The sequence below is a fragment of the Lactuca virosa genome, chromosome 8 (assembly GCF_052849685.1).
Source record: "Lactuca virosa cultivar CGN04683 chromosome 8, Lactuca_virosa_CGN04683_v6, whole genome shotgun sequence".
Classification (NCBI taxonomy): Eukaryota; Viridiplantae; Streptophyta; class Magnoliopsida; order Asterales; family Asteraceae; genus Lactuca; species Lactuca virosa.
In genome coordinates, this window is record NC_136433.1 from 136,771,725 (window position 1) to 136,843,813 (window position 72,089).

General features: G+C 37.8%; 4 protein-coding genes across 7 annotated transcripts; 2 read left to right on the forward strand and 2 right to left on the reverse strand.

Moving 5' to 3' along the window:
* The first annotated feature begins 2,373 nt into the window (after positions 1-2,373).
* Positions 2,374-7,986, forward strand: LOC145129741 (phosphoinositide phospholipase C 4-like). Of its 3 annotated transcripts, XM_079064526.1 has the most exons (10): positions 2,374-2,955; positions 3,257-3,589; positions 3,690-3,950; positions 4,039-4,253; positions 4,805-4,922; positions 5,028-5,180; positions 5,260-5,346; positions 5,457-5,667; positions 7,632-7,687; positions 7,908-7,986. In XM_079064526.1, exons 1-9 carry the CDS (start codon positions 2,632-2,634, stop codon positions 7,682-7,684), a joined length of 1,755 nt encoding a protein of 584 aa, XP_078920652.1. In that variant the 5' UTR covers positions 2,374-2,631; the 3' UTR covers positions 7,685-7,687; positions 7,908-7,986. The 3 variants fall into 3 exon arrangements, with proteins under 3 accessions (XP_078920652.1, XP_078920651.1, XP_078920650.1); XM_079064525.1 differs by lacking the exon at positions 7,908-7,986 and having other exon boundaries at positions 2,375-2,955; positions 5,457-5,755; positions 7,632-7,647; XM_079064524.1 differs by lacking the exons at positions 7,632-7,687; positions 7,908-7,986 and having other exon boundaries at positions 2,376-2,955; positions 5,457-5,957.
* On the forward strand, positions 7,911-10,657 carry LOC145129743 (phosphoinositide phospholipase C 2-like). Its single transcript, XM_079064527.1, has 9 exons — positions 7,911-8,180; positions 8,263-8,462; positions 8,541-8,676; positions 8,766-8,930; positions 9,005-9,255; positions 9,410-9,527; positions 9,652-9,786; positions 9,868-9,954; positions 10,039-10,657. Exons 1-9 carry the CDS (start codon positions 7,911-7,913, stop codon positions 10,357-10,359), a joined length of 1,683 nt encoding a protein of 560 aa, XP_078920653.1. The 3' UTR covers positions 10,360-10,657.
* Positions 10,658-12,400: 1,743 nt separating this feature from the next.
* LOC145133375 (uncharacterized) lies at positions 12,401-13,814 on the reverse strand. Its single transcript, XM_079068318.1, has 2 exons — positions 13,067-13,814; positions 12,401-12,985 (listed from the first exon to the last, which is right to left on the reverse strand). Exons 1-2 carry the CDS (start codon positions 13,746-13,748, stop codon positions 12,645-12,647), a joined length of 1,023 nt encoding a protein of 340 aa, XP_078924444.1. The 5' UTR covers positions 13,749-13,814; the 3' UTR covers positions 12,401-12,644.
* Positions 13,815-18,873: 5,059 nt separating this feature from the next.
* Positions 18,874-22,812, reverse strand: LOC145129027 (omega-3 fatty acid desaturase, endoplasmic reticulum-like). 2 transcript variants are annotated; one of them, XM_079063784.1, is made up of 10 exons: positions 22,725-22,812; positions 22,591-22,652; positions 21,013-21,346; positions 20,600-20,689; positions 20,443-20,509; positions 20,228-20,320; positions 19,855-20,040; positions 19,472-19,552; positions 19,213-19,350; positions 18,874-19,127 (listed from the first exon to the last, which is right to left on the reverse strand). In XM_079063784.1, the coding sequence occupies exons 3-10, from the start codon at positions 21,327-21,329 to the stop codon at positions 18,948-18,950; spliced, it is 1,152 nt and encodes a 383-aa protein (XP_078919910.1). In that variant the 5' UTR covers positions 21,330-21,346; positions 22,591-22,652; positions 22,725-22,812; the 3' UTR covers positions 18,874-18,947. The 2 variants fall into 2 exon arrangements, with proteins under 2 accessions (XP_078919910.1, XP_078919909.1); XM_079063783.1 differs by lacking the exons at positions 22,591-22,652; positions 22,725-22,812 and having other exon boundaries at positions 21,013-21,457.
* Between the last annotated feature and the right edge of the window lie 49,277 nt (positions 22,813-72,089).

Sequence of the window (72,089 nt, forward strand, 5' to 3'; positions counted from 1 at the left end):
CGATCAATGCTAAAAACAAGTAAGTTGTCTGACTCATTTTGGGCAGAAGCTGTAGCCACAGCTGTGTATCTCCTCAATCTATCACCCACCAAAGCAGTATGGAATAAAACACCTTTCGAAGCCTGGTATGAGTTCAAGCCCACTGTTGATCATTTGCGTGTTTTTGGCTGTTTATGCTATGCATTGGTCACCACAAATAGGCACAAGCTAGAAGAGAAGTCCAAGAAATACATCTTTGTAGGCTATTGTACAATGTCAAAGGCCTACAGGTTATTCGATCCTATAAATAAGAATATTGTTATCAGCCGTGATGTGATTTTTGAAGAATATTCAAGTTATGTGGATACATCTGTTCATACAAACTTAATGCCACAGCCAAATTCATTTGGAAATGTAGAAGATGAAGTGCATGATCATCCAATCAATACACCCATGTCTCCTCTATCAAGTCCGACACCGAGCTCTACTCATGGTGAATCATCTTCTACTACGCCCTCGAGGACCACATCTGGCTCTTCTGATGTGTCGTCTCCAGAAACTCCACCACTCAGATATAGGAACTTGAATGACATTTATGATAGCACTCTAGCCCTGTTCACTGGTGATCCAGTCTCAGCAGACGTGGCACTTCAAGATGTTAACTGGAAGAAAGCAATGGAGGAAGAAATTATGGCGATCGAAAAGAACGAGACATAGGATCTGGTGGAACCTCAAGCTGGTAAGCATCCAATTCCTTTGAAATGGGTTTTTAAAAAAAAGTTCAATGCCGATGGTAGTCTCAATGTTGGTTCAAAACAAATGAACGATGCAAAATGCAGAAAAGCTCTCGTGTATTATTCGGTGAAAAACAAAGAACAGAAGGCTGCAATATATAACAGAACTTACAACTGAAAAAGTAAATGCTGGAAACATGAAAAGACTTAAGTAAAAGCAGGAAATATGAAAGACTTCAACAATTATGAAGACAGACACGAGAGCACTTATTTCACTTTATTTCACTGACTTTGAATCAGTCTTCAACACCCCCTTTGATTCAAAGCTTCCAATGCCAATACAAGCTCGGAGACGCTGAAAATGTGCAGGCGGAAGAGCCTTAGTGAACATGTCGGCCAATTGTTCTTCAGTAGGACAGAACTCCACCCATATTACACCTGCTGCCACCAAGTCTCGAATGTAGTGGTGCTTAATTTCAATATGCTTGGTACGCCCATGCATAACTGGGTTTCTTGTCATGGCAACTGTTGATTGACTGTCACAGTAAATCACAGTTGGTTCCCTTTGTTCCTGCATAAGATCACCCATAAGTCTTCGTAACCACACAGCTTGACACGCGGTAATTGTGACTGCCACATATTCCGCCTCAGTTGATGATAAAGCTACCGTTGCTTGCTTCTTTGACTGCCATGAAATTATTCCAGACCCAGTACTGAAGCAATTCCCTGTTGTACTCTTCCTGTCTTCTTGTGATCCTGTCCAATCACTATCACTGTATCCTTTTAGCACAAACCTTTTAGAGTTTAAATACCAGATACCATAATGCTTGGTACTAGCTAAGTAACGAATAATTCTTTTGACAGCTCCATAGTGTTGTTTTGTGGGTTTGTGCATGAATCTTGAAACTACTCCCACTGCAAAACTTATGTCTGGTCTTGTGTGAGTGAGGTAGATTAACCTCCCAACTATGCTCCTGTAATTTTGAGGATCTGTTATTCCTGTGCCATCTTCACATGTCAGCTTTTCATTAGTGTTTTCATTAGTGTTCATAGGAGTTGTGACTGGTTCAATATTCTCCATGTTGAGACCCTTTAGCATGTCTGATACATATTTTTCTTGAGCAATAAAAATACTGGTGTTTGTTTGCTTTATTTCGATCCCAAGAAAATAATGTAGCTTTCCAAGGTCTGTCATTTCAAACGTCTTCATCATCTCCATTTTAAATTGATAAATGAGCTCTTTAGACGACCATGTGTAGATCATGTCATCAACATAGAGACTGACTAACAATAACATGTTTCTGAGATCCAGGGACAAACACATGTCGGACCTTCAAGAAATCGAACCTTCAAAACGTTAACCCCAAAACTCAATTTTGGTTGTTACCCCTCGCATACTCTAATCAAAACAGCAGGTTGATTGTCATACCATGTATTAAATAATTGCTTTTTTTTTTTGTTGGGATTCTAGTGTTTCTCGAAATCAACACGATCAAAATAAAAATTTGAAATGAATTTTCTAACTACCAAACATTATAAAACTATGATAATCATTAATCAGATTTGCAACATGAATCAGTCATATTATTTGTTGGACGGATAATATTTAAATAAGGCGGGAAGGGAATACTTTAATAATTCCAATTGACTGATGCTTTGTCAGTGGTGTGTGTGTTCATATGGCAATCAACGACACGAAATCAATCAGAAGGATCGACATTTCACACACACATATTCTCTCTCATCGCTCCATCTGTGAAGAATCTACTACAACGAGAAGCGTGTGCTTCACCATCGCTTAAAGTCAGTATGTTCTATATATACGCACTCGCACAAATTCCGAATTTTCCATTACCCACATTTGTATTTTGTTACCCTAAAAAGCTGGAGAGAATCTTACAGACAGAGTGAAAGGGTAATGGGGAATTACAGGGTATGCTGGTGTTTTACGAGGAAGTTCAAGATATCGGAAGCAGAGCCGCCGACTGACGTCAAAGAAGCATTCAAGAAGTACTCCGACGATGGGATCCACATGACGGCAGATCAGCTCCGGCGGTTTTTGGAGGATTACCAGGGCGACAATGAACACGATTCTTCGATTTCTGAAGCTGAGCGTATAGTGGAGCAGATACTTCACAAGCGGCATCATCTTGCAAAGTTTATTAATAGGAAGGCTCTTTCTCTAGAGGATTTCCATCACTTCCTCTTCAGCGTCGACCTTAATCCCCCAATTAGATCACAGGTATCTTCGGTTTGGTTAACTGTTGTTTCTGTTATTTTGTTAGTAGGGATTTTAACAAGTCCATACACGTTTTGATTCGTGTGAGTACTAAGTTTGATCTAAAAAACCAGATCGGAACTTCGATTTTTAGCTTAAATCCATAACTAGTGTTGGCTTTTTCTGGGTCAATCAAGGGCGATTCATATGTTCTTGGCACTAATTTCATCCAACAATTCGCATTTTCTTGGCTGAAACTGTAGAGAAAGTGAACTCATAACATATTCCATCGTTGCTAACAAAAAACCATGGATTTCAATTTCAGGTTCACCAAGATATGACTGCTCCCTTATCCCATTACTTCATATACACCGGCCACAACTCTTACTTGACTGGGAACCAGTTAAGCAGCAAGTGCAGTGAAGTTCCAATCATCAAAGCACTCAAACGAGGTGTAAGAGTCATAGAACTTGATCTATGGCCAAACTCATCAAAAAAGCATGTGCATGTTCTTCATGGAAGGACCCTGACGAGCCCTGTAGAACTCTTGAGGTGCTTGAAAGCAATCAAAGAGTATGCCTTCATGGCTTCTCCCTATCCAGTCATCATAACACTCGAAGACCACCTTACACCTGATCTTCAAGCAAAAGTAGCTCAGGTGAATATTTTTCTATTCTGTGAAATGTAATCATCTAGTCACATTACCATGATGTTCATATTGTTCATATTGTTCATATCCCTGTTTTCTGTTATTGCAGATGGTCACTGAAACATTTGGCCCAATGCTATATTTCCCTGAATCAGAAAAATTGGAAGAATTCCCAACACCCGAGAGCTTAAAGTATCGGATCTTGATTTCAACCAAACCCCCAAAAGAGTACCTTGAAGCTGAAGATGACAAGCAAGGTAGCTCAAGAAAGAGCCGCATTTCTTCTTCTTCTTCTTCCTCTTCTGATGATGATGATTCTTGGAGTGAAGATCCTTCAAGAAATGGATCATATGAAGAAAAATGTTTTAAGGTTTGTCCCACAATGATAACTGAGTCTTATCAATCAGTTTTACCATGTGAGTTTTTGCTAAGTGAATTTGTGTGTTTATATGTTGCAGTCAGGAAGTGATAGGAGTGACCATGATGTTGACACCGAGGGAAAAATATCACCTTCATCTCCTATTTACAAGCGGCTAATTGCAATTCATGCTGGAAAACCAAAAGGTGGATTGAAGGATGCATTGAAAGTTGAAAAGGACAAAGTTAGGCACCTAAGTTTGGCTGAACAAGCACTTGAAAAGGCTGTAGAAAATCATAGACATGATGTAGTGAGGTATAAATTATTTAGATAAAAGACTAAACTACCCCATCTTTACATTCCACTTATATTGCTAGTATCCATTATCCAAATAGTATTCTTCACCAGTTTACCATTGCTCCTCATTACTTTAAGCTTTATTGCATGTATCTGTTTTTTCTTTAGTCACACACACCACTGTTTATTTTTTCATTATGGGCTGGTGTCTCATATGCAGGAGATATAGTGTGATCTTGTGATTTAATTTTTTTGCTTCTTATGCTGAAGGTGATCTATGGAAGCAGTCTCCCTACCCTCAGGTAGAGGCTGCTTATAACTCCCCCACCCCATTGTTATGGAACTTGGGTGTTCCCTATTGTTGTTGTTGTTGTTGTTGAGTGAGGAGTTTAAGAGAGAAAATTTATACTTTATAACAACTCATTCCAAATAAATAAAAATTGAAAAGTTTGATACAACGTTTATTGGGCTAGTCTATAACTTAGGGTTTAGGGTGTTACAGATTCATAATACGAATTTTATGATCATATCTATACTAATGATTTGTATTGTGAATATTTGGTTTTTAGGTTCAGCCAAAAGAATATTCTTAGGATTTATCCCAAAGGAACTCGTATAACCTCCACCAATTACAAGCCACTAATCGGTTGGCTGCATGGAGCTCAGATGGTTGCATTTAATATGCAGGTTAGGACTTAGGACACAGTTTCTTAAACAACAAATTCTTTTATATTATGTCCCTTACCATGTTATTATTAGTAACTAATGTGTCAACTTTGATATTTAATTCAGGGATATGGTAGATCACTCTGGTTAATGCATGGAATGTTTAGAGCTAATGGAGGTTGTGGTTATGTGAAAAAACCAGATTTTTTAATGAGACAAGGGCCCACGAATGAGGTGTTTAATCGTAAAGCAAAGCTTCCACCCCAAACATCTTTAAAGGTTAAAATCAAGACCCTTTTAGCTAAACATACGAAACATGGATTAACTCTTCTCACAATGTGATTATGTTGATCAACAGGTGAAAATCTATATGGGAGATGGATGGCGTTTTGATTTTAAAAAAACTCATTTTGATAAATACTCCCCACCAGATTTCTACACCAGGGTAATTATCTTTACTCTCTTAACTTAACATTCAAAGCTGTACTATTAAAAAGATATGTTTAAATGAAATGGTAACTAAATAGTATATGAAATGGTGGATTAATGAGACAGGTGGGTATAGCTGGAGCACCAGTTGATAAGAAAATGAAAAAGACAAAGATCAAAGAGGACAACTGGACACCTGTTTGGAATGAAGAGTTTACATTTCCATTAGCAGTTCCTGAATTAGCTTTTGTTCGAATTGAAGTACATGATTACAACATGTCAGAAAAAGATGATTTTGCTGGCCAAATTTGTCTGCCTGTATCAGAATTGAGGCCAGGTATTCGTGCAATCCCTCTTTGTAATCGTAAAGGAGATCAATATACATCTGCAAGGTTACTCGTGCGCTTCGAATTCATGTAAATTAGGTATCACATGTCTTGTTTTCTAGTGTATATTATGCACTTAGACTAGCTCATCATTCATTCTTAGAGTTGGGTTTGACTTGCTCTAAATTTTCTTGCAATGAGATTGTGTTGTTTGTTGTAGGAAAGAGTTGTAATCTTTTAGTTTTGAAATAAAACCTCTGTATATCCAAAGGCCTTATAAGTCCTCATATTGGTTGATTGATGAATTGAAGAGTACTTAGGTACCTAAAACACACAAGGAACTAACTATGGGTTACTTTATACTATATATCCTCCAGTCTTAGAATTATCTTGTGATGATGATATGTGATGCTAACTAGATTTCAACAATTTTGAAAGTAAGTCCATAAGTGGTTGTGTATTTACACTTAAAGGAAAAGTTTAGGGTATTCATTTGTGGCCGAAGCATGTCACATCATTTACATACATTGTGATAGCATGGCTTCTCTAACAAGAGCAAAGAATCATATTTACAATGACAATTCAATACAAATAAGGCGAAGATATAAGACAATAAGATACTTGTTGAAAAATGGAAACATTTCCATTAATTACCTACACTTGAAGGAAAGTAGGGATCAAGCTCTCTTCATACCGAGGGGAATGAGCTTAAAGCCAACCCAATGAGTCATCACCTGAGGTCCTACGGTATAGGTTCAATAGGCAAACTTGTTGGGGAGGACTCAAAGTAGCACAAACACACAAGTATATTCACTCCTATGACGTTTCTTTGAGATATTTTTTGTTGATTTTTTAGGGACGAAATATTTATTTTTAACAATGCTAATAGTTGTTATAGTGGAATACTACAAATTATTCTTGATTGGCATTCCCTATATGAGATTGATGCGTGGTTGCGTCTTTGAGGACAAAGATATGTTTGCTCTCTAAAACTGACATGAACTAGGAAACCATAAGAGCTGAATTATGCATAGATATAGTACATGGGATACTGTTTGTTTCATTCTACTACAAAAAGTGGTTAGTTCAAGACTTTAGTTCACTACCCACAAAGTAAATCCAAATAGTACGATGTAAGAAATGTTCAAGTTTCTTAACACTTTTTCTTATGCATATCACATTGAGCCTCCATGATAGAAAATATTATAGTTGCTCTAGATTACCTTATTTTCCATTCAAACGTGGGATATTGTTGGTGTTTGAACTTTGAATAGAAAATATTTCTATGTAGAATGAGAAAACACTAAAGGCCTTATAAGTCCTTGGTTGATTGAAAAGTTCAATAAACTAGGGATTGAGGCCTTTGGGCTAAGGAAATGGGTTGAGCTAACCAAGATTATATAGAAATGTATGAAGATTTAATTGTCAAAGATATGACCATGGCCCTTAGGGTTCTTAGGCTTTCTTGACAATCCCATATTTATTTTATAACTTTCAGATACAAAATTAATTTCTATTTTTAATACTAATTTCGTTAATTAACTGTCAGTTTGACAGATAACTGCAGTTGGTATATATAACACAAAAAAACAATTTCCAGTGTTGTTGTATATACACAGAACATCTAGCATTGTTTTCATCATCAACATGGAGACATAATTAGTTTGGCCGATTTATGTTACTACACTTAAATTGATTGTTGTGTCCTCTATCTGATTTGGAATCTTCATCAAGTGTTGATCATCATTCAAGTATGTCTTTTGGATTGTAGTCAACATTGTATCTGTTGTTAATCTATATAAAATCACGTTTGCAAGTACTATATTGTATGCATTTTTCACTTCTATGTTGATTTACATATGTAACTCTTATTTGTTTGTTAATCATATGGCTATGAAATAAAATGCTATTCATTTTTTTGCAATAATCTCACAAAAATATGCAAGTGATCATGGAAAACATGTATCTTATGCAGAAGATATTCCAGGAATAGAAAGAGAAGCAAAAGAATGGAATTTGGAATATTAGCTGGTAAGAATAATTCTCACTTTCATATGGGGCAATATTAATGAAGCTAGAATCTTTAAAGTTTTTATTTCCCCTTTTTGACACCCCATTCCTTTTCAATCATTGGAAGCAATCACTTTCACATCTTCTGTTCCACACACACACACACATATATATATATATATATATATATATATATATATATATATATATAATAATTCACCTCTCTTTCCATCTTCTGTAGATCATGCAATCTTTTGAGGTATTCGGTTGCTTCTTGAGGCATTTCAGGCCAAAAGGGGATGCACTTCCAGAAGATCTTAAACAAGTGGTTTCAAACTACTCAGAGGATGGTATAATGAGTGTTCAAAATCTTCATGATTTCTTGACAGAATACCAAGAACAAACTGATGCTGATGCCCAAGCCATTTTCAACAGAGCAAAACATCACAATCTTCAACACAAAGGCCTGCATCTCTTGCAATATTTATACAGTGATCTCAACTATCCTCTTCAAGTAATTTTTCTATAAATTTTACCTTTTTTAAATGAGTTCTGAAGCATGAAATCTCACAAGAACATATCTTTGATACTTTCAGACGATTCTTGACGACATGAAATCTCCACTTTCTCATTATTATATTTACACAAGTCACAATACTTATTTAACTGGTAACCAGTTTACAAGTGACAGTAGTGTTAGGCCTATCATAAGGGCCCTACAGAAAGGCGTAAGAGGTATTGAATTGGATCTTTGGCCAAATTCGACAAATACCGATATAAATGTTTGTCATGGAAGGTATGAAGTTGATTATTTTGCTTCATGTTCGAAGGGTAATAATGTAATATCACTAATACGATTCTTCTTTCTGCAAAGGACTCTAACCTCATCTGTAAAACTGAGGAAATGTTTGAGAGTTATCAAGGATTACGCCTTCCATGCTTCCGAATATCCAGTTGTTATCACTTTTGAAGATCATCTCAACAAAAAACTACGCGATAAAGTGGCGCTTGTGTGTAAAAATAAAACATTTCATGTTTCTTGAATCTTGATCATTCTTCCCCATTACTGAAAGAAAACTTACAAAACTGTTAATTGTAGATGGTGAAAAGCACGTTTCAGGACATGCTGCTTCTGCCAGACAAAGATCATAAATTGACTAAACTACCCTCACCTGAGGAACTAAAGAAGAAGATCATCATCTCAACAAAACCACCAAATGAGTCTTTGGAGCCAGAGACTGTGGATGATAAGAAAATGACTAGTGTAATTTGATTTCTTGATTTATTATTATTGTATGATTGGTGTAACATAAGATATATATTTTTTTTTTGCAACAGAATATAAAATCTGGGACCATTTTTGACTGCTTGAAAAGCAAAGAAGGTTCAGATGAAGAAAGTAAGCATCCTGAGGAAGATTTACAGGGTGAAGTCCCTGAGTACAAGGACTTGATCTTTATCCATGCTGTAAAGCATAAAGGAAACGTGGTTGATTCTTTACATGTTGACCCAAATAAATACAAACGTCTTAGCTTGAGTGAACAGGCCCTTGTAGAAGCTTGCCAAGAACATGGGCAACAAATCGTGAGGTACAAATACAATACAATACAATACCCTTAAAAAGTTTTGATTTTGAGGCGAAATCCAAATCTTTCTTGAATCAAATAAACTGAAAAATGTGAAACGAGTGTTAAAGATCCTTCATTTATTATTATTCTTGATTGATATTTGATATGGATCTAGATTCACGGAGAGGAATATACTGAGGGTGTACCCTAAAGGGACGCGCCTTGATTCGTCTAATTACAGTCCATTTCATGGTTGGAAGCATGGAGCTCAAATGGTTGCATTCAACATGCAGGTATGCATGTATGCATATATATATATATATATATATATATATATATATATATATATATATATATATATATATATATATATATATTTCAACTATATATTTACAAACAGAATCTCCATTTTTTCAGGGATATGGAAAGAATCTGTGGTTGATGCAAGGAATGTTCAGAGCCAATGGTGGCCGTGGGTATGTGAAGAAACCAAAGTTTTTATGTGATGGGGACCTGAGCTTTCGTCCCAATGAAGTTAAGAAAATTTTGAAGGTTGACTGGAAATCTAACAAAAAGGCAATCATATATTAATTAATTAATTAATTAATCATCTCCCTTTATGTTCTTGAAAAGGTAAAAATTTACATGGGAGAGGGATGGCATTCGGAGTTTCATCATGCTCACTTCGATTACTGTTCTCCACCTGACTTCTATGCAAAAGTGAGTTGGATCGAATTTTCCCTATCTTGTTTATCTTACCATTCTTTGAAGATATGGTGATTTGAAAATTAAAATCATTGGTAGGTGGGAGTATATGGATATGAGGATGCTGATGATGATAAATCTCCAAGAATGTATAAAACCAAGACAATTGAGGATGATTGGTGGCCACTTTGGAATGAGGAGTTTGAATTTCCTATTAAGGTCCCGGAATTGGCATTGTTAAGAATTGTGGTTAAAGATAATGACATCACCAAGAAAAATGAGTTTGGAGGCCAAACTTGCTTACCTGTTTCAGAGTTGAGAACAGGCATACGTTGTGTCCCGTTGTATAACAAAAAAGGCGAAAAATATAGGTTCATAAAGCTTCTCATGCGTTTTGAACTCGTGATTCCCATAAGTTAGATTATTCCCTACATTCCATTGGATTCAAAGGATCTTTGGTTATATTATTGGTTATAGGTTCCGGAAATTTGAAATAATGTTTAAGATAGTTGATTATATCCAACCGTTTAAAGAGTCAAGGAGGCTACTTGTACATGAATAAATGAATGAGCGTTTCTTAGTGGTACTTGCATTTGTTTTACATTCATGTGTTCGCATGTCTTTGTTCATTGGTCTTTTGTAATTTCGAAAACAACTGAGACAATGTGAAAGAACATAAAATCCTAATACGAGTTTTATTTACTTGATGTGACAGTCATTGTGAGTATTCATATAGGTTATGATTATTATCGTTTCTTTGTGTATCTTGTATTTATCTTTCTCTCTTAAGACCATAATTAGATTATTTGTTATCTTTACTTTTAACCTAAACATTCAATCTATAAAAGAATTTATATATCATTTATAAACTTTAACATGCTTTACCTTTGTCGTCCAAGAATCTATATATTATTTAAGATGTTGGGTGTGTTGTGGAGTTTTGAGAGACCTTTTTATGTGCTTCATTGAACATATTGTGATGTGGGGATGATGTGGTTAGGTGGTGTGTGATCTAGGTAGGTTATTAGAGACAATTTTAAGGCGTCGGGGGAGTGAGTATATGATGATTATGAGTTTGTAAAGATGGGGCTCATGATCCTTGATCGCGTTTATGTTAGGAAGTAGGTACGAGTCCTTGGACAAATAGACAGTTTCATTGGATCTTTTAATTTGTGTTGGATTTAGAGTATTAATTATGTGTCGATCAATATAGAGGTGTGAGTTGTGACCGATGTGGACGTGTTGAGAGTAATGGACACTAGATGGGATTTTAGACTTGATGAGATACTTTAAGAGTCCTATTGTAATGACATGTCAGTTATGATGAGTGGACATATAGTATGACCATATTGTGAGTCAAGTTGAAGACAAGGTGGTCCTTAAGGGAACTAGCATATGATTATGGGTAGGACTGTCATGGAGTTGTTGGTATTTGAGCGACTATGTTGCTAGTGAGGGGACTAGAGTGTTTATAAAGGAAGAGTATCCTTAGTATGAGGTGTTGGTGTGTAGGCTTATGAATGAGTTATGGTCTTGGTTGAGATATCCATATACGACATGATTCACGCCTACTATGGGATAAGTGTGAGGACGACATAAAAAATGCGATATGATTTTTACGAGGTGTATAGGTTATGAGAGTGATAGATTGATAGACTTATTATGGTATAACTACTTGGGACATACCTAGGAGACTTTTGGGTGTAGTCACCTAATTGAGATTGTGAGATGTGTGATGTGATCTAGGTCAACTATATGGGGATAGTAAAGGTTGTGGAGGTCTTAGGCATGAGATATTAGGGGTGGACATGATACGATACTAATTTTTTTTCCCCAAACCCTGTAACATACCAACCATAGTTGGTACACATATCTATCTAGTACCAATAGTATACTATACAATACCAATACTAATACCCAGTTTTTTAGTTACCAACAAGTTGGATGGTACAAATTGGTAGTAATATAACACACACACTACACACACTGAGCATGGACGTGGCTAATGTGGCAAGTGGGGGTGGGCGGCTACACCATGCCCTATGCGCAGTGACCACGAAAAAATGAGGAACTCGGTGGTAGACCACCAAGGCTACCACTGTGAGCTTCTCTCTTTCTCTATCCTTATAGTATTGAGTATTTTTTTTAATGGTTGAAAGATAGATATTTCTTTGAAGAAAAAAAAACAAGGAATGTGAAATATTAAGGAGGAAATTTTGCATGCAAAATGTTGAAAATGTGAAATAAGATTATGTCTCATAGCATGAGAGGGGTGTTTCATATAGGTTTAGGATTATTATCGTTTCCTTGTATATTCTTTGTTTATCTTTATGATAATTTGTGTGCATATATTTTTTGATTTAAACATTTAATTTGTACTAGAATAGATATTTTCTCTCCAAGTTAAGATAATATCTATAAGACACATAAAAAGGAAATAACATGATATAAATGGGTGAAACGTCAAATTCTTGTTATGCAAAGTAGTACAACAAAAACACATTGTACCTTGTACATGAAGTTTTGTAGGGTGGGCATCTTCAAGTCATTGGAGTCAATTCAAATCTAACATGGTTTACAAATCAAGAGGGATATGTCTACAAAAGGCTCTTACAAGTTAACTTATACATTTATATGTATCCATAAAGAAAACAATGAAGTGTGATAGTAATTAGTAGTAAGTATTTTACAAATCAAATTAGCTTTCATGTGATGGTGAATAGTTCAAGTATTAGTTGATCAAGAATTTGCAACTCAAAACTGACACCAATCTCTTCATAATCTTCACCTTTCCATCTTTCTCTCTTCACCATACTAGAATCCATTATATCTCTTTCTGCCATTTTGCAAATTTCTTTCCACATTTTCCCAATCATAACATTATTCTTCTTTAATCCAATGCATATCTTACCTTTTCTGCTTGATTCAACACCTTCACCCGTTGAATTGCAGCTGCTTCTTGGAGATGGAGATGGTGCATTCTGGTCAAGATCCTCTCTCAATTTTCTCCTTGAATTCGGAGTTTTGAACTTTAATTGTTCTTTTCCTGCAAATTATTAATACCCAGATCATTAAAAATCACCAAAACTGAATTTTACTATAAAACCCATTATTTCAGGGATCAAACCTGAATGTGAAGCTTCTTGATCTTCTTTGAATTCAAGAACAGAAACGGGGCTTGAATTTTCAGAGTCGGACTCAATTTCAACTTTCTCAAGGTTATTATTCCTTGATCTCACTCTTTTACAACACTCTGTATCACATGATTTCTTGGAATTCTGGTTGAAATCCAACAATTCACATGAGTACTTCATAACTTCTCCACCATTCACTGGACTTTGACAAATCGACATTTCTTGATTCTTCCTGTTCCTTGTTTTCTCCTGGAATTCAGGTAAACACTTTCGAGTTTTCGGAGATTTTAACTTCAATTCCTTGTCTTTACCACCTCCTTCAAAGCTAAGAATGATGAATTTCTCGTTTTCAAGCTCTACAAAACTCGGTGCTTCACGAACATAATCGTTTCTTTTCTGCAACCCCAATTTGCTCCATTGATTTATCGAATTCCCTATTGGAATCGAATCCAACCCCATAAGTTTTGCCACAATCCCGGGACTACCTTTAAGCTTATTAGCACAATAAAGCTCATCGAACTCATTATCTTCAAAGGATTCTTCGATGTGATGATCAAAAGGGAGTGCGGGAAGACTGTGGAAACAGAGCAGGCGGCGGAGGGCGGCGGGGATACAGCTGGTGGTGGGAAATTCGGAGGTGGAAGAAGATGATGAAGGAGAATGAAGGAATTTCATGGTGGTTAGATGATGATGAGTGGGAACAATGGGAATTTTGAGGTGGGTTGTCGTTAAAGATTTGAAATTTGTGAGCAGAAAAGGGTAAAAGTAAAGAGAACAGGGTAAAGTGGTGGCGGGACATGGATTTGAATGTTAAAGAACGTACGGTTGAGAAAAAAAGACACTGGAGGTGCTTCCCACACGCGTCCAACTGTCAATATTCTCCTGTTTTAGTTCCAGAAGTTATTTTATTTTATCTTTTTATATTTTCTTCTCAAATCTCATTCTAATTAACACCAATGTTGTCAAGATTGATATTATAATCGTTTTTGGGTTTGCAAGATCAGGATCGGGATCCTAAGATCCTATAAAATAAAACATAATTTTAATTTATAATTTTAATACATGAAAAATATTTTAAACATTCAATTTTTTGTTCAAAAGTTATAAAAACTTCAAAATATTAATCATAAGTCACAACATAAAATGATAAACTGTAACTTGGAAAAAGAAATAAAATGGTAAAATGATTTCGTTTGCAAAAAAAAAAAAAAAAAAAAAGTCAAGGAAAGGTAGGATCGGATCGGATCGGATCACGATCCTACCTACGATCTTATAATCCTACCCCAAATACGATCCGTTTACGATTCAAATCGTTTTTCATACCTAGGATCGTAGGATCGTAAAATCCTACGATCAGGATCGCGATTTTGACAACCATGATTAAGACTTACCACTTTGCAAAATGCTACCAAAATAAACTGAGATTTCATTAAATTATAGTCTCTATGTTTTAATTTTAAAATTTTCCAATAAATTTCCAATATTTTAAACCAATTTATGATTCAAACTTAAATTAATTTTTGTTATGAAAAAAGACAGATTATTGGCTCAAATTTTGAAATGACCTTTTTAGACTGGTTTCGTACATTTAGCCGGTATTCTGTCTTTTTTCGTTAATTGGTCAAAATAATATGAATTTTAAGAAAATTACGTTATTTTTTACCAATAACAAAAATATTAGGATTTTTCTGAAAATTACTTTTGAATTAATGTATATTATTATTAACAAATCGTTTATTCACATAACATATCTTTTTTATTATAAACAAAAAATATAGTTATTGCTAATTTATATATATATATATATATATATATATTTTGATTGTTAAGAACTTCAAATTGTCTACGTTATTCATTGTTATGACTGTCATTCAATGTTGACTTTTCATCCTCGGTGGATGTGTGTCATCTAATGGTTGTTACCATGTAAGGCAATGGAGGTTGGGCAATAATTAGTTTAAAGAACATAAGAGATACATCTATATGGTGCATCTCACCATGACACCCCGCAACGATACATAAAAAGATCGTAGACATTTGAAGTTGTCAACAAACAATATTATAGAGGGTACTTAGTCCACTTTTTCATTCCTAGAAACTAGCAACAATTATATTTTTCTGTTTATAATAAAAAATATATATATGTTATGTTTATAAATGATTTGTTAACAATATACATTAGTTCAAGAGTAATCTTCTACAAAATCTCAATATTTTGGTTATTGGTAAAAAAATAACGTAATCTTCAGAAAAGTTTCAATATTTTGACCAATTAACGAAAAAAGACGGGATACTGGATAAATTTGCAAAACCACCTAAAAATGGTTATTCCAAAGTTTTAGTCGGTAATCTGTCTCTTTTTATAAACAAAATTTAATTTGGAATTAAACCGTAAACTGACCCGAAATATTAGGACTTTATTGGTGATTTTTCTTTAATTTTTATTGTAAAATTGTAAAACTAACTGATGAACAATGTTTTAAAAACAGGTTTGAACCGGCCGGTCGAACCGGTTGGACCAGAAACCGGAAGAAGAAGCGGTCCAACTATCACCGGTTTTACGTCGATTTCTGAAGCGGATTGAACCGGCCGGTTTTTAGAAAAATCCGGTCAAAACCGAATAAAAATACATAAAAATAATCATTTGCATAATAAACGTTGGTAATATTTTTCAAATCTATTTAATTTTCTTTAAATAAAAACATATGGTAAATGTTATAAAGTTTTTTTATGTGTTTGTATTCATCTAAAACTATATTTTGTTTCGCTATTATATTTTATTTTCTTTTTGACGTATATTGATTGATGTAAAACACTAAAACTTATAGTTATATGTTATTTTAATGTATTTGGATTGATCCACAACTTATTTTTATATGTATTTTTAATGTTTGAACTTGTAAACGTCAAATTCATGATTTTTATATGTATGTATATATAGAAAAATAGGAAAAAAATGAAAATTATAGAAACCGGTTAAACTGGTTGAACCGGAAACCGGTCACCATACCGGTTCAACTAAAAAACCGGATTTTAAAACATTGTTGATGAAATGCGCGTTTCACAATAATGCTCTATGTTTTAATTTTTATTGTAAAACCAGCTGAATGCATAAGCTTTTCATAGGATATTGTTATGTAGTAAAACTATCGATTCATATATTATTAAAATAATTATATTGATTGTTATTAATTTTGAAAAAATTAAATTTATATTAAATATTGTAAGGTTGATATTAAATATTATAAGTATTTTGAGCTATATAATAAGATAGACACTTATTAAAATTATATAATCTTGATGAAAAAAATTGAATATAACTATCGATCTATTTATATTTTTAACAATTGGTATCATTGATTAATTTTAGATAATCATATATTATAACAAAATCATCTCAATGGATTGTGTCTATAAATTGATCTATATATTGAACAATAATAAATTACATATAATATTAGATTTAATGTTATTTTTAGCTATTGTTGTAGTTATCTAATTTAAAATCAAATTATTTGCCAATTTTTTAATTTCAATCATTATGATTATGAGAAATTAAAATTTTTCCTACATTTTATTCCTACTATCCTCCTACCCATACTAAATGGTGACAATTGGACTAAAATTAAAAAAATTTCATTAAATATGTAATTAAATGTGACACATGTCAACATTTGATATGGTAGGAAGATAAATAAGAATAAAATATAAGAGAATATTTAATTTCTCTTATAATTATTTCAACTATCAAAAAGATGTTTTTATTTTAAAATAATAATATTCTTTTTAATTTAATGTCACTTTTGATTATTGTCATTGTTTGTTATTTTAAGATACTTCTTTAAGAATTAACCAAAGGGCTTCTAGCCCAGCGGTATTAGGTGGCACACTCTCTCTCTTTAAGTTAAGGGTTCAAGTTTTGTTACGGACATAAATGAAATTAGGTGTTAAGTTAAGAGTAGATTATTTGTCGGTTAAAAAAAAACTAAAATCATTAATTCTTTGTTTGCTGAGACTTTGTCTCTTTAAAAAAAAGATACTTCTTTGAAAATTGTTCATAACTATAAAATATAGTTTTTGGATTAAATTTTTAGTTAATTTGACATTACAATTTAGGTTTAACATTTAACATTATATTTAAAATTTTAAACTATTAAAAAATAGTCTTCCTATTTTTATAGTTATGAATAATTTTCAAAGAAGTATCTTTTTTTTAAAGAGACAAAGTCTCAGCAAACAAAGAATTAATGATTTTAGTTTTTTTTTTAACCGACAAATAATCTACTCTTAACTTAACACCTAATTTCATCTATGTCCGTAACAAAGAATTAAAAAATAGTCTTCCTATTTTCTTGTGAGTGTAGTTGAGATTTTGATTTAAGTTTTTCATTTCACGACAAATCAAATATATCATATCAATATTTTAAAATTGTGACATTAAAACGTATTATTTTAAATATAAGAACATATTTAAATTAACAAACTAAGTATATTATGTTAATAATTAAATCATTAGATTTAAAATATAATAATAAATTAATATATTAAAAATCTAAAATACGGTTTAAGATAAATTATTTATATATAGAACAAAACAAAAAAAACAAAAACAATTTATATATCTTTTTTTTCAAGAAACAATACATATAGAAAATAAAAAAACATATATGCAAAATGAACAAAATGAACGAGCATTTTGAGTTGCGGTATTTAACAATAATTTTTAATCAACTGATTAAGAATAGCATAAGTGAAAGAACTTTTTCAATTGTAGTAAATTAATAACTTCTACAGTTTTGATCGTTTCAAATGAATATGGTTCAAGATAAAATAGTTATTTTGAAACATATTCATTTGGATGACCTCTATTATAAGAGTCACTAGACATACGTATATTCGTGTGTTGTGCAGGAGTAATTATATGGTAAATATACTGACATATCACATAAACTTCAAAACTTTATGTCTAATCTAAACATGAAAAACTAAAACTTTCAACCAAAACTCAGAACAAAATAACATAACCACATTTTTAAAGTCAATTATATATAGAGAGCAAACACTTCGTCAAAATATGACATTTCGAAAAATAAACAATTCGAGAATTTTAAGATAAAAAAGTTTTAATGTTATGATATAAAGAGTCTATCTTTTGTATTACTTTGTAAATTTACAAAAAGTTCACAAGACAATAATATTTGAGCTTAGAAGATTAGACTTACAAGTATTTTGCAATTTAATGAATTTCACAATTCAAATGAAATCGCTTTGTATGTGAAAAAACTACCTTGCTAATTCGTGAAGCTTTTTTCGTAGATTTGGTGGTCAGTCTGTGGAAGATGTGGACACATGGTCATTTTATGGTGTTACCTTTCCTTTTTTTTTTTTTTTTTTTTTTTGACATTTTAGCGATTTAGTTTTTATTTTATATCTATTACATCAATGTATTTATATTCTCTTATCTATAATAGCAATATAGTTACATTTTTCTAGACAATATCATAATAGCAATATGTAAACCCATAATAACAATGTACATATTTTTTTTACATATAGTAGTAACACACTTACAATTCGTTATATACTCATAATATCATACTTCAATTTTTTATCGATAATATCAATATATAACATGAAACTTGTAACCATTAACATGTCTATCTATTACTATAATGAATATAAACTACAAGTTCATTATGGGTAAGAAATATGTTGTTATACTGTGCAATGTGATCACCTACTAAAGATTAATATAAAACATACAACAAAATGTTATTTTATTTTTAAGAAGTTTGCTAAAGAGAAAAGGACTACACTATATAAATCACTAATACGCCGTGAAGAAACTTAAACTTACAAAAATGAAGGTTTTCATCATTTCCTTTTTCCAGTCAACTCATCATCCGTTTGATAATAAACTATATCACCAACGTCACTAACAAAATGATCTTGTTGAATGCTTCTCATCAAGTTCTGTATCAAATGTATCGGTATCAATCCAGACTTTTTAGGTTCTCGATAGTACTCCCCAAGCACTGGCTTAGCTGCCTTTGTCTGCATAAAACATATAATATATATAACGTCAATTGTGGAAGAAACCTATATAATATATGTATATACATATTAAACTTATACTTACAGCTTCGATTAAATGATAATGTGGGATTTGAGGGAAGAGGTGATGGATGACATGAGTGCCAATATCATGATGAATGTTGTTAAATAATCCATAATCACGATCTACAGTTGTAAGCCCTCCTCTTAAATAACTCCATTCCTATTCAATATCGTTAAATACATAATAAAATAAAATAAAAAAACAAAAAAAAACAAATTTATACATAGTTGGTCGTTCTATACAACTTGTGTAGTATAACTAGCAATTACAAAAACAATACCTTGCCACGATACCAAGGAAGTTTCTTCTCATAACCATGGTGATGCAAATACGTTACTATATCCAACCATGCCACAAAGATCTGTAAACGAAAATATTGAAAAAGAACACTTCAATTTATCTAAAAATCATTCGACTATAAACAGTTTTGTCTTATATGGTACTTCAAAAGTTAAACATACAATGACGAGTCTAAATAGAATCTGTATAACTATGTATAAAGAAGATGGAAGATTCTTACATGCACTTTGAATAAGTATCTAGATGCTTTTTTATATATAAACATCTTCAAATTTACATAAAATCTCTTAAAGAAAAACAATCCCAATGCAATGAAAGATGAATTTTGTTTAACAAAAAAAATAATTAGAAAAAAAAACTTACCAAATAAGGGATGCCATAGAGGGTGAACAAAAGCATTGGGCCAATGAGATAGGCCAAGTAGAAAAGCAAACCAACCATAACTCCCCAACATATTGTAGATGTCACTATGTAATGCCTCTCATTTGGTGAAAATATTTCACTATATGGGTTGAAATGGGACCCACTCTTCCCTGGACTCCGCTTCAACTACATACACATGCAAAATAATTTTTAAAAATGACATGCATTTAGTTTAGTTGTATCGTACAAGTCAACAATATTGTTACAGTCAGCATAAAAGAGGTAATCATAATGATACTCAGGTTCATTTTACTGCTAAGACAACGATATATGAAAAGATATTCAATTTGAAAAACATCATGTTAGTTCTCACCAGGTATAGTGGATATGCGAACATCGGAAAAGGGATTTTGAATCTGAAGAATTTTGTACTGGCATCTAAACTCTTGTACGTTTTCTCTGGTATCTGGAAATTAATAATACTTTTGTAAAATATTAAATCGGTTTTATCCTACTTAGATTTTCATGATAAACATACTATATATAATAATATCTTGTTATAGAAAAATAAACAAGAAAAATAATTACCGGAACCCATGACTCATCATTCTCAACATGCCCATGATTCTGGTGGTGAGTTCTATGACTAATTCTCCTATAAAAAGTTGTACATTATTCACTAAAGATCGTATATTGTACCACAACAATACGAACAGAAGGGTAATAATGTAATTTCAGAAGTTACCAGCCGTGATAGGGTACAAGAATTGCAGAATGCAAAAGATGGCCCACAATGCTATTGAGGGTAGCACTGTCCGAAAAGCTTCCATGCCCACTGTGGAAGAAGTTAAAAAAACTAAAATTAACAAAACTAGCCCCTTAACTTTAATAGTTTTCCCTTTTTACACCTTGAGGAAAGTCTTTTAACAATTACGTTGTAATTATGCTATTTAAAACATTAATTTTGTCATCTGATTACAACTTACAAAAAAAATTACATATATGTTTAACTTCTCTCCATCTTCCCCATCTCATCAGACTTTAAAGAATTTTTTGTGATTATAATAATATTAATTGATAATTAAAACAAAATTGTTGTATTAATCGGTTTTAAATATTAAAAAAGTAGAAGGGGGTAAAAAGGGAAAGAAAGTGTACCAATCATGACCAAGAACAAAGATTGCCCAAAACATTGTGCCCTGAGCAACCCAATATAGTGGCCAGAAAACCAAAGTAATGTTCTTTAGGTAGACAGCCATGGCGACCAAAGATGAAATGACCAAAATATCCCTGATGACATATGCCATTGATCTCCATGGATTCTTGACCCAACAATGCTTAGGAATGGCAGCTCTGATTTCAGCCACCCTGAAAGGAGGAGGGGCAGAAGGGTCAAAGCACACATCATCACCCTCACCTCCATTCACAACAGCCCCTTCTTGAAGCTTTCCCCCATTTCCAGATATTACAGCCATTGCTTTGCTTTGGGGCTCTGTTTCCATTCAAGGGTATTTTAGGAAACAAAAAAACTTGAATGGGGGTTGATGGTATATATATTAACGATTGAATTCTATCATTAAATTCATCATAACTTTCTTGATCAGAAAAGATATGTTTGATGATAAATTTAGTGATATTGATATCGATAATAAAGGAAACGGTAAGTAGTAATTGTAATGAGATCCTACAAAAGCGTGATTAATCTTCTTGATGTTTATGAGAGTGAATACGAATTTTATTACAATTAAAAGGAATTTTTCATAAAAGATCAGATTTTTATGGAAAAGAATAAGGCGAAATGTTATCAAAATCGTTGTATTGGTCAATCTCATTAATCACATGACCATTACATCAGTTTTCTGTGTGATAATTAACGTCAAAATAATTCATATATCTCGAAAAGAAAAGAAAAAATTATAAAATGTTTTTGATTTCTTGGTATATTTTGTGACGGGATTAAAATATTTTAAAATTAAATTGTTTGAATATTTTCAGGAAAGATGTGAACCCTAACACAGTTTTCTTCTCACTATAGAGTTACAAAGAATGTTTGACTGTACAAGATAACACTAGGATATATTTTGACTATTGGAATAAAATATTAAATACAAGTATAACAAATGAATAGTTATTTTTAGGAGATACAATTGATAATCAAAAGAGAAAATACAAATTAGTCACTTTTTGGTGATATTTTACAAAATAAACAACTTTTAGGTTTTTTTTTAATACATAACCATCAATTTCGCAATAAATTTGTGTGAAATTACTATTTGCTACTAATTTTACTTTTCGTTTGCTCCCACCAAAATAATACTTATTAAATAACTAAAAAAAAATTCTTCTTGTACTATGAAATTGTTCTTTATATATAACAAATAAAATTGTTCATAACATTGCAAAAATCATAATTTTTTTTATAAAAAAAAATGAAGTTATGTTTTTTGTTTTGCAAATGTTCAAAAATCATTTCACACCAAAAATAAGTTACTGCAAAATGAGGTTTTAGGTTGAAAGAGATTTTCGGGAAAAAAATATGCAAAAAATAAAGACAAAAAAAGCTTGGAGGGAGAGGATTGTAGCAAATAGTGATTCTTCGATGGACTTTATCAAATTGTTGGTTATATATAGAAAATCAAACAAAAAATAGTTATTTTGTAAAATATCACCTTTAGAAGTTATTAGTGTTTTTTTCCTTCTGTAATAAAAAACACAAAGAGAGAGGTTGAAAACTACCTTGCTTTATAGCTTGTTGAAGTGGAAACTAATACGTTGCTAAAAGAGCAACATGGTTATGCCTAAATGAAATTTTAAAAAAATGGTGAGCGATTATAAAAGAATATGAAGAAAACAATCACTTACACCCTTACCTTAGAGAACGATGTAGAGAGGCATGTTGAAATCAGATGTAAATAAGAAAAACATTAACAAAACCGAATGAAATCATATGAAAGCCAACATTTATAAATTCACGATGAAAAGAAGAGATAAAAATGTATTTAAAGGGGTACAATTGTTTTTCGGAGATCGAACTAATTTCAAGGAGAGGTTATAAACTTTGGAAAAGGTAAAACATGACTAGTGAGAAGCGAAAATTGATGGCCTTTTCTAAAGGTTTATTATTTATATTTTATAATTTACTAAATTCTTTAAAAAAAACCCTAACCAAAAGGTGAGTGAGTCGTTGAGTAATAGATGCTAAAGCTAAAAAAGATCTTCGTGTGAGAATAATTTATACTTTCACTTGAATTCATGTCAGGGATTTTTTATTTTGAATGTTAATTTGTGATTTGTCCAATAACATGTTTTATAATATTAAAATCCAAAGCGTGACCGATTCTAAAAAATAGGCCATGTGCATATGCTCACATTGCTCTTGCTCATCAACGGTCATGATCCAAAGTATAAACATAAATACGCTCATGCAACCATATTAGAACATGGGTTCAATAAACTCACCTTAAAAGAAATGCCCTCTCTTGATTGTCCATGACTCGATGATTGGGTTCATCGGCTCATGCATCAATGTTGATAGCTATGTTATTGAATAACGTCTCGTCCTCCAACTTGTTTGAGCCTTCATATGGAGTTTGACATTGGCATCGCTTTCATCAACTAAAACTTATCGATATATGGCACTGCACAAAACATGTTCTAGCATTTAGAACAACGTTGTTGATTTACACGCTACAACTAGTCAACTACTCATCCATATTTGTCCTTGCATCAAAATCCATTGATTTTGATGGCCTTATACGAAAAGTAAATATTGAGCATTTAAATACAATTTTCTATATATAAGAAAAATATAATTAAGGGTGAATTCGAGGGAAACTAAAAGTAAATTAAATATAAGAAAGATAAAATTAAGGGTGAATTCGAGGGAAACTAAAAGTAAATTAAATTAATTAAAAAGGGAAAAATGCAAATTTATAAACATTAATTAAGAGCATAAATATGTAACTTTGGAAAAATGAATGATATGACGGATTGTGAAAGATAGAGCATAAATGAGTGGTTGAAAGTGTAAATTAGAGTAAAACTCAATCATGCATAGTCTAATTAAATTGTGCAGCCAAATTTTTTTTAATAAACATGAATTATGCCTACTACACAACATCAGAATAACACAAAATTAGTTTAGATGTATGAGTTATACATTTGACCTAAATAGCAAGCAACAATAAATTAATAAAAAAAGAAATTAGTTTCTTATTTATTTATTGAGTATCAATAAATAATTAGAAATTGGTTATGTTAAGTTATTCTTTATTAAGATCTAATAAATGGTTAGAAATTAATTAAATAATCATTTATTAAGAGCTAATAAATAATTAGGTGCAATTCGTAGTGCCTAAAAGAATTATATAACTATGTGAAATAATTAATGGATAATTATAAAAGTATTTGTATGGGAATATAATATTATTATCAATAGATTTAAATTGTGAAATGATTATAAAAGGAAGAGCCATAAGAGTTAAAGAATACCAAAAACCCTAAAATCTAGCCTTTATTGATCTATCCCCTCTTCCTCTCCTCTTTTGATCGTCGATCCTAAGAAACTCATAGGTTTCTTTTTATCAAAATTCTTCTGCTCCACAACTAGGGTTCTTGCTTGCTTGGTCAGTCAATGAGTGTGATATTGTTAGATAGACTCTAGGTCCCCCAACCCTAAGGACCATAAAAATCAAAGTTGTACAGTCATGCATGTCCAATGCATGAGTTGAACACCAACCAGGTTAATAAGAAGATAATGGGATCAAGACTCATGCTTGGAGTCAAAAATCAACACCAAACTTCAGATCTGAACTCCTACTAAAAGGAAGTGCCTCAACAACTTTAGGGATCCCATGCATGCTACCCAACCCATCCATGAAAAAGAAATCATAAATCTTAAATCTAGCATGCATTAGAGATAAAGGCAAGAGCTTTATAACTTACAAAGGTCCAAAAGCACAGCAAGAGGATGAAGTAGGAGCTTGATTGCCAAAAGGATGCACCCAAGGAGTCTTCTTCTTCTTCTAAGGGCCAAAAACCAACAAATAAGCTCTTTAAGGTTACTAATGGAGGCTAAGAACGTTTTGGGCAGGAAGGAGTTGATGGAGGCTGAGGGTACACAAACCCTAGCCTCCCACTTCACTTAAATAGGGAGCAAAACACGGGATTAGGGTTAGCCTAATCTCACGACGTGAACACCTTTGTGTCACGTCATGAGCCTTAAAATGGCCACGTATCTCCGCCTAAAGTCACGTCGTGAGGCACTATCTCTCGCATCGTGACTCTCTTACATTTGGGTTTTTCATTCTTAATTAGTTCAAACATTGAAAGATTGAGTACCTGTAATACATGTTACAAGATCGATCTTGAACTCCACCTGCCTCTCGGGAGGTACACCGGGTTGTTCCCCAGGGAAAACATCAGGAAACTCTCTCATAATCGAAACATCAGAAACTGACTTCTCCTTCTCAACCCGTATATCGACCACATAAGCACGATACTCCATACATCCATGCTGGAGACACAGCCTCGCCCTGGAGGTAGAACAGAAGGCGGATTCAACCCTAGTGCCCTCACCATAGATGGTCAGCACTCCCCCACTGGGGTCACGAATCGTCACTAACTGATTCTCACAGTCAATTAATGCCCCAAACCGACTCAGTCAATCCATACCCGCAATCACGTAGACATCTCCCATCGCAATAGGAATGAGATCAATCGGAAATCCAACACCGAAAATCTCTAATACACAGTCCTAGTATACCTCGAAAACCGAAACTGTAAAATCAGCAACTATCGCGGCCTTCAAAGGCTATCCAGGGCCCCATGAGCAATACTGAAATCTCTAGAGAAAAATGTAGACACAAAATACTGACTCGCACCCGAGTCAAATAACACCAAGGTAGGTACATAATTCACAAGAAAAGTACCTAATAGAATTACATCATAAGCATAAAAAATAAAATAAACCAGCTAGAATATAAATCAGATACATACCAGCGACGACATCAGGTGCTGCTCTGGCCTCCTCCGCAGTCAACTGGAAAGCTCGACCCCTAGCCTTCGAGGCCTCAACCTTCCCCTGACGCCCATCAGTAATACGCAGCGTCGTAGGAGCAGGAGTCTGAACCGGATTTGCTGCAAGAAGTGAACATTCGACCTTCACATGGCCTGCCTGGTTGCAGCTGAAACAAACTCGCAAACCCTTTGGTCACTCCTTTGTAAAGCGTCCATCCTTGCCACATAAGTAGCATACCAATTGTGGTCGTCATGGACCCTCATGATCCTTGTCGCACTTACTGCAAGCGCGGATCCTCTGACCTCCTACTCTTGAATCAGCGGGCTTTCCCGCTTAGTTGTCGGCTGCGGCTAGACTAGTATCATATCCCTCCTCAGAGTATCCTCCCTTGACTCCCTCTCTTGCAGCTCCAACTCGATATCCCTCCTCCTGGTATTGGGCTGCAGCTCAGCCAATATATGGTACTGGGAGTTCGTCACAAACTCTCTGATATCCTTCTTGAGCATACTCAAGTATAGGAGCATATGCGCCTGCTCAGTAGATGCATAATCTGGACAAAACGTAGCTCTCTCATGGAACATCCTGGTGATCTCGATCACTATCGCTATCGTCTGTCGTCTGTCGGAGCGACATGTACTCCTGAGCCAATCGCTCCCTCTCCACCAAAGGAACATACTCCCCTCGAAACATCTCAACAACCCGCTCCCAGGTAACTGCGACTTTCTCCGCATGTGATAAATCAGCTTTCACGAACTTCCACCAATCCTTCGTTCCCAAGTGAAGTAGGTTCAGCGCAAAGTGAACCCTCAAATCATCTGGATAAGAGCATGTATAAAAGCACCCCTCAACATCAGTGATCTACCTCATGGTAGAAATCAGATCCTGGACTCCATAAAACTCTGGGGGTTTCATGTTGTTGAACTCCCAGTATTACATCGAATCACCCCTGTGAGACCTCGCAGCGGCGACAGTTGCGGTGGTTGTGACAGTAGTAGCCTTGGTGACAACAGCGTAGCACTAATCAAACATGTTGATCATCGTGTTCTTGATAGACCCAAATACCTCTAGGATACCCTCCCTAATCGTCGTGACCACCTCCACGGCAAGGATCCTGCGGATCTCATCATCACTGATACCCTTGTAGCATCCGAGTCGCCAAGTATGAAGTTAATAATTTAATCAGCTTAAATTCAATCTAAAGGTGGTGGAAGGTTTATGAGTACGTTGGGCGTACATTATGTACGCACGGCGTACTCATTGCATGCGCACCAGCGGGGGATCCTCAGCATACGCTGGGTGTACCCATGCGTACGTTGGGCGTAATCGAGCCAGGGGAAAACCCTAATTTTTAGGGTTTACACCCTATTTAAAGTCCTTAATTCCCGCAAGATCTTTACCCTTTCAGCCTTCATTGTCCTTTTAGTGCAAATCTTGGACCTTAGCTTTCTTTTGTGCATCTTTGAGCTTACTTTGGGTATTTTGTTGATATTTCTTGATTTTGAAGGAAAAGGAGGTTTGGGAAGAAGCAAAGGAGAAGAAGGAGCTTGTAGATCCAGAAGTTTTGCACCGTTTCCAACCTATTGAAGGTAAAAAGTCTTAACCTTGATCATTACAAGCTTGGATCTATGTTTAGGGTAGAAAATGGTATCTTTTGGTCCCATAGTTTGGGTTGAGCAACTTCAGGCCATATGAGTTGTCCTTTGGGACTCTTGGAAGTGTTTTGAGTCATAAAAGTTGTATCTTGATGGTTAAGCCTTAACCATGTAAGTGTTAGTAACCATCCAAGTGAGTAAAAGGACTTAATTCATGGTTTGAGCCCCATCCATGCATGCAAAAGCATAAAGTTTGCAACTTTATGGCTTAGGAAGTTATTTTAAGCTTGGATCTAAGTTTTGGACGTAACGGCTGAATTGATTAAGACTAAGAAATGTAGATGGGCTGAGTGGCCAGTACGTTGGGCATACTCTAGAGTACGTTGCATGTACTGGGTCAGTGTCTCGACTCCGGATTTTCACTAGCGTACTCTGGTCGTACGAGCCATGTACGTCGCGCATACGCAGTCTGTGGGCTTGGATGATTTTGGGCTCGTGTTTATGTTGGGCCTTGGACTTGTTTAGGTTGGGCCTCAAGTCCACCTATTGTAACAAGACATTTTTAGGCTTAAGGCCATGCTAGGTGTTCTTAGGCCATATTGGGCCTTAGAGGCCCTATAGTCGGGCTTGGATGCCTTTTTGGGTTTTTATGGATTTTGGTCTTGGAGGGTAGGAGGCCCAATAGGGCAAAGGTAAACGAGACCTTTTTGCCTTGAGTCAAGAATTAGGGTTTGGACCTTCGAGTAAAATGTGACCTAATTTCTAATTAGGGTTTTATGCTTGTGCGTTAGGAAGAGGATTTCGCGAGTCATCCGCCAAGTGCGATTTGATATCTTCAGTTTGAGGTGATTCTTCCTTCGCAGTATCCGTGGGTCGAAGGCACCAATGTCGGCCCACTATTTTATGATGTAGTGTGATGATTGTCTTTGTGACAATTGTCAATTATGCCTGTATTTGCTTGATGACTTTGTGATTCATGTTATGAATTTATATGGTAGCAGAGGTGGTGAAATAGACCCGGTATCCGATTGAAATAGACCGAAAGGGATTGCAACACCTAAATATGCTTGATACTATCCGATTGAAATAGACCGAATGGGTAGTCAAGCACCCATATATGCTTGGTAGTATCCGGTTGAATGGACCGAAGGGGTAGGACAGCACCCAGATATGCTTGGCAGTATGTTTGTTTAGTATGTGGTATGTCGGGGAAACTCACTAATTTGTGCTAACAGTTTTCAGTGTATGTTTCAGGTACTTCTAGTTCGAAGGGGAAGGGCCCGACTTGAACACACCGCATCACCCTATGATTTTCGTACTTAGTGATTTTGGGAATTTTTACTCTGATAACATGTTACGATGATACTCTTTTGACTATTTTGATATTAGTGTCGTGTGATTTGAATGAAATTAAAAACAACATTTTATTTGTAACACTATCAAGCATATTTGGGTGCTTGCAATCCCCTTCGGTTTATTTCAACCGGATACCGGGTCTATTTCACCCCTACTACTGCCACATAATATCATAACAGGAATCACAAAGTCATCAATCAAATACAGGCATAACTGACAATTATCACAAAGATAATCATCACCCTACATCATAAACTAGTGGGTCGACATTGGTGCCTTCGACCCACGGATACTGCAAAGGAAGACTCACCTCAAACTGAAGATATCAAATTGCACTCGGCGAATGACTCACGAAATCCTGTTCCTAACGCACAAGCATAAAACCCTAATTAGAAATTAGGCTACATTCTACTCGAAGGTCCAAACCCTAATTCTTGACTTAAGGCAAAAATGGCTCATTTACCTTTGCCTTATTGGGACTCCTACCCTCCAAGGCCCAAATCCATAAAAACCCAAAAAGGCATCCAAGCCCGAGTATAGGGCCTCTAAGGCCCAATATAGCCCAAGAATACCTAGCATGGCCTTAAGCCCAAAAATTTCCGCACTTAGTGATTTTGGGAATTTGTACTTTGATAACATGTTACGATGATACTCTTTTGACTATTTTGATATTATTGTCCTGTGATTTGAGTGAAATTTAAAAACAAAATTTTATCTGTACTTTTGGGATGTTACGATTTGGTATCAGAGCCTTGGTTTGAGGGATTCGACCATACTCTCGGGTGTGCCTCGACTCAAATCGAGGGTTTGGTAGGTTTTTCATAAAAAGAAACATCTTAATCTAAGGATTTTAATAAAATACAAGGGGTGTGATGCGTGCAATCAACCGAGCTCAAGTAAGTCCTCCCAAAATACCCATACAAGTTATATGTTTTATGTTATGAAATGAGAACTGCATGCTAGATTAGGGGATACGGATCTCCTCAGAATTGCATGATAGAATTCTAAGAGAGATGTGTTTATGTGCCTATCTGTATGAGCTTTTAGATTTGCATGCTAGTATTAGACCATTTACTTATTAGGATGGCATGTATAGGGTATGTTTGGAGTTGTATTGCCTGATGCTCGAATGTTGCATGCTTTGTGCTTTAGGAAATTTTGTTGGTACTAGCTAACTAGTGGATGAATGTGTTGGGTTACATGTTATTGCGATTGGATAATTTTAGAAGGATAGGTTTAACTCTATTGTGCAGCTCTTGTTTGAGTCCAACCGTTGTAGTGTGGGACATGCCATTCGAAGAATTATCCAGTACTAGTAGTGTGTAATTGTGTTCATGCAGTAGTTAGGTAGTATTTATAGAAGTTCCTTCTGCAGCTGATAATAGAGAGGGGTGAGGAAGGGAGTCTTAGGGATTCCCTATAGGATGCTTTGGTGCGTAGAACACCTTATAGTTTGAGAAATTTATCAATTCTGAAGAGTGAGTTGGAGGAGTCGGGGTAGTCCTTAAGGAGGGTATAAATAGGTGTGGAAGGTAGTATTGGGCCCGTACTACTGAAAGTACATGATTTATACCCAAGACCAGGTAGAACACGGTGAATCTTGATAGCTCGAGAGTCTGAACCTTCTCGTGTGTATGCTAATTAATTATGTGATTATGTTTCAGTATGGTGGTGACACGTCATGGAGCGGGAGGTTCATGATCTGGATCTGATTCGGGCACGGGCTCCGAACCGGTTGATGAAAGATTACGCAAGTTCATTGTGTCACAGATTTATAGAGGCATCCTTGATGGTACCCCGATGATGTTCAGGTCGATCAATGATGGTATCATGGAGTTGATGGAGGATCACCTTCTGATCTTCAAGGTTGATATGGCCACTAGCCAGTCGGGGGATCGCACACTCTCTTTCAAGGATTTTAGGGGCTGTAGGGCATCAGATTTCTTTGGGGTGAAGGACCCCATCGCAACCAGGCGTTGGATAGACAACATCGAGTGTGCTCAGCTGACGAGTTTCTGTCCCGAGGGGTTGAAGGTCAGAGTTTGCACCGGCCATTAAGTCCATGACCTGGCCAAATTTTGTGACCCGGTTTTGAGCAGATTTTGCACCGGCTTTTGAGGTGCAGTAGTTAGCCACGGAGTTTCTTGACATGAGGCAGACGACTGGGAGTGTAGCGGAGATCACCGTCAAGTTCAGAGAGATGGCATTGGTGGTACCCCGGTATGTCGCTGATGAGGAGATAAGGAAGACCCGATACCATGATATGTTGAGATCTGACATCATGGAGTTCATTAGTTTTTCTGCCTGTACGACTCTGTATGATATGATATCCAGGGCGCAGAAGCAAGACATTGATCTGGAGCACATAGGGAAGAGGAATGCGGAGCCTGGGCAGACAGTTAGGGTTTCAGCGAAGAAACCCAAGGGTTTCAACTATAGGTCGAAGGGCCAGCAGGGTCGGAGCCGCTGTGGCAAATGCGGTAGGTCGCATGATGGGGTTTGTAGAGCGGGTGGTTCAGGTTGCTACAAGTGTGGCAAGTCAGGGTACTTTAGCAAGGATTGTACTGCTACTATCACCACCACACATACATTAGCCCTGATTTGCTTTCATTGCAATCAGAGGGGCCACAAGAAGGACAACTTCCCGAGTATAGCATCAGGAGGACCAGTAGTAGCACCTGCTCCAATGACCCTACGAATTACAGATGGCCGCTAGAGCAAGGCAGATGCACCGGTTGTGAGGAGATTGTTGAGGAGGCGCATACTACACCAGATGTGGTGACGAGTATGTCTCTTTTCCTTAACTCTGTATTTATGTTGATTTCTCTGCTTATATTTGTGTGTTTTGTTTTAGGATCGTTCCTTGTGAACGGTATCTCTTCATTGATATTATTTGATTTGGGGACTACCCGATCTTTCGTTTCTCTTGCACTCAGCAAGAGGTTTGTTGGAGCTCCGGGTGAGCTGGATAATCCATTAGAGGTTGAGACTGCGGATGATTGATCCGTCTAGGTATCGAGGGTTCATCGGGATTGTGTTATAGAGATGTTTAGCAAGCGGTATCCAATCGACTTGGTTCCCATTCCTTTGAGCAGGAACAAGGTTATAGTGGGGATGGATTGGTTGAGCCCGAATGGGGAGGTGATTGATTGTGAGCGCCAACTGGTACGTGTTTGGACCCCAAGTGAGGGAGAGTTTGTGGTCCGTGGAGAGGGCGCTCAGCGCGGGCTGGTCCAATGCTCAGCCGCTAGGGCCACACTCTATCTTCATCATGGTTGTTATGGGTTCGTCGCCTATGTTACGGATACCCAGGAGAAGGGTAAGGCGTCGGTGGATGATGTGCCGATTGTGCGGGAGTACCTAGATGTGTTTCCAGAGGATTTGCTTGTGGTGCCTCCAGAGAAGCAGGTGGAGTTCCAGATTGACTTGGTTCCTGGTGCGGCCCCGATAGCCAAAGCACCATATCGGTTAGCTCCACCAAAGATGTAGGAGTTGTCTACACAGCTGCAGAAGCTGTAGACAAAGGATTTATCCGACCGAGTAGTTCACCTTGGGGTGCGCCAATCCTGTTTGTGAAGAAGAAGGATGGGTCGCATTGGATGTGTATTGATTACCGGGAGTTGAATAAGCTAACGGTGACAAACTGTTATCCACTCCCGAGGATTGATGACTTTTTGACCAGCTTCAAGGTGCATCTTGGTTTTCAAAGATTGATCTTCACTTGGGTTATCATCAGATGAGGGTCATAGAGTACGATGTACAGAAGATGGCCTTCCGAAATCATTATGATCATTACGAGTCTGTGGTGATGCCCTTCGGACTTACCAATTCCCCAGCCGCGTTTATGGACCTCATGAACCGCGTGTGCCTACCGATGTTGGATCGGTTTTTGATTGTATTCATCAATGACATCATGGTCTATTCCAAGACCCAGGAGCAGCATGAGGAGCACTTATGGGGGGGTGTTGGAGACCCTGAGAAGGGAGAGACTGTATGTGAAGTTCTCCAATTGTAAGTTCTGGTTGCGCGAGGTGCAGTTTTTGGGGCACCTTGTCAACCAGAATGGTATTCTGGTCGATCTGGCCAACGTAGAGGTCGTGATAAGGTGGGAGGTTCCGAGGTCTCCGTCTGAGATTCAGAGTTTCCTTGGGTTGGCCGGATATTACCGGAGATTCATTCAGGATTTCTCCAAGATAACGTTCCCCTAACCCAAATGACAAAGAAGACTGTCACTTTTCGCTGGGGGCCTGAGCAGCAGGCAGCGTTTGAGACCCTGAGATAGAGATTATGTGAGGCACCGATTCTGAACCTGCCAGAGGGTGTTGAGGATTTTGTGGTCTATTGTGACGCGTCTATCACAGGATTGGGCACGATCTTGATACAGAGGGGTCGTGTTATTGCATACGCTTCAAGGCAGCTGAAGCCTCATGAGGCGAACTACCCGACGCATGATTTGGAGCTGGGGGCTATGGTTTTTTCCCTCAAGATTTGGCGACATTACCTCTATGGGATCCGTTGTACTATTTACATGGATCACAAGAGCCTGATTTACTTGATGGATCAGCCGAATCTGAATATGAGGCAGCGTCGGTGGTTGGATGTAGTGAAGGATTATAAATGTGAGATCCTTTACCATCCACGGAAGGCCAATGTGGTGGCCGGTGCTCTTATCCGCAAGGCGGTCGTGGCTTCGATCAGGGATATTTGTCTGAGGATTACAGTGATTACTCCGCTTTTGGAACAGATTCAAGAGGCACAGATTGAGGCTATGAAGGAAGAGCACTGGAAGAGTGAGCACATAGTGGGTCAGGTGGCTTCCTTTGATCATGAAAGCCAAGGGCTATTGACTCTCCATTGGAGAGTATGGGTTCTGTATTGGGGTGCTGAGCGTCAAATTCTGATGGAAGAGGCACACAAGTCGAGATTCTTCATTAATCCCGGGGCGACGAAGATGTATAGGGATCTTCGTCCCGATTATTGGTGGCCATGTATGAAGCGGGATGTAGCTTGGTATGTGGAGAGGGGATTAACTTGCAAGAAATTCAAGGCCAAACATCAGCAACCTCACGCCAAGATGCAGTCATTGGATATTCCCATTTGGAAATGGGAGGAGATTACCATGGACTTCACTACGAAGTTGCCTCGGACTGCACGCGGAGTGGATTCGATTTGGGTTATCATGGATCGATTGACCAAGAGAGCACATTTTATCCCAATTTAGGAGAGTACCAATGCAGAGAAGTTGGTTGAGGTATACATCAGGGAGGTTGTGGCACGACATGGAGTGCCGGTTTCTGTGGTTTTTGACAGGGATGCTCGGTTTACCTCCAAATTTTGGAAGAGGTTCCACGACGAATTGGGTACTCGTCTACATTTCAGTACTGCCTTTCGCCCGCAGATGGATGTTCAGAGTGATCAAAGCATCCATACATTGGAGGATATGTTGCGGGCATATGATCTGGATTCCGACGGTAGCTGGGATACGTACCTTCCGTTAGCAGAATTTTCGTACAACAATAGCTATCATGCCAGCATCGATCGACCTCCTTTTGAGATGCTCTATGGGAGGAAATGCAGGACCCCCGATATGTTGGGGTGAGGTCGGTCAGCGAGTCATGGAGAGTTCCGAGGTGGTACTCAAGACTATCGAGTTGATTCAGCAGGTTCAGAGCATACTTCAGACAACTCAGAGTCAGCAGAAAAGTTATGCTGACAAGCGATGATCAGGATTGGAGTTTCAGATTGGGGATATAGTTATCCTTAAGGTGTCACCTTGGAAATGTGCCATTCGATTCAGGAAGCGGGGGTAAGCTAGGCCACAGGTATATCGGTCCTTTCAGGATTATAGCTCGGGTGGGCAAGGTAGTGTATCGATTGGATCTTCCGGAGGACCTCAGTCAGATTCACAGTACTTTCCATGTCTCGCAGCTGCGGAAATGTTTGGCTGATAATTCTGCAGTGATTCCATTGGAGGACATTCAGGTGGATAACCGCTTGAACTACATTGAGAGACTCGTAGCGATCCTTGATAGGAAAACAAAGACCTTGAGGAACAAGGTGGTGGAGTTGGTCAAGATGCAGTGGCAACACCGCAAAGATTCAGAATGGACATGGGAACCAGAGGACGAGATGAAGGAGCATTACCCCGAGTTATTTCCGGCAGCGGACTTCGAGGACGAAGTCTGAATCAAGTGGGGGAGATTTGTAGCATCCAAGGCGCCAGGTATGAAGTTAATAATTTAATCTGCTTAAATTCAATCTAAAGGTGGTGGAAGGTTTGTGAGTACGTTGGGCGTACATTATATACGCACGACGTACTCGATGCATACACGCCATCGGGGGATCCTCAGCATACGCTGGGCGTACCCATGCGTACGTTGGGCGTAATCGAGCCAGGGGCAAACCCTAATTTTTAGGGTTTGCACCCTATTTAAAGTCCTTAAGTCCCTCAATATCTTTACCCTTTCAGCATCCATTGTCCTTTTAGTGCAAATATCGAACCCTATATTTCTTGTGTGCATCTTTGAGCTTACTTTGGTTATTTTGGTGATCTTTGTTGGTTTTGAAGAAGAATGAGGTTTGGGAAGAAGAAAAGGAGAAGAAGGAGCTTGTAGATCCAGAAGTTTTGCACCATTTCCAACCTATTGAAGGTATAAAGTCTGAACCTTGATCATTACAAGCTTAGATGTAGGTTTAGGGTAGAAAATGGTATCTTTTGGTCCCATAGTTTGGGTTCTTGGAGTATGAGAAACTTCAAGCCATATGAGCTGTCCTTTGGGACTCTTGGAAGTGTATTGAGTCATAAAAATCGCATCTTGATGGTTAAGCCTCAACCATGCAAGTGTTAGTAACCATCCAAGTGAGCATATGGAATTAATTCATGGTTTGAGCCCCATCCATGCATGCAAAAGCATAAAGTTTGCAACTTTATGGCTTAAGACGTTATTTTAAGCTTGGATCTACGTTTTGGACGTAATGGTTGAATGGATTGAGACTTAGAAGTGTAGATGGGTTGACTGACCAGTATGTTGGGCATACTCTAGAGTACGTTGCACGTACTGGGTCAGTGTCCCGACTCCGGATTGTCAATAGCTTACACTGGGCGTACGAGCCATGCACGTCGCGCGTACGCAGTCTGTGGGCTTGGATGATTTTTGGGCTCGTGTTTATGTTGGGCCTTGGACTTGTTTAGGTTGGGTCTCAAGTCCACCTGTTGTAACAATACATTTTTGGGCTTTAAGGCCATGCTAGGTGTTCTTGGGCCATATTGGGCCTTAGAGGCCCTATAGTCGGGCTTGGATGCCTTTTTGGGTTTTTTATGGATTTGGGCCTTGGAGGGTAGGAGACCTAATAAGGCAAAGGCAAAGGAGCCATTTTTTCCTTAAGTGAAGAATTAGGGTTTGGACCTTCGAGTAGAATGTGGCCTAATTTCTAATTAGGGTTTTATGCTTATGTGTTAGGAAAAGGATTTCACGAGTCATCCGACGAGTACGATTTGATATCTTTAGTTTGAGGTGAGTCATCCTTCGCACTATTTGTGGTTCGAAGGCACCAATGTCGGCCCACTAGTTTATGATGTAGTGTGATGATTGTCTTTGTGACAATTGTCAGGTTGGCGACCGTGTTCTATTGAAGGTCTCACCTTGTAGCTTACAAACTACGTAGGGCCTTTTGAGATTCTCGCTAGAATCAGCCCTGTAGCTTACAAACTCAAACTACCTCAAGAACTTAGTAACGTACACCCTACTTTCCACGTTTCGAACCTGAAAAAGTGTCTATCTGATGAGACTCTTGTAATCCCACTCGATGAAATCGAGATCAATGAGAGCCTCAACTTCGTGGAAGAACCAGTAGAGATCATGGACCGAGAGGTCAAGCAAACGAAGAAAAGTCATATCCTGATAGTGAAGGTTCGCTGAAATGCCAAGCGGGGACCTGAATTCACTTGGGAGCGCAAGGATCAAATGAAACTGAAATATCCTCATCTTTTTCCTTAGTCTATCTGTATTTGCTTAAACTCTAATTTCGGGACAAAATTCCCTTTAACGGGGGGGATGATGTGACAACCCGAAATTTCTATCTTGTAAAGCCAATCAATTCAATCAAAATTCAGACTTGTTTCTGTTAACTTTTAGCTTTGTTAAGGGTCTGTTTGAGAGTTCTAATCCTAGTACACTCAAGGTTTGTGTGTTAGGAAGTGTTTGCTCGGGTTCTTTGAGTTGCAATCGAGCCGGAAACACCTTCACAAGGAGTTCACGGCCGCAAACTAGGGTTCAAGGCTGTGAACCCATGTTGGTCGTGAACCCCTCTTCATATGTAGGGTGTTCCTTCATTATTTCTTCATTTCTCACATCTTCAAGTCTAGAACTCTCAAAACTCTCTCAAATATCATCAAGAACACTCTCCTTTCTCTTCAAAATCGTAAGTGATTCTTCCTTATTTACTCGATGTCCTTCTTATTCACGTGAAGCTCTTTGATTTCATCCATGAATTCCACACTTTTGGTTTAGATCTTCAAATCATCATCTTTTCACCAAGAACACCAAGAACCCACACTTGTTCTTGGGCCGTGAACACCTTCAAGACTTCCATTAAGTAAGTATCCTTTCCATACACTTGTTATCCATTAGAAATGTGACAACCGTAAAATTCAAGTCAAAGTCAAAGTCAACAAGTCAAAGTCAAAGTCAACAATGTCAAACCGGTCAAACTTAACTAGGACTTGTATGATAAAAGTTATTATATGTATAAAAATGTGCATTTGTATGTCAAGAATCCAAGTGTCTCGGAGAATTGATGCGTTTAGCAATGTAAAACCCTAAAAAGGGAGTTAAATGCATGAAAACACGACTATGGATCCTTTTGGGGACTTAAAACAATCATAAACGAAGCATAACGGGGTTCAAAATCTCTCTCAACTTTTTATAGTCATCCGGGTCATCCCGACCCTTAACTTGGCCAAAAATCACTCAAAACGGGAAGTTAGCTTGAAAAACATCCCTTAAGGACCAAAACCATTCTTAAGGACCGAAACCCTCTTAAGGACCGAACCTTCCCTTAGGGACCGAAGCTACCTTGTGAGAACCGAACTTGGCCCCCTTCTGAACCGAACATAGCATCCGAAGCGAACTTCACCTGGACCGAAGTCAGCAGGACCGAGACCACCCTTCGGACCCGAGACCCAGCCTTCGGACCCGAGCCTTACCTTCGGTTCCTCCTTCTCCCTACTCTCGGTCCTCACCTCCTAAGGACCGAACCCTCGCAGGTTCGCTCCTATTGTCCAGTTTTCGACCCCTTTCACTTCTTAAGCCCGTTTTTTACGGGGATTTTTCACCAAATTCATATTTTTATCATTTTAAACTCCCTAAACTTATATTTTACTCATTTCTCAAGGATTTATTAATTATAAATCATTATTTTACATTAAGAAGAGTATTCACACCACAAGTGGGCACACTTGACCCACTTGTGTCATCTTCTCATTGGTCCAACCCTATCCACATCACACAAACCAAGGCAAACATCCTTTCAACTTTGCAAATTGCTCCATCAACATCTATATAAAGAAATCCCTGGAGGATTTCTTGGCATACTTTGATCACTTTCAAACACTTATACACTTCTCAAACCATCAAGATAGCCTCTTTTTCTCTCTACTTCCAGCCACTTTTTGGAAGTGTTTTTGAGCTATTACTTCACTTTTTGGTAAGCATTTCATCTAAACTCAAGTGTTATTCCATATTGTCCTAACACTCTTGGATCATCTACACACATTTTAACACCAAAGAATCGTTCTTAGGATCACCCAAGCTTTCACGTGTTCATCAAGTGTTCTTGACTTGATACTCATCGTCTTCGACCTTCCACTCTTCAAGAAATCACTCAAGGTGAGTTCATACCCCTACATTTTCCAGTTTTCTTTAGTTTTCAGGGGGGGAATACATGTTAAAACACTAAAACATATTTGAAACTTAACTTGACAGCTTACAACAGAAAAGTTGTGACCTGTTCACGAACTGTTTTACCCAACTTAAACTTAATATTTTCAAAACTGTTTAATATGAAAATAGTTTAGGTTTATACCTTTAAAATGACTACTTGCACATCTCCATACGATTTTTCTACAATTTATGGTGATTTTTACAAAACGGTCTATCACCGCAGCAACAAAATCGGACCAGGTTGTGAAGATGAACATTTTCACACTGGTTTGAGACCACCAAAAATTATAGGAAAATTTATGAACACAGTAGACTCTATTTCCAAACTCTACAAGTTTACGGATTCAGTTTTCAACTTACGATGATTTTTCTATAAATATTCTAAAACAGTGACAGTTATGGGTAAAACTGTCAAAACAAGTTTAAGAGTTATTCACACCTTGTAACATGCTGAGCAAGGTGTGTAAGATTTACACTTAGCATTTTCAATGTCATTTTTTGAAATACAAAGTCTTATATATCAAGGCTTCATCAAATCATAACACACTGCTGATAAACTATAATAGGTATAGTTTGAACACCTCATTTAACAAAGAAACAGTAATACAATCGATTTACAAAACGGGTATTTCATTACAAACTACGTGAACATGTTAATGAATAAATTTGTGAGACGTTCACCTTCAGGGTACTCTTAAGTACAACAGAAAAGTCTTGCAATTATAGCCAGAATCTCTTGTAGGGAGAGCGTGATAGTTGTGTATAGATCTATATTGGGTCTGACAAACCCGCACCTAAGCTGCTTGCAACAGCTAGACCGGCAGGTCTGGGGTGACAATTGTCATAACATTCCGACGCTTGAAGAACGTCGAGTACGAGGTCTTCGAGTCTTAGCATTGTTATAACAACTCACATGGGGAATTAACAAAACACACAGTTCACGAGAATTTAAGGATTTCACAAAAAAGAGTTTTATTTAAATATAAAACCACACATAAGTATGACGATTTACTTACATATACTAAGTATTGGTTCAGTTAAGACTACAACAAACCTTTTAGAAAAATATGAGATTTTCTGGAAACAAACTTTAAGGAACAACATCCGTTCATTTTTCATTCATAAATTGCTTATGAACTCACCAGCTTTAATGCTGATACTCTTTCAAAAAAACAACTTGTATTCTCAGGTAATCAGTAATACAGGTAACCACAAGATTTTTGAAGGCAATACGCTAAGGCGCAGATTTCTTTTGAACTATTTTGACATCATATGTAATTTATTTGGAAACATGTATTTTTGCAACGATGTAACCTTTTAAATTATATTTATGATGGTTGTGTTTACTTTCTTCACTATGGTTATGATACTGAGTATGACGTCCTCCGCCCCCGAACGTTTCCGCCGTTCCGGTTTGGGGGTGTGACAGATTGGTATCAGAGCTTTGTTTATAGTGAACTAAGTATATCGAACTACGTAAGATATACAAACTATAAATACAACGGGACCAAATTTCTCTGACGTAGCTTTTCAAATACTTTAAAAATAAAAATTAGTATTTTTATAAAAGTATTCGTACAATCGCACTCATTAATTCAGTATCATAATGGAAATAACATAAAAGTATCGAGACAAGTTGGACACCATGATCCAGCTTTGGGGTATGTAGTCAGATCAACTATATTTAGCCAAGGTATGACCAATATATGCCGAAGAAGAATCATGATGAGCAACAAGTCTTCAACTTTCCAAAAACCTCGAGAATCAAACATAAAAATACTATAGGAGTATTTTAACTCAAAAACCGTAATAATCACATTATAAATTGCGATAACTAACCTCTTACTCCTAAAAAAAAATTCCCGCGATATCCTTCTTATCCCTATTCTCGTACAGGCGCGATGGCAAGATTCCACTTGTCGGGTGATCCCTACTTCCCCAACCAAGGGAATGCCGGTTGGATTGTGGAAGACCCAGAGGAAGATTCCGAAGAACAACCCATGGAGGATGAGGAGCCCATGGAGGAGGAAGAATCAGTAGACGGTGAAGAGGAAGAAGACTCAGATGGAACCGACTCCGAACCCGAAGTCTACGATCCACACCTTGCCCCTATCCCTCCGCAACACTTCCAAGGCCCGACGCCCCAATGGGACGAAACTATACATCGATGGAGCCGAGAACAAGGTCAACGACCTCCCTATGGCATGGAACGAAGTTTCTACGATCTCAGCAGAGGAGGGTCAGCCGACCGAGCCCTTCCTGTCATGGTTCACCGTATCACACGCTACGAAGAGAAAACAAGAGTAAACACCCGCCACCTCATGGAAATTGGTGCAACCAGCCAAGTCAACTACGTTCGCATTCGCCGGTTGGATGATGACCACGATCGAACTCGAGACCGCACCGAGGTTCTTCGACGGGAAATGGCCATGACCCGAGCGGAAGTATAAGAACTCCGAGAACACCGAGCCTCTCTAGAAGGACGTCTGGCAGACGAGGAACTCCAAGTGGCAGAATCCAGAGCCGAAATGAGGAACTTCGTGTCTTCACTTCGTGATCCTCAGAGCTTCAACCGCCGCAAGCAGTGTTTGCACTGCTCGCTTTAGTCTAATCTAGTTTTGCGGATAAATACTACTATTATTTTCTAGTATTTTATGTCCGATCTCGCGATTTAAGTGTTTACACTTCCGGGATCTGTTAGGCGGTCAAAATTTTGCCATACATTGATGTAGCATAAACCCCTTGTAGGGTCAAATTTTCCCCAATATTGTATACTAAGTTATATCAATGAAATTGACACGCTATTTGCTTTATTACATCAAGTTCATGGCAGGGATTGTTTTCAGATTAAATTTACTGGTGTCCGATTTATGATTGTTTGATGTATAAATCAAAGTTATATATAATTAAGACCATGTCGACCTAGAAATGGTGGTTCCGCCTTGGATCCTGTTCCTTGTTTGGTTGTGGGCCCAGGGCATACCCATTAGATTCGAAAGTTTATTTAATCTTAATTATATATAAATATTATACATCGAATGATTGTTGGATGGGCCCGGTATGGATACTATCACAAACATTTCATACGAATCAAAACTATCAGCATTCATAAAGTCTATATTTCATTATCTATAGACCTCTAGTATGAATGGATTCTTACAATATCTTTACAAGTCGGAATCATGAGGCACATAAAGAACTAATAATATTTAGTTTTAACTCTCGACTTGTGAGCGCTATCAAAGACTTATTGTCTTTTCATTCTTGATATGGCAGAAAATGCCACCTCGTAGAAATCCTAGACGTTGCGGCGCCGCAGGAGCTGCACCACCGCCACCACCACCACCCCCTCAGTTCGATCCAGTAATGTTCCAGGCTGCCGTGACAGCTGCAGTAGCAGCCGGAATGTCCCAAATCAGCACCAACAATGCGGGTGGTGTGGGTAATGGTGCCACAAATTCTAACCACGGGGACAGCTAGGGACACTCGAGAGAGTGTACCTACAAAGACTTTACAAATGTCAAACCCAAAACCTTCAATGGAAGCGGAGGTGTCATAGCATTGCTGCAATGGTTCGAGAAAACCAAATCCATCTTCGAAATATGCGCATGCCCTAAAGCAAGCAAGGTCAAATTTGCAGCATGCACATTCTCTGAAAGGGCCCTCACCTGGTGGAATGGCCACGTCAAGGCATTGACACTTCCGGTGGCTAATTCGATAACATAGGTAGACCTGAAAACCATGTTAATGAAGGAGTACTGCCCAAGGGGCGAGATACATAAGTTGGAAGAGGAACTTTGGGGTCTCAAAATGACAGACTCTGACATCCTGTCTTACACCTCAATGTTTAGCGATCTAGCCATGCTGTGTCCCAGGATGGTACCTTCGGAAAGCAAAAAGGTGGAAAGATACATATGAGGATTATCTCCCCAACTTCAAGGAAATGTATTGGCCTCAAAGCCAAATACCTTTGACAGTGCCAAAGAGCTGGCACAGCAACTCATAGACCATAAAGCCAGCCATGGCACTGTGACAACCACCCCCGAGCAAGCAAAAGAGGGAAGCACCAAAAGGAAGTTCTGGAACAAGAAGAAGGGTCAACCTGCTCAAGACCCTGCCAAAAAGCAACAAGTGGTTCCGGTGCACGCTACCACAACCACTGCCAACCCAACTCCGATAAGGCAATACGCCGGGAACCTACCCAAGTGCAACTTTCACCACAACGGCGCATGCCGTGAAATGCACTGCAACAATTGTAACAAAAAGGGGCACACCGCTCAATTTTGTAAAGCTCCAGTCTAATAGAACGCACAAGCTGCCAACGCCGGGGCAAGTCGAAGCTGCTATGGTTGTGGAGAAGCAGGACAGTTCAAGCGGAACTGCCCGAAGGCAAGAATCCCCAACCCTGGTGAAGTGGGCAGAGTGTTGGCGATAGGTCATGAGGAAGCACTTGCAGACCCGACTGTGGTCACCGGTACGTTTCTCCTCAACAATACATACGCATGTATTCTTTTCGATAGTGGCGTGGAGAAAAGCTTCGTGAGCCATCAATTTAAACGCTTGCTTAAACAAAAACCACAAACACTAAAAGACACCTTCACCGTAGAAATAGCTAACGGAAAAACAGAGAACACTAACGACATTTACACCGGGTGTACCCTCACCTTAAACAATCACTCATTCCAAATCGACCTTATGTCGGTCACCATAAAAAGTTTTGATGTCATCATCGGCATGGATTGGTTATGCCTTCACCATGCTGAAAACCTATGTCACGAAAAGGTCGTTCGCCTTGATCTGCCAAATGGCGAAACCCTCGTAGTCTATGGCGACAAACCTAGCTCAAGCTTTCAGATCATCTCTTGTGTCAAGGCTCAAAAGTATCTCCGCAAGGAGTACCACGCCTTCCTAGCCCACGTCGTAGACAAGAAACAAGAAGCGATAAACATCAAAGACATTCCGGAGGTCTGTAACTTCCCCGACATATTCCCGGAAGACCTTCCAGGAGTGCCCCCTGCTAGACAAGTCGAATTTCAAATTGACCTAATTCCTGGAGCTACCCCCGTAGCCAGACCGCCATACCGTATAGCCTTAGCCGAAATGTAGGAACTGTCCAGTCAATTGAACGAACTGCTGAGCAAAGGTTTCATAAGGCCAAGCTTCTCGCCTTGGGGAATACTGGTTTTGTTCGTCAAGAAAAAGGACGGATCGTTCCGTATGTGCATTGACTACCGTGAATTAAACAAACTCACCATTAAAAACCGATACCCTTTGCCTCGAATTGATGACCTCTTCGACCAGCTACAAGGAGCAAGTTTCTTCTCAAAGATTGACCTTAGATCAGGGTACCATCAACGACGAGTTCAAGAGGAGGATATTCCCAAGACAGCCCTCAGAACGCGCTATGGTTACTACGAGTTTTAGTGATGCCTTTCGGCTTAACAAATGCACCCGCGACATTTATGGACCTGATGAATCGGGTGTGTCGACCTTACTTAGACAAGTTCGTGATTGTTTTCATCGATAATATACTAGTCTACTCCCGAAGTAAGGAAGAACATAGCCAACATTTACATCAAGTCCTGGAGACACTGAGGGCGGAGAAATTGTATGCAAAATTCTCCAAGTGCGAATTCTGGATTCGAGAAGTGAATTTCCTCGGACATGTAGTCAGCAAGGAAGGAATTCATGTGGGCCCTTCAAAGATCAAGGCAATCGAAAGCTGGGCAGCACCAAGAACACCCACAGAAATCCGATAATTTTTAGGACTCGCCGGTTACTATCGAAGGTTCATTCAAAACTTCTCCAAGATCGCGAAACCACTTACCACCTTGACTCAAAAAGGAGTGACTTTCGTCTGGGGTAGGATCACTAGTCCGAATGTCGGTTAAATCATAGTTATACTTATTGAATAGATATGTGAATATTAAACCCATTTTAAGGAGTATGCTTAACTTAGTTGCTTGGTAAGTAATTGAGTCTTTTCTATACATCAATAACAGTCAAACAACAATACTAGTAAACTATATTAGGTATAGTTTAGAGGATTACTACTTACTATTTCTAGAACAATGAAACTTACAAGAGTCAGTTCATACATGACTAGAACAGAAGGAACATACTACACTAGAACAGAAGGAATATACTATAACTAGAACAGAAGGAACATACTACACTAGAACAGAAGGAACATACTATACACTAGAACAGGAAGGAACATGCATACTATAACTATATACAAGATAACATTAATGTGAGCCACTACTTCATGGCATGGCAATATACTGTTGTGTCACGTTTTGTAACCAGAGTATCCTAGAGGGAGAGCGTGATTTTGTGTATAGATCTATACGGGATTGACCATCCCACACCTTGCTGCTAGCTACAGTGGGACCTGCAGGTCTACGGGTGACAAATGTCATACCATTTCGACGTCTTTTGATCGTCGTGTTTATTACTAGTCAATCGAGCATGGTTATAACCTCATCACATTTTACTTTAACATAAACTTATTGGATTTAAGGTAGTTAGTACATCTGTAGTTACTTTATACAATACTACTGTACAGTTTCATAATCCCATTTCATTCATATAGTGATATTCTCACATAAAAGGTAATGCAAACTATTTTCTAGAAAAGATAGTTATAAACTTGGGAAAACACTCATTTTTACAAAAGAACAAACATACAAAATAGTCGGGTCTTGGTAGAAGACTACGTTCCATTTTAGTAGAAAATATAGGATTTTCTAGGAAGTATACAAACAATTACATCAAAACACTTACAAACATTTTCATCAAACTAATACAAACATTTGACACTAAAATACTTATGAACTCACCAGCTTAAATGCTAATCTACTCTTTCAAAATAACTTGTATTCTCAGGTCAGCAGTAGACAGGTACAGATTACCAGGTTTTGAGAAGACGGAGCATGTTCAAGACTCGTCTTTTATTTTGAGTCATATTTTGGTGTCTTTCAAACTATACACAGAACACACTTGTATTAAATTATATTATTAATGCAATGGATGATGTTGTTGATTGTTTTACTATTATGCATTGTTATGATACTGTACATGACGTCCTCCGCCCCCGAACGTTTCCGCCGTTCCGGTTTGGGGTTGTGACACCTAGCCATTGGGGCCATGACCTGGCCATATTTTGTGACTCGGTTTCGAGCAGAGTTTGCACCGGCTGTTGAGGTGCAGTAGTTAGCCAAGAAGTTTCTTGACATGAGGCAGACGACCGAGAGTGTGGAGGAGATCACCGCCAAGTTCAAAGAGAGGGCATTATTGGTAACCCTGTATGCAGTTTATGAGGAGATGAGGAAGAACCGATACCATGATATGTTGAGATCTGACATCAGGGAGTTCGTTAGATTTTCTACCTGCCCGACTCTGGATGATATGATATCCAAGGTGCGGGAGCGAGGGATTGATCTGGAGCACATAAGGAACATGAAGTAAGGCTAAACCAAGCATTCTAAGGCTATAAAATCCTAACTATGTACAACCATGCAGTTTACACGAAGTAATTTGTAATCTTAGCTTCAATCCTAGTAGAGCATCCACAAGTAATATCCTAGGCTATGAGGCATCACAAAGTCAGGAAACCCTATCCTGAAACTCCTAAGGAATCCTTAGCCTACCAACTAGCATACACTTCTATCAGCTCAATAACAGCAACTACAATACAACATATAATACATATATGAATATTTTGGTAGATCACTGCCTCAGGCTCCAGCTGAATGTACAATCTACTTTCTTCGTTCCCTTCCATGAAATTCATTTTTTTTGTAAAAAGGTTCGTAAAACTTTCAGATCCTTAGTTTGAGTTTGGAATCCCATGAATGTTCATCCAATTCTCTCAAACCAGGGCTCTCATACTAACTTGTAACAAACTCATTTTTACCACAAAATTTTTCATTTTTATAATACGAAAAACAACCAATGTCATAAAAACCAAGTCACGAAAAATCCCAGGTACATCAATACAATTATCTAGGGATGAGCATATGGACCGGGGAACCGGCCGGAACTGGAACCAGCACCGGAACCGGAACCCGATGGAAACGGTCGGGCCGGGACCGGGACGTTATTTTTGTGGATTTTTGGAACCGGGAACCGGTAGAACCGGCGGTCCGGTTCGGTTCCTATTTTCCATCAAGTTCGGTTCCCGGGCCGGTTCCGGTTCGGGCCGGTTCCAGCCGGGTCAGTTCCTTTGCTCATCCCTACAATTATCCAAATCAGAGTATCAACATGTGAAAATCATAAAATCTACGAGCCGGGGTGTATAATAAATCATTTTCCTTTCTGCAATCATTTGAAGTACCTTAAACATATTTAATCCACAATTGTAAGAACGAAGCTTAGTGGGTTCCCAAAATATTACATACAGCTCAGCAAAATAAACAACTATGGGTTATCAACAACCCTATGGATTAACAACACATTTCACGGGTTATCACCAACCCTGGGGTACAAAGTCTAATTCAATGGAATTGCATCAAATTCACTTTTTTCCTAAAGTAACTAAGATTTGGGAATTTATAAAAGCGTTTAGTTACTTCGTATTTCATTATACTTATAATGGAAGGTTGTGTCCCATCCTACCCGTTCGGCTAACGACCCTCCACTAGTCAAGAGTGCGGTGGGTAAGAGTGGATACCCAATGGCGGTTATTTTATAGGTCGCTTCCTTAAACACCCCTTATAGACCAGCTTCGTGAATGAGGCCTACTAACGGTAAGACTGACTCTTTACTCATACATATATAATATTAGACATTTAATTTTATATATAGTATAAGGGTGTATTTTACACTTTTAAAATACTAGGTGGTCTAATTCAATAAGTTATACTTCTAATTTAATTAAATATAAACTAAATCATTATGGATTTATTAACTCTCTTTTAATTATACACTTAATTAACTTAATAAAACCATAAGGGTGTAATTTGAACTTTTCAAAAAACCAGGGTCTTAGAATTTAATATTTCAAAATTAATATCTTTTAATTTAAATTTTAAATTCCAAAACTTGAGAACAAATTTTGAAACCTTTCAAAATATTAGGGTTTAACTATTTAAATTTAAAACTAAAACTTTTTGAGTTCAAATTTAAACTATAAAACCTAAAGGGTGTAAATTGAAACTTTTCAATGTTACTAGGTTAAATATTTGACTTATAATAATCCTATATTATCCATATTTAACCAAATCCATCAATTTTGATGAGGATAACCATTCCAAACTTAAAAAATCGGATTTAGGCAAGAAAAACGAGTTTTGTCAATTATCCTCAACAAAATCTAGCAGAAAAATCGAAAATCCCGGCACCAGAGCCCTGGACTCATCGAGTCCACAATGGAACTCGTCGAGTAGGACCTACTCGTTGAGTCCATTCATGGACTCGGCGAGTCTGCCAGTCAGAAACCCTAAAATTCGATTTTCAAGCAAGCAATGAACAATTAAGCATCAAATACATCAAACAAACAACCTAGGCTCTGATACCACTGATGGGTTTTGAGCACTACATCAATCATATGGTGTACATGCAAACCCTAAAGCTTTGGATCTAGTTTGTCTAATGAACATGCAATAATTATCCAAAGCTCATAAACCCTAGATCTAGCATATAATAGTCGATATTATCATAATAAAAGGGTTTAGATCTTTACCTTGATTGTTATGTAGTAATAACAATCACAATCCTTCTTGATCTTGACTTCTGAAAGCTTAGTGCCTCAAATGTTGCACCTCTAATGGAGTCACAAACACCACTAGCAATAAGGATGAAGAAGAAAGAGAAGGAGGAGGCACAAAAACGTCTGAGAACCCTTAAGGATTACTTCCACACGTTTTTGGGGCCTTAGGGGTTCCTTATATAGTTAGGCTATTAGTGTTTTTAACTAGGAAACCCTAATTTGACTGCTTAGGCCCTAAGTAGCCCATGGACTCCTTCTAGAACACCCCTTGGACGAATTCCTTATGGGCTTCCCATAGAATTCGTCCAACCTATGTTCCAAGGTGATCCATATCCCAATTGCAATTATCTTATAATTACAATTCCCGTCCCCTAAGTTTAATTAATCTCTTTTAGCCACAAAATTAATTCTTAATTAATTATTGACTAATATTAATTAAACAATATGATTTCTCTTTTAACATATTATTCTTATAATATATTAATAAATCATAATTAATCCTCTTTCTGATTAATCATCCTATCAGTTGCTATGATGAAGGCAACCCAAAAGGACCATGCTCACAATCGGGTCAAGTACATACCAAAATAGTTATGGGCTTAGACACCTAATCCAACACACTATGACTTAGCGATCGAGCATTGGTCTGCAAACCCGATTCATCAGGTCCATGAATACTGCTGGAGCGTTGGTGAGCCCAAACGGCATCACCACGAACTCGTAATGTCCATAACGAGTTCGAAACACGGTCTTCTCTACGTCCTCCTCCCTGACCCTGACTTGATGGTACCCGGACCTCAGGTCTATCTTGGAGAACCAAGATGCTCCCTGCAACTTATCGAAAAGATCATCTATCCTCGGGAGTGGATAACGGTTTTTAACTGTTAACTTGTTCACCTCCCAGTAATCAATGCACATCTGGTGTAAACCATCCTTATTCCTAACGAAGAGTATCGGCGCTCCCCACGGGGAACTGCTCGGACGAATGAACTGCTTTCCCAGTAGTTCTTGCGGCTGTGATGACAGCTCCTGCATCACTGGTGGTGCCAACCGGTACGGCGCCTTGGCGATAGGGGCCGCACCTGGCACTAGGTCGATCCTAAACTCGACCTGCCTCTCCGGAGGCACTCCGGGTAACTCCTCCGGGAACACATCAGCAAACTCCCTGACCACCAGAACCTCTAAAACTGAAACCTGATCTCTGGCCCGCGTATCTACCACGTACGTTAGATAACCCGCACACTCGTGCTGAATATACTGCCGAGCCCTGGCAGCTGAACAAAACCCATATCCCAATCTGGTACCCTCGCCATAGACAATCAGTTCTCCCCCACTTGGGGTTTGAACCACCACTCGCTGACCCTCGCAATCGATCATAGCTCCAAAGTGACTAAGCCAGTCCATACCCACGATCACACATACATCCCCCATGGGAATCAGAATCAGGTTTATCGGAAAAGATACTCCGAAAATCTCCAATACGCAACCCCGATACACCGAAGAAGCGGAAATCCCATGTTTGTTGGCGATGGAGACTCGCAACGGACACTCTAACTCTCCCACTGGTAACCCGAACTCCCTACTAAAAGTTTGTGAAACAAACGACCGACTCGCCCCCGAGTCAAATAATACCAAAGCAGGTAAGGAGTTCACTAAAAACGTACCTAATCACAGGTACAAACATATAAGCATAAAACATATATAATCAGTAAGATAAGGGATAGAAACATACTAGCAACCACATCTGGTGCTGCTCTAGCCTCCTCTGCTATAAGCTGGAAGGCGCGTCCCTGGGCCCTCAGGGGCGCTGCCCGAACCTGAACCCCGTCAGTAATCCTCAATGTAGCCGGCGTTGGATCTTGCGTTGACTTGGCCTTGAGCTGTGGGCAGTTAGTCTTCACATGACCAACCTGATGATAATGGTAGCAGATCCTCATATCCTGAACCGGGGCTAGCTGTCGACAATCCCTCGCAAAATTCCCTTGCTGGCCGCATTTGCGGCAACCACTACCAGATCTACAAACCCCCGAGTGACCCTTCCCGAACTTGCCACAAGTGCGGCTCTGCTGTCCCGCTGACCTGGAATCAGCGGTCTTAGGCCGCTTCGGCGCCGGCTGTGCCTGTGCCGGGGCCTGACCCTGCTCTCTCAGTTGTAGCTCAATCTCAAGCTCACGCTGCCTAGCGTCCTCCTGTAACTCTAGAAGTGTATCACAACGCTGGGTCACCACAAACTGTCGAATATCAGTCTTGAGCATGCTCATATAACGAGTCATCTGAGCTTGCTCAGAAGCAAGCTTCGGGCAGAACATCGCCCTCTCAGTGAACAAGCGGGTGATCTCTGTCACCGTCTCACCATCCTGTCTCAGATCCAAAAACTCCTGAGTTAAACGTTCCCGCTCAACTTGTGGAATGTAGCGAGCGTGGAACATATCCCTGAACTGCTCCCAAGTAACAGCAGCTCTCTGCTCATCTGAATACGACCCAGTCATCAGTCTCCGCCAGTCCTTTGGCCCAGACCTCAACATGTTCAGGGCACATCTGACCTTCTGGTCAGTAGGACATGAACATGTGTCCGCATCAGATAACCACCTCATAGCCTTGATGGCATCCTGAGTCCCATCAAAAGTAGGGGGCTTCGTGTTGTCGAAGTCTCGATACTGAAAAGCCCGATTGGCTCCCAACCCTGATGCCGATACAGCTGTTGTGGCTGCTGCGGCAACCGCCTCAGTGAGGGCTGCATAGCGATCATCAAAGTACTCCACCATAGCGGTCTTGATAGACTCAAACATCTTCGGAAACTGAGCCCGGAACATAGCCGCAACCTCATCATCCAGGATCTCTCGGATCCTGTCGTCCATCTCATCTGGCCTCATCTGGCTGATAGTCTCGGGCTCTGTCGGCGCCTCATGTCCGCCCTCTCCTGATCCTGACCCGGATCCAGTCACGATTCGACGTGTAACCACCATGCTGAAAACATACCAAAAAGATATCAATTATTCCACATAACAATGCGGGAACCAACTCCCAACCAAAACCATAAGGGTTGTGACTTCCTTGCTACGTGTATGGGTCCTGTGCTTTCAGTAGTACAGGCTCATACTACCTTCCACACTTACCCATATTTGTCTCAAGTATCATCACAACACCCTAAAATTATACATAAGCATGGCATGATCTCAGTCCTCACTCCTAAAGGAAGGCTAAACATCTCATAATCGGCAGACTCATCCCAAACAACCTACCCATCCATGAAACTTCCACCAACCCTGCAGCACTCGTTTTTGCTAACCATACATAACATTGGACCCTATAGACTTTCGAATACCTGATCCTACCCTAAGCCATTCATCAAACAAGAACAGGAAATAAGGCCAAACTAAACATTCTCAGGCTATAAGATCTTAATTATGTATGGCCGTGATGCATACATTAAGCAACTACAGTAATGATGTGAATTTCATATAAGGAAAGACCCTAGGCTATCAGGGATCATATAATCAGGAAATTCTATCATGTAATTCCTGAAGATCCCTAGCCTAGTACTAGCATGTTGTTCTAACATATCACATAATCAAGTAATCTGTAAGGTATTTTGGGGTCTATCCGCGAGCTCCGGCTGATCGTACACTTGCATCCTCTTTTATTATTTTGAAAATATTTTAAGAAAATCGTTTTAAAATCTTGTCCTCAGTTTGAGACTGGATACAAGCGAGTGTTTCCTCCAATTCACTCAAACCAAGGCTCTGATACTAACTTGTAACATCCATAAAATCATGCCAAATTTAAACTTTTTAAAACAATTCAAAACCCATGGTTATTACAAAACTTGTTTTCAAAATAGTATAATGTCAGAGTATCCCAGAATCAAATCATAAAGTCATAAAATATGAGGAGCGGTACGATCACGCCTTCACTTTCCCGCGATCATCAGAAGTACCTGAAACAATAATCGATAAATGTAAGCTCGAAGGCTTAGTGAGTTACCCCCAAAATACCAACGCCATACAAATATAACATATCATATAAACATATAAGCAAACAGCATGCATAATGAGCCATCAGTCTGACTGGACCGAATCCCGGTCCTCATTCTATCTGGATCGCTCTCCGAGCCCTCGGCACGTCTGGACCGCCCTCTTCGGGGCCTTCATCCTATCCGAACCGCTCGATGGGCCTTCGGCCTAACTAGATTTTCCCGGCCCGGGCCTGCAGTCTACCCGGTCCGCCCAGGGTGTCTTGGCCTACTGCACACAGTAGGACCTGCCTCAACCCTTTCCCTAAACCAATAAACATGTGCACATAAATACCATATGCTAACATGCAATAACAGATAGTCATACAGATCTAACAGATCACTAACATGGCAACCATCCTATAACCAGGATACCGATCTAACCGACCTCTAACATAGCAACCATCCTACAACCAGGATACCAATCTAACATATTACTAACATAACAACCATCCTAAAACTAGGATGAAATCTAACAGAACAATAACATAGCAACCATCCTAAACCGGGATGTAAATCATAAGGGTCGGCCTTGGTGTCGTAGACCCTGTTGATATAGTGAGGAGAACTCACCTCTCAAGTAGCTCGAATTGAAGTGATAAACTCAAACTCTCGAACCATGGCCACGAACTCCACCACCTAAAAAACGATGCTAAGATGAAAAAGAACTCGGATCTACAGCCTTCCTCTTGTTCCAAGCTTGAATACTTCAAGATCTTCCTTCCACAATTCACCACAAGGCTGAGAGTCGGGGTGTTAGAACTTGACTTGTAGACGTCTGAGCAAAGAAAAAATTACGACTAAAAGTACATTGTCCTAATAAAAAACAAAAATAGAAGTACATTGCTATATCCAGGTAGATACTTCAAAGAGAAATATCTTGATAACAAATAAATGAACGTATGGTGGTGTAAAAGACGTATATTAAAGTGCCATGTGATAAAAGCAAATAATTATAAGGAAGATGCTCTTGTAGGAAAAAAAAATAGAAGTAAGTTGCTATATATATCGTCATATGCTTCAACATGAAATGACTTGATAAGAAAAAAAATGAATGTATGACGATGTAACATAAATAAGTGAAAGTGTGATGTCATAATAAGAAAATAACTATAAGTATGTTGCTATTATGGGCAAAACATAAAATAAATTAACCATAATAGAAATATACTTGCATTTCTGTAAGTAGAATTGCAACTTAGTTCCATTTCACATGATTCATGTTATATCAATAAGCTGCTCAAATCAGGAAGCCTAACTTAATGAGTAGATCAGCTGATCATTTTTTAAATTTCTCAAGAGCCCTCGCCTGTAAAAATGAGTAATAGTAAGTGAAGCGCTAATAGTTGTGCAAAGTTTTCTTTGAGGGCGGGTCGTCAAGTGAGAGCAACATAAGACCATGTATAATTGCCAGATAATTCAAACATGTAATTAGGAACATTGGATGCTATAAAGGGAATAGATAAAATAATGACTTCTAGTAACCTTTTCCTCATTCGAAGCAACCGGATGTTCAAAACCATCATCATCTTCCTAACAATGTGTCTTAATAAGTTGTTTAAGAAGAAACATAACTAATAATCCAAGATAAAGATGATGGATTTTTGGGGGTAAAAATATAAATAAATGAACAATCAAACACCACACTTTTAAGTATATATTTAGAATTAAATAAAAGATTAAGTTAACTAAAGAAAAAAAACCCAGTGTATGAAGCATCTTGGTTCTGTAATCCCATGCATAGTAACACAGAAGCTTGAGCATATGATAATGTAATTGGAAACTTCTCCTGGAAGTATAGTGCAAGAGGCAGTTTTAGGTCAGAAATCTGTAAAATAGAAAATACAATATATATTAAATGAAACAGAAAGATGAATAAAAATATGTGAAGTTGAAAAAAGAAATTCAGGGTTCTTACAAGATGATGACCATCAAGGTGGTTTATGTAAGCCTCTAGTCTTTTCATATTCTGAATAGTACCTGCTGCCTGCTGATGTAGGGTTCTTATAATGTCATAAAGAAACACTTATAAAGTCAAAAAGTTTCCAAGTCGACTTTGGTATCATCATGTAATGGCCATAAAACTAAACCTTACGAACCATATAAAAAATCAAAGACAACAAGCAATTGTCAATATTTTCCCATCATTTTTTTGCTCGCTAACTTTTGCACGCTTTGATGGTTGTGAGTCATCATCTGCTCCCAGTCCCACCACTGTGTTGGGTCTCGGTTTGTTTGTTGAGTGTAGGACTTGGGTAGATGATGATAAAGCTTTGAAATTGTCATTGATTCCTCATACTGACTTGCAATATTTCTGAAACATCATCTGAAGGTATCTGCCTTGTTCTTCTATTCTCAGCTGTAACTTTCTTTGGATCTAATGCACTAAACAAAATCATTTATAATTAAACACAAAAAAAAACACAAATGTTATTTTCTTTAATAAAGAAAATATTATATACCTCAAGTTGTTCATGTAGGTGCTTCTGGACTTCTATTTGTAATCGTAATGCTTCAAGTCAAACCCATGTTTTGTTAAAATTATTGCAAAACTTTCAAACTTTGCACACAAAGAAATGTGAATTGTTTGGTTGTGACATCCCCAATTTCTCGGCCAGAAAAGACCGATTTGTTTATGCTTTGATTTATAAATCAGAGTAATCTTTTAAAGAAAACGGTTGCGGAATTTGTTCACAAATAAGATATGATAAAAATTTATCAAAACATTTCTCAAAGAGAATGTACTTTTCATTAAATAATAAAATCTTGGGATGTCATGTTCCGATACAGACCAAAAGCATAAACAGTACCATATAGGCCTTACAACAATTATTCATAACTACTGGCCTATAATCCAAAATCTCTCGTTATGTCAGCCAACTTATGCTCTCGTGCCATAACCTGTAATATAAAGAAAACTGAGAGGGTCAGGCTTGGGAGCCTGGTGAGCATATAGGGTTTTCAACCCACAATAATATAATTATTATATTCACTTATCAAACAATCAATCCAATTACCCACCCCCATTATCTTCATTTATTTCTTAAAGATTTACCCTAAGAACCGATTACCCTTCTCCCATTCATTCCTAAGAATTACCCTAAGGAATTGGCACAAAGTCTAGTGCTGCCATGGTTCTTAGATCACCTCTGGTGAACACGCAGTTCAAAATAATTAATGAACACCTAGTTCAAGAACACCCATTGAACACACTCCGTTCAATAATACCTAATGAACACCTAGTTCAAAAACACCTAATGAACACTTAGTTCAAAAACACCTAATGAACACTTAGTTCAAAAATCCCTGGTGAACTCAATCACCTAAGGAACACAGAGTACGAAATCTCTTAGTTCAAACCACGTGATAATAATGTATATCTCGATCCTGCAAAACCACTAATATTATTAACACACATAAATCATATTTCTAAAACAATCTATCCCATCCCGTCGATCCCCACACACTGACCCTATACAATGATCTTACGAGATCTAGCCTAAGGAATCGATATGAACAACAACTGACGAAGCTGCTTCGGAAATTCCCTGGCAGCAAACGAGGATCAATAAAGACATCAAATGAGGGGAACGGAATAAGTTTCACCACGAACCTTCGTTCGTAAAAGAAAGAACCACAAGACATTTTAAGACAGGGGTAGTTATCTAGATAACAATGCCTAGGCGTGGTCCGACTATCATGAGGTATTATACCCCCAGACTCTACCTATCCCAGCATCGAACTTTGCCTAGCAGTGGCCTGAATACATGAGGCATTTCACCCCCAGACGCACCCTATCTAGCAATATAACACCAGACATACCTAGCGGTGGTCTATTACCGACACACTTTATTAGGCAGTCTATGAAGTTCCCTTAATTACTTCGTGAAAGAAAACGCTGAGATATGAAGCTCGTTCGATCACTTCATAAAAGAAACCCTGACTCCAAAGCTCTCTCAAAATTAAAGTATGGGGAAATACTACTAGAGTACTCCCGTACGCTCCCGTAACCGACACACAAAATTGTCAAAAAGACTTTGTACATGATAGTACTTCTGGCACATTATAGTACTCTGGTATGCGAAAGTCTCGTACCCGAGAAAATAATAGTACCCTGGCACAAGCAGCACCCAAGACACAGAGCATTGAAAAGGACTTCGTACATAAAATGTACTTCTGTACGTAGGACGTACTCCACCGATCATCAATCTCACCCCACACGTACTCTTAATAAGAGACTACCCAAAGTCCAATCTCAATTGAACTAAACATCCCTATTTAAGTCTTAACCCATCACTAGGCAAGCCTACAATGCCTATAATCAATTTTTGATATTATCTCCGTTTAGGCAACGCCAACTAGTGTATACTTAACACAAGGTTTTAAGTAATAATATCATATATACACATCTTAACACATATTGAACCATATCTGATTCGCACGTTGTATATCATCAAATATATCTAACACGTATTTTGGACAATAACAAATACTTCACATACATATGTATATTTCATACTTTAATCAATACTCTTATTAAAATCACGTTCCTAAAAGGGACTATACACATGATACCTTATCGAATGAACACGTAGTTCAAAAATACATAATCCGTACTCCCGGATCTTAAATTTGCCTCATTACCTAATCCATATTCCTGGATCTAAAACTAATCTCTTGATCTGATCCATACTCTCGGATCTAAAACCAACCTCTTGATCTGATCCATACTCTCGGATCTAAAACTAACCTCCTGATCTGATCCGTACATCCAGATCTAAAACAATTTTATCTCTTTATCCTTTTATCTCATGGTCCAACCCATCTTTTATCACCTACCAACAACCTCATCTACCTATGTTTAACCCAACATATTTTTAGATACAAAATACATATATAGTTTAACTCATTAAAACTTATATAATTCATCCATTCCACAATCATCTCAAATAAACAACAATATATTATACACATAACACGTATATCATAGCAAATACTTAATATTTATGTGTTAGAAGAAAGTAACTACACACTCACTTGATCAGAAGATGATCGGGCAGCACTACGGCTTGTAGAAGTAGTATCCCTCGGTGAAACTGTGATCTCTTCACACACCGGACTTCTCGCGGGCAGAGCTTCGGCTCGGAAACTCTTTTCTTCTCGGGATCTTCGGGCTTCGGGACTCGCTTCGGGTCTCGGGATGATACCGGGGCTTCGGGGGATTAAAATAGGGCTTTGAGAGGGTATCGGGAGTGGGAGAGAAGAGATAGAGCAACCAAAATCGACTGACGAACTCCAGAAATTCATAACTTTCGCATACGAACTCCGTTTTCGACGTTCTTTATATCCACGCGTAGGTGAGATTATACTCTACAACTCTCGTTTAGACTCCGTTGGCTAGTTTTGATTTAATTTTAATATATTTTTAATTTATTATTTTTAGTAGGCCGGGACAGGAAAACTCCGTTCGAAATTCATAACTCCTTCATCTGAACTCCGTTTTCGTCTGTCTTTTTATCGTTGGACTACTATTGATGAGATCTTCAATTCTCATTTAGAAAGTTTTGGCTAAATATCGCTCGACCTCAATCTCGAGTTTCGGGCTGCATACTGCTAATGCTGAAACTTCGAAAAATCATAACTTCCTCATACGAAGTCAGATTTAGACGTTCTTTTTATGCACGCTCTCGGTTTAACGTATTCTACGACTTTCATTTAGATCGCTAAGGCTAAATACCGCTCTAACGTAAATTTACTATTTAGGTCGCGTTGTGTCGTGCCGGTTCTGTCGCGAAACTTCGACAGGTCATAACTTCTTCGTTATAACTCGAATTTCGGCGTTCTTTATATGTACGGAATCCTTGTAACATATACTACAACTTAGTTAAGATTACTCCTTCTAAATAATCTTCCATCAAAAAGTCATTTTTGATGCTTATCGTCTCTAAATTGACTAGCCCGGATCTACGGGCGTTACATTGGTTGTTGAAGAACATTGCAATGATTCACTTCGTTCTCAATTAGATATATACTAACTATAAAGAGATAACTTACCAAGTTACATCTTTCTTTAATGTTTTGAGTTTTCTTTCTGGGGAAAAAGGAAAAAAACTTCAATTTTGAGAAACTATATAAGAACATATAATTGTATAATGTAAGCAATCACCTCCGTGAAGCTTTTGTAAATGGTTAAATATAATCTATACATGTTTGGATGCCCTATATTAAGGTAAAGGTCATTTGGCATTGTACCGATCCCAAAATGCTTCAAAATAGAACAACACTTCACTGATGATCTACATAATGCTCAGAAGATATAATCATCAGTTTTGTGCATCCAAAGAAAACACTTCAAGCAATGTGTGCGTCGTTGCAAACAAATGAAGTGGAATAATGCATTCATCTCCCATTTTGTGGTTATAAACATATCTAGTAAAACACATCACTTATGTTTTGAAAATACAACCATAAAACTAAAATAAAATAATAGTCTATTATCACAGTGAATTATCTTGTCCACCTAATTGCACGAATATTTTGCACAGTCGTATGCAAAGCCATCTCTGACTGGCCATGTCACATTTTTATGTTTGTTATATTCTAAATAATATCATCAACTTGAAGTAAAAACTTAAGAAAAAAATGAAAATACTTATTTGAGTTAGTAATCAGTACATGTCATGGACTCACGGAGAGTTATGTTCATACCTATATCCAAGAATGAAAAAACTTCCAACAACAGATAAGATCCACAAAAACCCCACCACCTACATGATTCAACATAGTTTATGTGCCACGTTTTTTTTTCATGCTACTGGACATAAAAGTCAAATTATAATTATATTCAGTAGGTGGGCGTTTCTTTTTTACGTGATTGACAGAAGTTAATTGCTAAGGTATAGAAAGAATTGTTAGATAAAGTCAAAGAAAGGAGTCTTTTCCCCATTAAGTCCTAACTTTTTCCCATCCAGATGGCACTTAACACTTATTGGGTAAAAAGAAAGAGGGTCTAGTGGTCTACAATTCATCTGAAGGCAAGGGTTGCTGGAGCAATACAAAATAAAACCAAATATTGCTAAAACTTGTGATATTAAAATATATTTAAATATTGGAAGTAATAAATTCAAACCTGATACAAATTGACTCTCCATTTTACTTCCATTCATATCCATCCTCATCTAACGGTAAAACTCACAACATCTAATATAACTACTAAAAGACTTAGGCTAATGTAAAAAAAAACTACCAATCAGACATAACTTTGTTGTCGATCATAAGTGGGAGTGGCACCGTCACAAATGTCACACTCCGACAACCTACCTCGCCAGGCGCAGTTGTGACATTACACGAGTGATCTTAAAGATGAAGAAAGTACTATGCCGATGCCAAGAATCTAAGAAAGAACAGGGAGTTATGAATTTAGTTAAAACTCACTCTTTCTTTTGTAGTCAACTTCTCAGTCAAATTGAGCGGTACCTTTTCATTGATCTGAAGGTTATTTTTAATTGATTTAGGTTGTTGTAGGAGGAAAAAAATCAAAATGCAGCCAATTAAAAAAAGTAAAGTAATCATATCAAAAAGTTATAATAAATCACAATAACTTATAGTAGATCATACTCACTTTTGAGCAAACTTTCATAAGTTTCTATCTTTTACATTCTCCTATCCAACTCCAAACTCTTTCTGTTTGCCTCAACAAGTCTTGCATCCACTTCATACATCTTTTCTTCAACCTCTTTAGATTTATCCCAATTCCAACTACCAATCTATTTTTATCAACTAAACTGGTATGAGATATAAGTTTTATTTGATTATTTTCTTCAAAAATTTCACATAAAGCCTTCTAAAGGTGCAAATGAATGTCATGAAAAATTGCTTCATATATATATATATATATATATATATATATATATATATATATATATATAAACTATAAAGATATATAGTATCAAATATAAACATATCAAAAGGATCACATCAGCTATAATTTTATCAGCTCACCTTTCAACTTCAAACACATCCATCAAATAAGCAGCCTCCTCCAGTTTAACAACTTCAAACATATATCAAAGGATTACAATGATTCTATAAGTTCCTCATCATTTGTTGTTAACGCTTTATTCTCAATAAGTAAGAGTCACATATTGTACTGATAATCACATAGTTGTACATTGAAAGCTACCAATGAGATTTCAATGACATTTTAATAGATGCAAGAAATGGGTAAAAGTGAAATTCTTAATCCAACAAAAGGTAAATCAAACTAGCAGAGAGAAATGTTGTTTTGTAATCAGTGTAAAAAAAAGCAAAACAGGTATAAGTGAAATTCTTAATCCAACAAAAGGTAAATCAAACTAGCAGAGAGAAATGTTGTTTTGTAATCAGTGTAAAAAAAAGCAAAACAGGTATAAAGATAATTGAATGTAGAAACTGGAACAAACAACAAAACTAACAAATTGAATCAAATTGTACACAAATCTTGGAAATTTCACATTGATGTAAAGATAATGGGTGAATATCATAGATATTTTCACAAATTATGGAACGAATTAACAATTTGTTACCAAGTATAAGCAGGTATAAGCATAACAGTAATGAGAAAGATTAATAAAAAACATCAATTGAAAGGAAATAAAGAAAACAAAGAGAAGAAAAAACATGTACCTGAGAAACCGGTTGTGAAGTAGGCAAGGGCAAATATCATACCCCAAAAATCCTAAGCAATCCCTTCAATGCCTAGAAAGACACAGTTTGTGGGGGGGGGGGGGGCTAACAACACCCATCATGAAAAAAAATTCAAGGTCAGAACAACAACTCTATTGGTACTGAGATGAATCGGTGGAAAAATAATGGACAAAAAAAGAATGTAACCCATTGAAAAACACACTTTAAAATCATGTTATTCTTGAAAAGTTATTCACCATCATTTGAAGCATACAAAAAAATCAAATGATACAAGAAAATCCAAATCAAATATAATCAAGCAATGAATCAGGTAAAGTAAACTGGAATGAATACCTTAACTGGTTCATGAGTTTTATCGAACGCCTTATAGGAATTAATCTCATAGGGTTCAGTTTTATAATCGGTTCCCCTAAAAGAAAATACAGATTCACATTACCTGCTGGAATAACATCATCTTACTTTTTGTAACATCACAAAAATTATAAGGTAAAAATTTCATTTTTAATTCAACCAGAAACACCAATTATCCTTTTTTTAATCATTCAAAAGTATTTCAGAATAAAAACAATTATTAGAGTACAATCTTAAAATCATATAATTGCAGAAACATAGGTGGATGCGCTACGATCAAGTCGGGCCCTTCCCTTTCAAACCGGAAGAACCTGAAACCATAACCATAAAACTGTAAGCACAAAGCTTAGTGAGTTCCCCAAAATACCACATACCATACATACCATTGGACCTATCCCTCACATTGGGCCCAACCCACCATAATGGGCCTAGCCCTCATACAATGGGCCCAGCCCGACATACCATGCAAGAGTCACCGAGACAACTAGCATCCTACATAACATACAGTGGGGCCTAGCCTTTCCTGACCCATGGGCCCGACACATCATACAAATGGGCCTAGCCCGTTATATAATGGTCCTAGCCCAACATACCACGCAAGAGTCACAAAGACAACTAGCATAACAGACCTTAGTGGGACGACATTGGTGTCTTTGACCCACAGTACAGTGAGGAGACTCGCCTCATTCCAAGATATCTGAAACACTTGCGCTGCTGCAACAGAGATCCCCATACTGAACACAACCAAATTACCATCGGTCAATAATCAAGACAATTCCCAAAATCTAAGGTCCAAATCCATATCCTATCCTTCCAATGTGTAAAATACCATTTTACCCTTCCCGTATCTTACCCAACATCTCATGGCCCAACTCCCAAAAACTCGAGGCCCAAAAGGTTCAAAAAGAGGGTTTCATGAGTACTCCTCGCTTACTACACGTTGATTCCTACCGTACAGTCCTCCACGACATGATATCAGGGAAAACATTCATTACGCTGAGCGTATGCATACGTACGCCCAACGTACTCCCTCGGCAACCGAATCCCACTTTAAGCACTTAATGGTTAAGACCAAAGCATCCAAACTCAGGTCTAATCTCTAAGGGATGTCTTAAGTCATAAAGTTCATGTCTTTATGACTTTTCATGGCTTAATGGGGTCCAAACCAAAATCCAAGCTTCATAACTTCATCAAAAGACCACCAACTAATGCATGGAAGGAAAAGAAGGACCAAGATCACATTTTTATGGTACCAAATAACTCCATAATGGATAAAGTTTCCAATTTTATCCATTAGAATGGTTTAAACTGTTCGATTAGTGTCTAAGCCCATAACTATATTTGGTATGTATTTGACCCGATAGTAGCATGGTCATTTTGGGTTGCCTTCACCAAAGCAACTTGACTGGATGAATAATGGAGAAAGAGGTTTATTATGGTTTATTAATATATTATGAGAATAATATAATAAAAGAGAAATCATATTGTTTAATTAATATTGGTCAAGAATTAATTTAGAATTAATTTTGTGGTCAAAAGAGATTAATTAAATTAAGGGGACTGATATTGTAACTTTAAGATAATTGAAATAAGGGCTGAGGAACCCTAAAGATAGGGTGGACGAAATCTTATGGAAGCCCATAAGGATTTCGTCTAAGGCTAGGTATTCTGGAAGATTCCTATGGGCTGCTTAGGGGTTAAGCAACCAGATTAGGTATTTGACTCAAACCCTAATTCCTCACTTATATAAGGACCCCCTTGGCTTCATATTTTCGGCTGCACTTAATCCTAAGGATTACTAGAGCCGATTTTTACACTCTTCCTCTCTCTCTCTCTCTTGCATTCTCCAATTGCTTTGGTGTTTGTGATCTATCAGAGGCATCACATTTGAGGTGCTAAGTTCTCAAAGGCTCAAGATCATCAAGCTACAATCAAAGGTAATATCCTAACTCTTCATTAGATGTAGATTTCGATTTTGTTGTATGCTAGATTAGGGTTTGCAAGCTTTGGATGATTATTGCATGTACAATTAGAAAAACTAGATCCAAAGCTTTAGGGTTTGCATGTGCACCATAGGATTGTTGTTTTGATCAAAACCCAACAGTGGTATTAGAGCCTAGGCTGTTTTTCTATTGTATTTTATGCATAGCTAAATTATTCAAAGCTGAAAAAGTTGAAAAATATGCATCTGCCTGATGAACTCGTCGAGTCCAGTCTGTGACTCGGCGAGTCGGCTCGGCTGTTCGCAGATTTTTCAGGATTTTGACTAGAATTGGGTTGGGATAATTACCATAAATGTTTTGAAGTGATAAAATTCGATTTTTTCAATATGGTATTGATTATCCTCATCCAATTAGAAGATAATTGTTAAATAATAAGATAATTACTTGTTTATATGATAAAATAAATCATTTGTATTATTTAATATGAATTATTTTGCCTTAAATGAACTAGGTCAAATTCAGATAATCACAAAATTAATTGATTAATTAAATTATTTGAAATTTGATCTAGAAGGTTTTGAAAAGTTTCAAAACTTGCCTCAAGTTTTGGAATTTAATTTTTTGATTAATAATTTTAATTTTGACATATTTAAATTCTAAACCCTAGAATTTTACAAGTTTAAAATTTAACCCTTACACTATTATAATATTATAAGATTAATAATTATATATATTTATAAGATAAGTCAGTCTTACCGTTAGTAGACCTCATTCACAAAGCCGATCTATAAGGGAGGGTATAAGGTTACTGCCTATAAAATGGTGGTTTAATGGGTGTCCACTCTCACCCACCGCTTCCTTGATTAGTGGAGGGTCGTTAGCCGAACGGGTAGAATAGGACAACTAATTCCTCCTTAATAAGTATAATGATATATAAAGTAACTAAATGTTTTATAAAATTCCCAATGTTAGTTACTTTAGGAAAAATGTGAAAATGTATGTTATTCCATGAAATTACACTTTACACTTTGCCAAGTCGTTAGTGGAGCGTGTGTGGTTAACCGGCACACTAATTTGGGACTAGAAAAGGTGGAAAAGGATGGATTGATGTTTATCATAGATTAATGGAGCGTGTGTGGCTAACCAGCACATTGATTAGGTGGTAAATGACATCGAGAGTACCAAGTACATTTGCATGGTTATTCACACCTTATTTGTGATCTTCGGTATCCCAGTCACAATCTTGAAGGGCATATCGAGATTTAAACATGTCATTGAAAAGTTCAATGAATCTCAAAAGAATCTAGGAATTTCAATTCATTTAAAACTTAAATCCTTTTCGTTTTTCATGGTGGAAATTGGTAAATCGTCATTTACCTACCTTCATATTATTTGCAATTAGATTACGACATCCCTCTTCTGAATTGTAAATAATTATGTTGAGTCCTAACCCTAATTTCTCATTTGGGTGTTTAATTGGGGATTATTATCTAATCTAAACTTTGTTCCTTTTCTATTTCAGATGTCTACTCAAAACAACAACGCTTCTGGCTCGACCCCTTATGGCTGATTCTCACTCATGAACTTGTGTGGGAGGGTGATCCTTGATGGAACCAATTTTAATGATTGGGTCCGCAACATTCGCATGGTCACCCGCTACGAGGACAAAGAGTATGTTCTCGACAAGGAGCTGAAGGAGGTTAACGCGAACACTGCTACTCCCGAGGAAATTGTTGCGTACGAAACTCATGAAAGAGATGCTACTAAGGTACATTGCATAATGCTCGCAACAATGACTGTTGAACTCCAAAAGTTCTACGAGGACTACTATCCATACAAGATGCACCAAGATTTGATGGAAAGGTACCATCAAAATGCTAGGCAGGAAAGGTACGAAATCATCGCCTCGATGATCACTACCAAAATGACAGATGGAGAGTCCATCACGGCCCACTTGCAGAAAATGCAAAAGTTTGTGGACCGCTTGCTGAAATTGAAAGTGAACTTCGACGATGAGATGGCCATAGATATCATTCTACACTCTCTGCCTTCTATTTACGACCAGTTTCGTATGACCTATCATATGAACAAGGAGGAGGTCACTCTGAGCAAGCTTCAGGTTCTGCTAAGAACTGCTGAGAGTAGTCTAAAAGGCAAAATTTGTTGCATCTACTCCTACTACTACTGCCCCTGTCTTGGTAATTAGACAAGGGAAAGGGAAGAAGAGGGATGTGACAACCCGAAACTTTGTCCGTTTCCGTTACGCGATTTCCGTTAATAAAATTTCGAATTTGTTAACTTTTCCGTCAAACTTCTTGGTTTGGAAAAAAATCTAGTTATTTATAATTAAATTATTTGCAAGTCGGAACCAAAAATCGCGCGGAAACCCCAAAATCTCGAAAAATCAAACGTTTCCGGTCTAAGTGATATTACGACCGTAAACTAGTTTACGACCGTAAACTCGTTTATGACCGTAAACCTGTTTACGATCAGTAAAGAGTGGACCCCCCACCACCGACCACCTCACCCCTATAAATACGATACCTCCACCTTCATTAGAACATTTCTGGCTAAAAACTCTCTCCTCCTCTCTCTAAGAACCTTAACCGTAAACACCTAAAAACACCCTCAAACTTCGGGAAACATCGAGAAACCACGTTTGGAGTCACTTTGGAACATCTCAGAGCACTTATCTCTTCGAAATCAGCAATCATTACCATTGTTCTTGAGTTTACGGTCCATCTTCAAAGACCGTAAACCTTGTTCTTGAGTTTACGGTCCAAGCCTTCAAAAACCGTAAACTCTGTTCTTGAGTTTACGGCCGTAAACTCACCAAGCCTTCAGAAACCGCAAACTCCAGTTTATGACCGTAAACTCTTGTTCACGGCCGTAAACACCTTTTAAGTGGTACTTTTGACTGAAAACTCACTTTCATCGATTCGATCAAGTCCCGATAACATTCCTCAACCAAATTCAAGTGTTCCTCTAGCACGTTATCTAACGAAATCGCTAATTTAGATACATATATGTATTTATTTGATAATAGGATTCCGTTAAGTGTCACGTGCAACAACTCGAGGATCTTCATTTCAGTCAACGCTTTCACACAACAACTGTGAGTTCATACCCCTACATTTTCCATATTTTCAATGTTTTCAGGGGGGGAATACAAGCTAAACATAAATGTTTTCAAAAACTTATGCAAATCTCATACTTTAAATCCCTTTTGTACTATGCTGAGCATAAGGGACGTTTTCACTAAAATTTGCATAGTTTTCCGGACACGCTATTCACTATACATGCAAACTATAATCGGTATAGTTTGGGATTTTTCTAAACATAACAAGTACAAAAACTTTCACTACTAAACATATGCTCTAAGACAGAAACAGTTTACAGTTTACATCACTACTTTATCATGGTATTCATAACTGTAATTATCACTATATACGGTATACATACGGATTTTCACTACGGTAGAACGCTACTACGCTACATGTAAACTAGATTGTACGATACTGTGAGGGGCTACTTCACTACTGTACCCTTAGGTGTACAGGGATAAATCCTACCACTGTATAACCAGAGTCTCCTGGAGGGAGAGCGTGAGATTTGTGAATAGATCTATTCGGGACTGACAATCCCACATTTGGACTGTTAGCTACAGTTAGGCGGGCACGCCTGAGATGTACAAATGTCATTTAACTCGACGCCTGAAGAACGTTGGAAAGGTCACTAGTCATATCAAGCATGGTTATACGACTCACAATATGTATAAATCACTTTTAGTTTACAACTTAACACTCTTCAACAGTTTTATTTTCATTAAATAGAACTAATACACACTACAACCAGGGAACTTTCAGGGTTTTCAAACAGAACGAGCATACAATGGTTCCACGCACGAAATACTATTACATCATGATTAGCATTAGCTAGTCACATGAAGTAATAATTTCGCAAATCACTATAGTTTTCAGTGACAAATATTCACGGTTTTATACAGAATTGAAAACACTACTTTCTCACTTAAGAAAATATCGGATTTTCTTGAAACAATACAAAACACTTTTACGAACTCATCAACGATTTTCATTACAAACCACCGCTTATGAACTCACCAGCTTTATGCTGATACTCTTTCAAACTGCTTGTATTCTCAGGAAATCAGTAGACAGGTACTTGCTGGATTTTGAGGAATTGGAGCAATAAGAGTTTTATGTTTATTCTATACAAGCTATTGGATGTAATTCAAACAAAGTTTCAGACAAAGTTTCAACTGATGTAAACAATTTTTATTTAAGTATTCACTGTAATGGTTGTGTTGCTATGATTGTTGTTATTCATTGGTTGTGATGCTATACATGACGTCCTCCGCCCCGGAACGTTTCCGCCATCGGTTTCGGGGTGAGACAAGGAAGGCTCCTTCTAAGAGCCACAAGGGTAAACCCCATGATGGATCCTCTTCTAGCGGGACCAAAGTTGGTACTGCTGCTCCCTCTACCAACCCAAAAGAAGTAGAGTGCTTCTACTGTCACGACAAAGGGCATTGAAAACGAAACTGCCTGAAGTATCTGCAAGACATCAAGGATGGGAAGATAAATCCCTCCTTCGCAGGTATTTATACTATTCAATCTAACAACTCATCACATGCTATTTCTTGGGTCCTTGATACAGGATGTGGTTTTCACATTTGTTCTGATTTGCAGGGTCTAAGAAGAAGTAGGGATGTGGATCATGAGAAGATGAACTTGATCATGGGGAATAGGAAAGTGTTGCCTGTCACCAAGATTAGAGTTTACTCTTTAGTGCTTAGTAGTGGGTTAGGTTTAGATGTGAATGATTGTTGCTACTCGTCAGAAATGGCGAGAAACATTATTTCTTTTCATGGTTTGTACAGACAAGGTTTTAGATTTTCGTTTAATAATGAAATTGGTTATATTAATGCTTTCTTGAATGGTATTTTCTATTTTGAAGCATTGCCTTGTAATTGAGTATATAAAACTGTGAATGTTGTAGATAACTTAGGAAATAATGTGTTGCATATTGATTCATCCAATGGTTTGAACAAAGCATGCTTGTGGCATTGTCGTCTTAGACATGTCAACAAGAAGCGCATAGCCCAACTCCAAAAGGATGGAGTGTTGGAGTCATTCGACCTCAAGTCGGATGACACTTACGAATCTTGTTTACTTGGAAAGATGACCAAGTCACCATTCACTGGTACTTGTGAAAGGGGTGAGGGTTTATTGGATCTCATACATACGGATGTATGTGGACCCTTTAGATCCACCACAAGGGATGCGAACCGCTTCTATGTGACTTTTACCGATGATTATAGCAGATATGGGTATATCTACTTAATCAAGCACAAGTCAGAAACTTTTGAAAAGTTCAAAGAATTTAAACAATAAGTGGAGAATCATCTGGGCAGGAAGATAAAGATGCTCTGATCCGATCGAGGTGGTGAGTATCTTAGTATCGAGTTCCACGACTACCTCAAGGAATGCGGAATCCTTTCGCAATTGACGCCACCTAGGACACCGCAGTTGAATGGTGTGGCTGAGAGGCGCAATCGAACCTTGTTAGACATGGTTCGTTCCATGATGAGTCGAGCTTCGTTACCTATCTCATTATGGGGGTATTCCTTAGAGACTGCTGCCCATATCCTTAATCTAGTCCAAACTAAGAAGGTTGTCGAAACACCTCACGAGATGTGGACATGGAAGGATCCCTCGTTGGCACATATCAAGGTTTGGGGTTGCGAGGCTTTTGTAAGATGAGAGACTCACGACAAGCTCGAACCTCGTAGTGAGCGGTGTATTTTCATCGGCTACCCACAGAAGTCCTTTGGATATCTCTTCTATAGACCGAGTGACAATGTTGTCTTCGTTGCGAGGAGAGGGGTTTTCTGAGAAAGAGAACTCATATGCCAAGAGGACAGTGGGAGGAAAATTGATCTTGAAGAGCTTCAAGAATCAAGCGATGACGGAACCTTTAATACTGGAGCTCAACTCGAGGAGGAAACTCCTGTTGAACCGATTGACGAGTCCCTACCTCTAAGACGTTCTAGTAGAGTTAGTGTTCCACCCGTATTATATGGTTTCCATATAACTGCTGAGGGTGATATGTTTATTAGTGATAATACACTAATAAATTTGGATGAACCTAACAACTACAAGGGAGCCATGGCAGGCCCGTAGTCTGCAAAATGAAAAGAGGCAATGGACGGTGAGATTCAGTCCATATATGACAATCAAGTTTGGAACTTGGTTGACAATGTGTCAGGTTGTAAGACGGTCGGGTGCAAATGGATCTTCAAAAAGAAGACCGACATGGATGGGAAAGTACACACGTATAAGGCGCGATTGGTTGCGAATGGATTTACTCAAACTCATGTAGTTGACTATGATGAGACCTTTTCACCAATAGCAAAGATTAAATCTATAAGGGTAATGTTAGCCATAGTTGCGTTTCATAATTATGAAATATGGCAAATGGATGTCAAAAATGTTTTCCTAAATGGGAAATTGGCTGAAGATGTTTACATGACTCATCCAGAGGGTTTTGTCGATGCAAATCACCCTAATAGAGTGTGTAAGCTTAAGAAATCCATTTATGGATTAAAACAAGCATCTCGCAGATGGAATATTTGTTTCGATGAGAAACTCAAAGAGTTTGGTTTTCGAGAAGCGAGGATGAGTCCTGTGTATATGTCAAAGCGAGTGGGAGTATGGTTAGATTTCTTGTTTTGTATGTGGATGATATACTACTCATAGGAAATGACATCCCAACCTTGCAGGCTGTTAAGTCCTGGCTTGGGAAGTGTTTCACTATGAAGGACCTTAGAGAAGCTGCTTATATTCTCGGGATAAGGATATTGAGAAATGGGAGTAAAAGACTAACAGGACTTAGTCAAAGTACTTACTTGGATAAAGTGTTAAAACTCTTTAGCGTGGAAAATTCCAAGAAAGGGGAGTTACCAATCCAAAGCAATACCTAGTTGAGTAAGACTCAAAGTCCAAGTACCGATGTCGAGATAGCAGAGATGAGCAGAGTATCATATGCTTCTGTTGTTGGCTCAATCATGTATGCTATGAGATGTACTCGGTCTAATGTGACATTCGCTTTGAGCATGGTCAGCAGATATCAAGGGAATCCTGGTAGAGCACATCAGACTGCGGTAAAGAACATTCTTAAGTACCTGCGGAGGACTAAGGATTGGGCTCTTGTCCTCGATGGGAGCGATGACTTGAGAGTGCAAGGGTATAGTGACGCCAGTTTTCAGACCGACCGAGATAATTTCCGATCGCAGTCGGGCTGGGTCTTTACCCTGAATGGAGGAGCAATGACATGGAAAAGTTCCAAACAGGAGACCGTAGTTGATTCAATGTGCGAATCAGAGTACATAGCAGCGATCGAAGCGCCGAAGGAGGCGATATGGCTAAAGAACTTCATTGGAGACCTTGGAGCTGTACCTGCCATAAAGGAGCCTATGGATATTTTATGTGATAACGAAGGTGTGGTTGCCTTAACCAAGGAATCGAGGGATCATGGCAGATCCAGGCATATCGATAGAAAATATCATTTTATTAGACATCGGGTAGAAGAGGGACTTCCCGTAGTGAAGAGGGTATCGTCAGAGGATAACCCATCAGATCTCCTTACGAAGGGACTGAGTAGGGTTAAGCACTTGCAGCACGCTAGGAGCATTGGGCTGAAGGATGATATTAGTTTTAGTGATTAGATAGATTTTAGAAACTTGTAATAGATAAATTGTAATTAATATTTGATGATTAAATAAAGGAGTATTATTTATAAGTAATGTTACTGTCTTGTGTTAATTATTTACTATTGTTTCACTTTGCATGTTTTGACTTCCTAAATAATAAGATTATTTAAACTATCCACAGTCAATCATACGTTGGAAGTAAGTATGAAATAAGATTGTCATGAATTGGCTTGTATACTATCTAAGCGTTTAGACATAGCAAAAGGTTGTTGCAACGTTCATGAGTGCTTCTGAAATAAGATTTGAGTATTGGATTAAACCCGCGCTCACATGAATCGCTTCATGGAATTAATCACGAGTGATTGTGAGACGATAATATCATATAGTCTTTAAACCTAGATATATGAGTTGTTGTTTACGAGTTGGCTGTGCATTGATAATGCATAAATGCATCAGTAACTTGATGTTATAAAATGTATTGTTGTGTATAATTTGATGAATAAATAGTACAAGCATATAAGTCGAAGTTTATCTGTTCCTTTTATCCTCTGAGGCCGAAAGCGATATCTTGGGCCCCTCGATGATTTGGTTTGACTTATGTACCGGACCCGGTCAGGACTAAGTTGATGTGTTCAATTAAGTTCTATGTCAGACAAATCATAAATCGGGAAACAGACTGTTGGAAAATAAGTATGACTATGTTCCATGTATTTGTCTGCATGATATATTGATAACGGAGGACTATACGACCCCTTATCTATAGGACGTGTCAGAGTTCGACAGCGGCTTTTGAGAGCTATGATTGCTAATCGGAGTTTGAATTCGTACTTGCATTTATAGTTATTAGACTTATCCAATTGGGAGACTGTTGGATTAGTGTCTAAGCCCATAA

Excerpts from the sequence above, each read along its gene's own strand:
- LOC145129741 (XM_079064525.1), top strand. The coding sequence starts at position 2,632 with ATGGGGAATTACAGGGTATGCTGGTGTTTTACGAGGAAGTTCAAGATA. Across the intron at positions 2,956-3,256 it reads ATCCCCCAATTAGATCACAG|GTTCACCAAGATATGACTGC; the intron begins GTATCTTCGGTT and ends TTTCAATTTCAG. Across the intron at positions 5,181-5,259 it reads CACCCCAAACATCTTTAAAG|GTGAAAATCTATATGGGAGA; the intron begins GTTAAAATCAAG and ends GTTGATCAACAG.
- LOC145133375 (XM_079068318.1), bottom strand. The coding sequence starts at position 13,748 with ATGAAATTCCTTCATTCTCCTTCATCATCTTCTTCCACCTCCGAATTT. Across the intron at positions 12,986-13,066 it reads TCAAGAAGCTTCACATTCAG|GAAAAGAACAATTAAAGTTC; the intron begins GTTTGATCCCTG and ends AATAATTTGCAG.
- LOC145129027 (XM_079063783.1), bottom strand. The coding sequence starts at position 21,356 with ATGGAAACAGAGCCCCAAAGCAAAGCAATGGCTGTAATATCTGGAAAT. Across the intron at positions 20,690-21,012 it reads TTTGTTCTTGGTCATGATTG|TGGGCATGGAAGCTTTTCGG; the intron begins GTACACTTTCTT and ends CTTCTTCCACAG. Across the intron at positions 19,128-19,212 it reads ATTATCATTTAATCGAAGCT|ACAAAGGCAGCTAAGCCAGT; the intron begins GTAAGTATAAGT and ends TGTTTTATGCAG.
- LOC145129743 (XM_079064527.1), top strand. The coding sequence starts at position 7,911 with ATGCAATCTTTTGAGGTATTCGGTTGCTTCTTGAGGCATTTCAGGCCA. Across the intron at positions 8,931-9,004 it reads ATGATAAGAAAATGACTAGT|AATATAAAATCTGGGACCAT; the intron begins GTAATTTGATTT and ends TTTTTGCAACAG. Across the intron at positions 9,256-9,409 it reads CATGGGCAACAAATCGTGAG|ATTCACGGAGAGGAATATAC; the intron begins GTACAAATACAA and ends ATATGGATCTAG.